General features: G+C 43.4%; 2 protein-coding genes across 4 annotated transcripts; both read left to right on the forward strand.

Annotated features, from left to right (window-relative positions):
- The first annotated feature begins 4,169 nt into the window (after positions 1 to 4,169).
- Positions 4,170 to 23,776, forward strand: LOC308605929 (uncharacterized protein). The gene is made up of 4 exons (XM_081216303.1): positions 4,170 to 4,216; positions 6,315 to 6,395; positions 12,282 to 12,408; positions 17,697 to 23,776. Exons 2-4 carry the CDS (start codon positions 6,381 to 6,383, stop codon positions 19,169 to 19,171), a joined length of 1,617 nt encoding a protein of 538 aa, XP_081072429.1. The 5' UTR covers positions 4,170 to 4,216; positions 6,315 to 6,380; the 3' UTR covers positions 19,172 to 23,776.
- Positions 23,777 to 28,091: 4,315 nt separating this feature from the next.
- LOC308605927 (uncharacterized protein) lies at positions 28,092 to 51,481 on the forward strand. Of its 3 annotated transcripts, none has more exons than XM_081216298.1 (4): positions 28,092 to 28,133; positions 36,506 to 36,596; positions 40,498 to 40,624; positions 46,354 to 51,481. In XM_081216298.1, exons 2-4 carry the CDS (start codon positions 36,582 to 36,584, stop codon positions 47,961 to 47,963), a joined length of 1,752 nt encoding a protein of 583 aa, XP_081072424.1. In that variant the 5' UTR covers positions 28,092 to 28,133; positions 36,506 to 36,581; the 3' UTR covers positions 47,964 to 51,481. The 3 variants fall into 3 exon arrangements, with proteins under 3 accessions (XP_081072424.1, XP_081072425.1, XP_081072426.1); XM_081216299.1 differs by lacking the exon at positions 28,092 to 28,133 and adding an exon at positions 28,161 to 28,270; XM_081216300.1 differs by lacking the exon at positions 28,092 to 28,133 and adding an exon at positions 28,305 to 28,349.
- The last annotated feature ends 20,369 nt before the right edge of the window (positions 51,482 to 71,850 follow it).

Below are 71,850 nucleotides of genomic sequence, written 5' to 3' on the forward strand. Positions count from 1 at the left end.
ACCATTCTTTTTTTTTTTTTTTTTTTTTTTGCGGTACGCAGGCCTCCCACTGTTGGGGCCTCTCCCCTTGCGGAGCACAGGCTCCAGACTCGCAGGCTCATCGGCCATGGCTCACGGGCCCAGCCGCTCCGCGGCATGTGGGATCTTCCCGGACTGGGGCACGAACCCGTGTCCCCTGCATCGGCAGGCAGACTCTCAACCACTGTGCCACCAGGGAAGCCCAGACACCATTCTTCATAATTTTCTACCACATTATTAAAAAAAGAAAGAAAGAAAGAAAAGAAAACCTCATAACTATGGTTCCTTTTATTTTCTTAAAAAAAAAAAAAAACTATCAGGCTTAAGCACAAGTTGCTGGTGGCTGCCAACCAAGCTGGCTCCACACAGCATCTCCCTCCCATGAGCGGTATGTTTGACTCTTCACATTTTATACTTAAGGCATCTTTTTCTCCTGTCTGACAAAGTGTATATATTTCCTGCTTGCTTTCTTTGCAGTTTTGTTACCGAAAACAAACAAACAAACAAAAAGCCTCCTTTCGGCCCAGACCTGGCCAGCAAGGCTGAGACGCAGTTTCAGATGGAGTGGCCGCCTCCCACCAGGCTGGCGTGCCACCGGCCCATTGGCTTGATGGGGCCAGCAAAGCCCGAAGCCAGCGCCCAGTGACCCGGCAACAGCCCGTGCAACCCCCTGCTCTGCCCACGGCGAGGCCGCAGAGGACATGGATGGCCTCGTCCCGGTGGTCCTCCATCTTGCTCTGCGCGCCGTGGAGACCCCCATCGTAGCTGGGCGATAAGGCACCGGCGGCTCCTGCTCGAGGCCACTGTGACGTCCCTGCCGGGCACTGTGGGGAGCCCGGGGTGGGGGGCGGCTGGATGAGAAGTTATTCCTTGAGAGATCGAGACCAGTGTCTTCCCAAGGGCGTCCCCGGTGCTGCCACCCGCCAACACGGCTAGTTTCAAATGTTGCATAATAGTCTATCTAGCGCACATCCCAAAATTTATTCCAGTCACTTCATCTTTTAAAAATGGGATGTTGGGGACTTCCCTGGTGGTCCAGTGGCTAAGACTCCGCACTCCCAATGCAGGGGGCCTGGGTTCCATCAATACCTGGTCAGGGAAATGGATCCCACATGCTGCAACTAAGACCCGGCGCAGCCAAAAATAAAATAAAAATGGGATGTTGTTTGCATGTTGTGTTACACCAGGACATTCTGCTCATTTTGTCTGAAAATATTTTAAATATGCTAATAGCCCTATGTAAACATCATATTACAATTGACTGCTGTTTCTCTATGGATGAAATCTTCCACCTGCAGGAATGTGGTAGAACATACTGCAAAAAATGTTTAATGACAGATATTGCCATAGAAATATTGAGGGCAGAAATGAAGTTATTGCATAGTCGATAATCTAGATTTACCTTCTTTAGGGTTCATACTAAAGAGAATATACCTCCCCAGTAAATGTCCTTAGAAACATGGCAAACTTAATTATTCCTTAGATGAGAATAAATCCCCATGTCTTCTGAATACTATATATTTTACAGGCTCTATTATCCACACCTGACAGAACTTTCAGCAATAGGACACAAACTGCTAAAATACATTACAGTTTAAAAATAAAAGGTAGGGCTTCCTTGGTGGCGCAGTGGTTGAGCGTCGGCCTGCCGATGCAGGGGACACGGGTTCATGCCCCGGTCCGGGAAGATCGCACATGCTGCGGAGCGGCTAGGCCCGTGAGCCATGGCCCCTGAGCCTGCGCGTCTGGAACTTGTGCTCCGCAACGGGAGAGGCCACAACAGTGAGAGGCCCGCGTACTGCAAAAAATAAATAAATAAATAAATAAAAATAAAAGGTAAATTTCTACTTATTGTCATAATGAACATACTGTGAATTTGAAATTGCATTATATTGAGTGATTGTTGACTTAAGTATATTATGATGTAAACAAGTTTTTCTCAAAGATATTTTAAGGTATTTCAGCACAAGCAAGGAATACGATAAGTATTTTACAAAATAAGGCAATTCTTATTGCTCAAAGCCAAAGACAATAACAAATGAGAAATATATGATTAAGAATCAAAAAAAAAGGCAATTCTCATCAAAAGAAAAAAATTTTTTTCTTTTATTTTCCTTTCTCTTTTTATTTTATCTATGTGAAATGATGGATGCTAATTAAACATATTGTGGTAATCATTTCACAACACAGGGAAGTCAGACTATTGCTGTACACCTTAAACTTATATACTGATGTATGTAATTGTATAAAGAGTTGTTTATACAATTCTTATATGTCGCTGTGTAAACAGTTGGATTCAAAACGGCAAATAGGGGACTTCCCTGGTGGTCCAGTGGTTAACACTCAGCAATCCCAATGCACGGGGCCCGGGTTCCATCACTGGTCAGGGATCTAGATCCCGCATGCCTCAACGAAGACCCTGCACAGTCAAATAAAAAGTAAATATTAAAACACAGAGAGAGAGCAGCTTCAAGACGGTGGAAGAGTAAGACGCGGAGATCACCTTCCTCCCCACAGATACATCAGAAATACATCTACAGGTGGAAGTGCTCCTATAGGACACCTACTGAACGCTGGCAGAAGACCTCAGACCTCCCAAAAGTGTGGATGGAAGGCTCTCGGTGCTCCAGCCAGAAGTCAGTGCTGTGCCTCTGAGGTGGGAGAGCCAACTTCAGGACACTGGTCCACAAGAGACCTCCCAGCTCCACGTAATATCAAACAGCAAAAATCTCCCAGAGATCTCCATCTCAACGCCAAGACCCAGCTCCACTCAACGACCATCAAGCTACAGTGCTGGACACCCTATGCCAAACAACTAGCAAGACAGGAACACAGCCCCATCCATTAGCAGAGAGTCTGCCTAAAATCATAATAAGGCCACAGACACCCCAAAACACACAGAGACAAACACACACACAAAACGGTAAATGGGACTTCCCTGGCGGTCCAGTGGTTAAGACCCTGCACTCCCACTGTAGGTGGTGTGGAGCTTAAATCCCACATGCCCCGTGCTGCGGCCCCAAAATAAATAAATAAAAATAATTAGGCGAGGGCTTCCCTGGTGGAGCAGCGGTTGAGAGTCCGCCTGCTGATGCAGGGGACGCGGGTTCGTGCCCTGGTCCGGGAAGATCCCACATGCCGCGGAGCGGCTGGGCCCGTGAGCCATGGCCACTGGGCCTGCGCGTCCCGGGCCTGCGCTCCTCAACGGGAGAGGCCGCGGCAGTGGGAGGCCCGCGTATCGCAAAAAAAAAAAAAAAAAAAAAAAAAACTTAGGCTAAAACGGCAAATAATTAAAACCCGTTAGCAAAAAGAAAGAATACAATTTATAACAATTTTTAAACATATTTATTTTTTTATTCAGGCCGTGCTGTGAAGCCTGCGGAATCTTAGTTCCCTGACCAGGGATGGAACCCGTGCCCCCTACAGTGGGAGTACAGAATCTTAACCACTGGACCACCAGGGAAGTCCCAATTTACAACAATTTTTGAAAACGTTTTGCTCTTTTTAAAGCAACGGTTACTGACCTAAATTATCACTTGCCTTAGTCCTCCAATCTCAGAACCTACGACTTGTCCCTGAGTCTCTGGAACTAAGCAGATTGTTGAATTTGGCCTATGGAGTGAAAGGGGAGTAGAAACGGAGAAGCTGCTCTGCAGGGTGTCAGTATGAAATAGCCCATTCAACCCAGGGAGAGTTTTGTATTTCTCATTCTAGTGTGTAATACAGAGACAAGTTCAGTTCTTACATTAATTCTAATTGCACAAAATCTTCCTGGATCCAACCACTGACTCATGTCAACTACTCTGGAAGACCCACATTTCCACAAATATGAATACCTTTGGGCTCATTAGCAGGACACGAGAGCAACCTACTGGGAAAAATAGCTTTTATTTAAACCATATTCTACTTGTTTAGAGGAAACATCTTCGTTTTCGACATAACTGGCCCCCACAAATGTAACCTTTAGCTTAAAATTGTTACAGACTGCAACTTAAGCCCGTCAAGTACAAGCACCTTCCGGGCCCGCCCCCTTCCCACCCTCCCATAGTCCCTGCTTGTACCTGGGTTCCCCTCACCTCCCCCCAACCCGGTCCTTAGAGCTCCACCCAGGCCCCGCCCCACCTCTTCACCACGCGCATGCGCACTTCTTTACGGACCCGGAAACGGAATGCTTACAACGAAGGTCACACTGCAGAACGTAAGTTTCTCTTTTCTAGTTTAAATCTGTGCTTCGCGGTCCCTTTACTCCATCCTTAGGGTGCTGGAGTCACTGCGGTGTTTACATTCCCACTTCCGCCCCTCCTCCCATCACTGTTACAGATCGCGGACCGTTTCCCTTTGAGTTTTAAATTTCTCTGAGACCAGTACTGAAGCCCTTGCCTTTTCTTCCTTCGGTCCACGTAGTCACCGCCTTTCGCTACATTTTCCTGCTTAAAACTCTTTAGTACCTCCGCCCTGCTTGTAAAGTCCTCTTCCGTGAGGTGGATTCGCGCTCCCCAGCCTCACCCTCCGCCTCAGTAGGGCAGCTCCGGCCGCCGTGCTGCCGGAGAGGCCGCGTCCTCTCCCCGGTCCTGGGATTCTGGAGTGTCCTCCCCTCTCCTGAGACCCCCTCCCTCTTAGACCCTCTGTCCTCGCCTCTTACTCAGACCGGTCTTTCTGCTCCGCAGGCCTCCCCTTCCTGGTCAGCCCTTCCTCAGACCCCGTGTAGGGGGAGGTGACCTGGGCCAGCAATGTGACATATAGTGTTCTTCGGTCCCGAGTTCCAAACGGTCTCTGACAGTATGCGGTCGTCTTATTCAGTCACCATCCTCGTAAATACAGGGACGAGGGGGATCAGGAGAAGCAGACACAGAGAGCGACAGAACGAAATAGAAAAACTAGAAAAACTGAGGAGGATAAAGAATGAGGGAGAACCAATGGGAACATAGAGGGACTTGTAAATAGACAGTAAAGTTAAACTGATCAAGCCTGTAAGGTAGCAGGTGAATAAAATAAAGAAGTAAATTTAAAAGCCGGATCTCCAGGGATTGGAGAGCAACAAAGGGTGAGGGGTTCTGGATCAGTGGTGGGAGGGTGGTAACAAGGGTGAGGCGTTTCAGACAGAGGGTCCGGGAGAGGATAAAAGGTGGAACCGTGGCCTTCAGAGCATCATGGTGCTGGCAGAGAAGGAGAGGAAAAATATTGACTACTAGAGCAGAGAGAGCAGGAAGGAAGCATAGCCACCTGGGGTGCCAGAGAGTGGGGAAGAAGGGAGTGTAAGAGGGAGAGAAGGAGTGTAAACAGAGGGCAGAGAGGGAGCAGAAATGGGGGGAAGAAAGGCAGAAATACATAAAAATGTAGGTCATCCGAAAGGTTAGGGAGAAATCATCAGTAGGGGGAACAAGTTGCAGAGTGGGCAGGACAGGAGTGAGACAATCAATAGGAGGGCAGGAACAGCCGGAGAGCAGAGGGGAGCAAAGAGGCAGAGACATAGAAGTAGGGAGACATAAACAGAATGAAATGGAAACACATAGTCGTGCAGGTGGAGACCTGGAGGTTATCATACTAAGTGAATTAAATCAGACAAATAGACACATGATATCACTTATATGGGGAAAGCTAAAAAAATGGTACAAATGAACTTATTGACAAAGCAGAACTAGACTCACAGACATTGAAAACAAACTTACGGTTCCCAAAGGTGGAAGGAGGGGGAGGGATAAATTACGAGTTTGGGATAAACAGATACACACTACTACATATAGAGTAATTAAACAACAAGGAACTGCTGTATAGCACAGGGAACTATATTCAGTATCTTATAATAACCTATAATGGAAAATAATCTGAAAAATATATTCAATTAAAAAACGGAGGGCTTCCCTGGTGGCGCAGTGGTGGAGAGTCCGCCGCCGATGCAGGGGACACGGGTTCATGCCCTGGTCCAGGAAGATCCCACATGCCGCAGAGCGGCTGGGCCCGTGAGCCATGGCCGCTAAGCCTGCGTGTCTGGAACCTGTGCTCCGCAACGGGAGAGGCCACAATAGCGAGAGGCCTGCACACTGCAAAAAAAAAAAAAAAAGGATAACCTACACTATTTGATCTTCAAAGATCTATCATGCACTGAAAACAAATAAGTGTAGGAACTCACCTGTTGGTCTCTGTGTGGGAGTTACTGTCCTGAGCCCCTCTTGGGACAGTGGGCAGCAGAGGACTGTCTGTTCCACATGCTGAGGGCTTCCCTGTGTGTGTGGTGGTGACTCAGGAAGGGGGTGTGTTGATTCTAGGCATTAAACAGCATCTTTCCAACTTTCAAGATCGACCTCTAAAGACTCCTACTGCCTGAGGACGAAGCCCGGAAGAGGAAAGAAAAGTTGTCAGAAATGGCTCTTTCTCAGGTAAAATCATTTTCTCTGTTGATTCTTCAGTCTGTCCTTCCTGAGATGCCCTTCTTTGGACTTGCTAATCTTGTCTGCCACCTGTACATTCACAGTCATCCAGGGCCTTCCCTCAAGGCCTGTCATCTCCACTTAGATCCCATGACCCAGTGACCTGGGACTTGTGAAGAGGCTCCACTGGGCCTAGTGCTGGTTAAGGCTTCACACCCATGGATTGGAGACGTGGTGTCAGTGCTACTGGGCAGCAGGGATTGTTGAGGGGCCCCATCTCAGTGCACTGTCTGTTCTCTGTAAACCAGGATAAAGAAGCTGCACATGCAAGTCAGGTAATAATATGCACTTATGCCTGGTAAATTGTAGGAAACAGACTAATTACAGCAAATACGTTCTGACTTTTCATGCTGCATTAGAAGCGAAATGGGTGTGTCAGTGATTTAAAAATCGTAATGATTGGGAATGGAACGGAAAGTTCAGAGATACATCAGTGATAGAGGGCGTTTCATTCTATTATTGCTTTTAAACTTTGAAATCAACCTAAATCTCTGACACGTGGAGATTCTTAACCCATTTTCATCATCTCTGGTCCTTGGAGGTTACTTTTCACTGTTGGTTGCCTCCTCTGACACATAGAAGTTTCTCATTCTGATGCAGGTAAGGTTCCAGGCTTTACACTTTTGCAGATAGATACCCGGTTTCCCAGCACCGTTTGTTACTGAGACTGTCCTTTTTCTATTGCGTGGTCTTGGCACCCTTGAAGATGCGTTCTACGTCTATGCAAAGTTAATTCTGAGGGTTCTGTTCTGTTACGTTACATATCTGTGTTTATGCCAGTACCACACCATCTTATTTCGTGATATGTTTTGAAATCTATAAAGGGTGCCCTCTATTATTCTTCTTTGTCAAGAGTATTTTGGAGATTTGAGAGATTCCCTATGAATTTTAGCATAGTTACTTCTATTTCTGCGAAAATTGCCATGGGACTTTTTTTTTTTCTTTTTTTTTTTCTTCTCCAGTACGCGGGCCTCTCACTGTTGTGGCCTCTCCTGTTGCGGAGCACAGGCTCCGGACACGCAGGCTCAGCGGCCATGGCTCACGGGCCTAGTCACTCCGCGGCATGTGGGATCCTCCCTGACCGGGGCACGAACCTGTGTGCCCTGCATCGGCAGGCGGACTCTCAACCACTGCGCCACCAGGGAAACCCTGCCATGGGACTTTTGATAGGGATTACATTGAATCTATACAACACTTTGGGTAATAGGGTCATTTTAAGAATATTTAGTCTTTTCAATCCATGGGTATAGGATGTCTATTTATTTGTATCTCCTTGTGTGTCTTTTAGCAACATATAATAGTTTTCAGTGTACAAGTCTTTTGCCTCCTTGGTGAATTTCTTACTAAGTATTCTATCCCTTTGATGCTATAGAAATACGATTGTTTTCTAATTTTCTGTTGACATTGTTCACTGTGTATAGAAATGCACATGATTTTTGGGCATTGACTTTCGGTATCCTGCAACTTTTCTAGATTTGTTTTTTGATGTAGCAGTTTCCTGTGGAACCTTTACTGTTTTTACATATAAAAGTTATCATCTACGAAAAAAGATAATTTTACTTTTTTCAATTCGGGTAACTTTCTTTTTCTTGTCTAATTTCTCTGGTGAGGGCTTTCTGTACTTTGCTGGACAGTAGTGCAGAGAGCGTGTATCCTTGCCTTCTTCCTGATCTGAGAAGGAAAGCTTTCTAGTTGAGTGTTTATATCTCTCTTTTTTTCTTTTTGGCCTTGTGGTGGGATCTTAGTTCCCTGACAGTGATTGAACCTGGGCCACGGCAGTGAAAGTGCTGAGTCCTAACCTCTGGACTGCCAGGGAATTCCCAGAGTTTTTATATCTTGAAACATAGTTGAATTTTGTGAAGTGCATTTTTCTGCATCAATTGAGACGATCATATGTTTTTTTCCTTTATTCTGTTAATGTGGTGTATCACATTAATTGATTTTTGTATGTTGAGTCATCCTTGCTTATAGCAATTAAATCCACTTGGTCATGATGTAAAGTCATTTTAATGTGTTGTTGAATTTGGTTTGGTACTATTTTGTTGAGGATTTTTCAGTATTCATGAGGGATATTGGTTTGTAGTTTTCTGTGTTTCGTTTCGTGTGTCTTTCTCTGGGCTTGGTATAGAATCATGCAGGCTCCATAGAATGAGTTTGCCAGTGTTCCCTCTACAGCTCTTCAGAAGCTTTTTATCAGGATTAGAGGTAATTCTTCTGTAAATGTTTGGTAGAATTATGCAGCGAACCGATATGGTCTTGGCTTTTTCCTTGTTCGAGATTTCTGATTACTGCTTGAACCTCTCTAGTTATAATTCCTCTTCAACTTTTTTACTACTTAAAGATGAGAGCTTAATAGGTTGTATGTTTCAATGAATTTACCTGTATCTTCTAGATTATGTAATTTGTAAGCATTATTGTTCATAGAACCCCTTATAGTTTGTTTTTTTTAATTTATTTTATATATTTATTTTTGGCTGCGTTGGGTCTTTGTTGCTGCGTGTGAGCTTTCTGTAGTTGCGGCGAGCTGGGGCTACTCTTCATCGCGGTGCACGGACTTCTCACTGAGGTGAGAAGCTTCTCTTGTTACGGAACATGGGCTCTAGGCGCATGGGCTTCAGTAGTTGTGGCACATGGGCTCAGAAGTTGTGGCTCACAGGCTCTAGGGCACAGGTTCAGTAGCTGTGGTGCACGGGCTTAGTTGCTCTGCAGCATGTGGGATCTTCCCGGACCAGGGCTCGAACCCGTGTCCCCTGCATTGGCAGGCGGATTCTTAACCACTGCGCCACCAGGGAAGCTCCTCCTTTTGCTAAATTTGATTTTAGTCTATTCTTCTCTACCTCCTTGAGTAGTAACAATAGATTTCTGATTTGACTTCCCTGTTAGTACGGCTTTCACTACATTTTATACATTTTTGTATGTTTTCATTTTCATCCAGATATTTTAAAAATTCCTTTGTGATTTCTTCTTTGACCCATTGGTTATTTATGAATCCGTTGTTTTATTTCCACATTTTGGGGATTTTTCTGTTTTCATTCTGCTGTTTATTTCTAATTTCATTGCTTTGTAGTTTGAGAAAATTCATTACGCTCTCAGTCTTCTTAAAATTGTTCAGATTTCTTTGATGTCCTAACATGTGGTCTCTCATGGAAAATGTTTTATTTGTTCTTGAGAAGTGTGTGTTTTCTGCTGTTGTTGGGTAGAGTGATTGGTACATGTCTGTTAGGTCCCGTCGGTCTATAGTCTTGTTCAAGTCCTCTGTTTCCTAATTGATGTTCTCTTTGGTTCCACCCATCGAAAAAACTGAGATGTTAAAGTCTCATACGATTATTGTGCTGCTATTTCTCTCTTTGTTTCTGTTAATGTTTCCTTCATTTTTAGAAGGAGCTCTAATGTTAGATATATAAGTATTTATAATTATTATATCTTCTTGGGGAATTGATTCTTTTAATAGTATATATTGTCCTTTGTCTCTTGTATCAGATTTTTTCTTTAGTTTATTTTGTCTGACATGTAGTCGCCCCTGCTCGCATTAGGATGGAATATTTTTTTCCATCCTTTCACTTTTCACTTTCCCATGTCCTTATATTTGTGAAAGTTAACAGTCCCAGCTCTAATACACTCTCTCTGTGCCTCTCACTCTCGTTCCGTTTTCCTCCTGTTACTTCCTCTGGTGGTCGCTGCTCAGGCACCCTGTACAGTGGTGAAAGGCAGGAGCCCTGGCCAGCCCCCTTCACTCTAGTGTAATTTCAGAGGGAAAGCATTGAGGGTTTCCTTCTGATTATAATGTTTGGTGAAATGTTCTTGCCTCATAACAGTATCTTTTTTTCTATATTCCTTTTTGTCATGATTTTTAATTCTCCAGGAAGTTTTTAACTTTATTATTGTGATAAGTCTTTTTCTTAATATGTTAAATTAATGTATAACAGTAATAACTTTTAATTTTGAGTCAGTGTTTTATAAGTGGAATACACAAACTCTGTTCTGCATTTGTTAATACCTACCTATTTTAATTTTAGTGGATAAAATTGTACTTACATTCTTCAATTTAGGTGTTGTATGGAGATAGGAGTTAAAAGTTTTGTATTTTTCTCTTTATGTTTGTACCATTTTTCTTTTACTAGACTACTATAGAATAATGTTGATGAAGTAAATTAAGTGCAGGTAATACTTTCTTGTTCTTCGAAAATGCTGAAATAAATGTGGATGAAAATGATAACAGAAAATGTTATCCAAAAATATGTCAATAGACAACTCCTATCTTTTTTTTTTTTTTTTTTGTCCAAGCCAAGCAGCTTGAGGGATCTTAGTTCCCCAACTAGGGATTGAACCCAGGGCCACAGCAGTGAAATTGCCGAGACCTAATCACTGGACCATCAGGGAACTCCTGCCTTTTCAATTAATTGTGTGTTTACGTGTGTGTGCATGAGTGCATGGAAGTGCAAGTCCGTGGTTTTGATAAAGACATCATTATTTCAAACCTATCTTTTTGCATTTGAAATTAGGTCTTAAATGTATTCCTTGGCCTCGAATTTTTTCTACAGTATTGTGTTAATGGTTTAAGTAGCAATAAGATTACTAACATTTTATGTGCATCTGTGTGTGAGCCCACGTATATGATGACCTTTTATGTCCTTCCACTTCGTTCAACTTGAACTTCTTTCAAATGTTCTCAGAGAATCCTCTGTCAGTGTGCTTTTAATGCTCTTTCTGTTACTCAACTGTTTCATTCCTTAGCTTCAATTCCAGACACTAACGCTCTGAGTTCTGATATTTCCTGTGTCATTTTTAGTTTCATGACCTGAGTCAAGTGTCTCCAAGTGTGTCTGACACAGTACTATCCTTTGTAAGATTGGAACAGGTCATCTCTAATGAGCTATTATGTTTATAACAATTTCATACATGTAAAGAATTTATTTAGAATGATATTTAGGGCTTCCCTGGTGGCGCAGTGGTTGAGAGTCCGCCTGCCGATGCAGGGGACACGGGTTCGTGCCCCGGTCCAGGAAGATCCCACATGCTGCGGAGCGGCTGGGCCCGTGAGCCATGGCCGCTGGGCCTGCGCATCCGGAGCCTGTGTTCCACAACGGGAGAGGCCACAACAGTGAGAGGCCCGCGTACCGCAAAAAAAAAAAAAAGAAAGAAAGCTAGAATGATATTTAGCATATAGGAATTGTTCTAGCACTTCTAGTCATTGCCCTTGTTATCATTATCATAATTGCAGACTTTGACCTTTTTGTAAAGCCACTGTGGACTTTGTCATCTCTGAAGGCACCACTGATACTGTAGCTCATTTAGATTTTGAATATCACACAGTGTGTAAAACATAATATGTAACACTTCTGCATAGACAACCTGTTACTGAATTTTATTTCTAAGTTTTTCATGTGTTGTCTGGAAAAATGAAAAATCTACATTGATTGGAGGATATCATAATTGCTATGAAAAGGCATAAGAAATTAAAATTAGAGACCCGGGCTTCCCTGGTGGCGCAGTGGTTGAGAGTCCGCCTGCCGATGCAGGGGACACAGGTTCGTGCCCCGGTCCAGGAGGATCCCACATGCCGCAGAGCGGGTGGGCCCGTGAGCCATGGCTGCTGAGCCCGTGCGTCCGGAGCCTGTGCTCCGCAGCGGGAGAGGCCACAACAGTGAGAGTCCCGTGTACCGCAAAAAAAAAAAAAAAAAAAAAATAGAGACCCATAATTTCCCTAAGTACCTTTACATGAATCTGTCAGACTACATACTTCCACTGAATTGATCCTTACCACTCCTCTTCTCATTTTGTGGGATAATAAGAACTCTCTTCATGGCCCCTTGATGAGATATGTTTTCATTTCAGGCACCGTTGACATTCAAAGATGTGGCCATAGAGTTCTCTCGGGAGGAGTGGGAATGCCTGGACCCTGCTCAGAGGGCCTTTTATGTGGACGTGATGTTGGAGACCTACAGCAACCTGATCTCCCTGGGTGAGGATAACTTCCCTCCAGCAGTCTGGATCTGCCTTTGGGGGTGTCTTTGCATTTTCCCTCTGTGCCCCTTGGGAGCCCCTCTTTTGCTCGAGTGATCTGAAATCCCTGTTGACTCGTATGTGAAAAGCTTCACGATGTGACGTCGTGAGTTTAAGCGTCACTTTTCTGCACATGCTCTATCCACCTCATGATACGTCAGGCGTTGTCCCGGAGCTTACGTAGTTACAAAGCTCGGGGCAAACTGTTCACGTGACAAAGTCTCTTGTCCCTGCCCCTGTGCTTTTGATTCACCGCCGCTTGGAAGAGAGCTAATTATCTGCATATTACACTGTTCCCTCCGCATTCAGAAGGAGGCAAGTGGTGGAGCAATCGGTGCAATATGTTTCCAGACCCACCTGTCATGTCCTCACTCCTCAGCTGAACAAAGAGCTGGGCTTCTGGAAGAGCCACAGATCTTACTTACTTACTTACTTACTTACTTACTTACTATTTTTCAGTACGTGGGCCTCTCACTGCTGTGGCCTCTCCCATTGCGGGATCTTCCCGGACCGGGGCACGAACCCGTGTCCCCTGCATCGGCAGGCGGACTCTCAACCACTGTGCCACCAGGGAAGCCCCACAGATCTTATTTATTTCTTTTGAGAAGCAGAAATTTCTATTTCTGATCTGAATATTATTTGCATTTTGGAACAAGAGGAAGAGCCCTAGCCTCTGAAGAGTGATGTCAAAATAGCAAAAAACCAAGGGGGTGGGAATTTATCAAAAGTGTGAACAGGGCTTCCCTGGTGGTGTGGTGGTTGAGAGTCCGCCTGCCGATGCAGGGGACACAGGTTCGTGGCTCGGTCCGGGAGGATCCCGCGTGCCGTGGAGGGGCTGGGCCCGTGAGCCATGGCCGCTGAGCCTGTGCATCCGGAGCCTGTGCTGTACAACGGGAGAGGCCACAACAGTGAGAGGCCCGCGTACCGCAAAAAAAAAAAAAAAGTATGAGCACAGGTTACGTCTCAGAAGGGCAGAGAAGAAGCGGCAGCGTTAGTAGTCTTTGGGTAACTCTACCCAAGTGGGAGAGTTCTTTCCGAAAATAGAAGTTTATGTATTGTGAACTCTGAGAGGACATTTTTCTTATTCCTGGGTTATCATTCTGTCATTCAACATGTAAAATGTATTTTTTCACCCTCTGATGGGGCTGCAGCCCCATCAGAGACAAAGGCAAAGTCTTCTCTTTTTTTTTAAATTTATTTATTTTTATTGATTTATTTTTGGCTGTGTTGGGTCTTCGTTGCTGCGCACGGGCTTTCTCTAGTTGCAGCGAGCGGAGGCTGCTCTTCGTTGTGGTTCGTGGGCTTCTCATTTCAGTGGCTTCTCTTGTTGAGGAGCACGGGCTCTAGGCTCGCAGGCTTCAGTAGTTGTGGCACGTGGGCTCAGTAGTTGTGGCTCACAGGCTCTAGAGCACAGGCTCAGTAGTTGTGGTGCACGGGCTCACTTGCTCCGCGGCATGTGGGATCTTCCCAGACCAGGGCTCAAACCCATGTCCCCTGCATTGGCAGGCAGATTCTTAGCCACTGCGCCACCAGGGAAGCCCAAAAGGCAAAGTCTTTATCATGATGTATGCTCTGCCATCTGGCCCCTGTGAACTAGTTTTTACTTGGCTTTGAGGAGTGTGAAGAGGGTTGTTTTAAAGGGATCTTTTGCCCCCTTCATTTCTCTTTCTGTACTTGATTTCACTGGTTGCTCAGTTCTCAGTCCATATCATAAGAGTTGACACCTCCAGACTCCAGTCTCTGGGCCTTTCTCAGTTTTATCCCTATTTGTGTTCTTATATGACCTAATCAGAAGATGGGAAAACACTGGCTGCTCTTTCATTCCATCTGGCACCTCAGAACCTGCATGGAGCTGTCTCAAACCCCGTCTGCTTGTTTAGATTTCACAGCCATTTCTTCTGTTCTGATTTTGCAGCACACTTCAGGGATATGTGAAACAGAGAGGTAGATTGGATCTTGTGTAATTTTTACAGAGCGAAACTATAAAGACAGTGGACAGAGAGATCCTCTTTTTATTTCCCAGTCCCTCACGGGGGGAATATATGAATCTTTCAGGCTCTCAGTTCGGCATCTTGGATAGAATGCATGGCTTCTTCTCAAGGGCTGTAATATCTGACCCCCATATCTTGTATTTTTTTCGCTCTTGTACTGTTCTATCAAGTCAGTAATGTAGACTCTCCTGATTTCATATTCTTCTAAGGTTGCATGATTTTGCCTTTTGAAAGTTGCTTTTGAAATACATATTCCTAGAGTCTGAAATTTTATCCAGTTTCTTTGCTGCGATAATCCACCTGTAGCAGACAGCTACGGATGGACTCTCTGTGGAGTGGGTTTACTGGGTGACAGGAAATTTTTGTTGCAGAATGCTTTCCCTCATATGCTGTAATATTTTCCTGCTCCACAGTAAGTCGCCACTTGAAGCTACCCAGTAGAGTGGTCTGCGTGTTGTAGGACACGAGATAGAAAGTATCACGAGAGCCTGACTGAGAAGCCTTTCCCTTTTTTTTTCTGGCTTTGAGGACTGTCACAAAAGCCTCTCTTAAGGGCACTGTGACAATCTTGTTTCCATATACTAATGACCATCCCCTTTGAGCCTCAGGAAATGATGTAAGAATTTATCCCAGGAAAACTTTGTCCAAGTTCTCCTCTTCCTGGTGCCAGACCCCAGGGCTGGAGTGTCTGACATGGGGCTCAGAACTCACACTCCTGTGGGAAGACCTCGGTAATATAATTATTCTCCAGTTTGTCTGTCACCCACACAAAGTATGGGATTTGGTGGTATCATGGGTCCGCCCCCTTCTACATATCTGGTTGTGGTTTTTTCTTTATGTCTGGTAGGTTTCTTTATGTTCTGGTAGGTTTCTGGTAGGTTTCAGTCTTTTTCAGCGATGGTTGTTGTCATTTGGGTGTGCTCCTGAGACGGGGTGAGCTTAGGGTCCTTCCACTCCACTATCTTGGCTGCTCTCCTCTTGTACAGTTATATTCACACAGGTAGACAATCACGAGCTGTGCTCCCAATATGCATATACCCTGTGCTCCACTCATGCCCTTTCTCAGACCTGGCCTTTCCTGACATGGTACTTTGATGTAGATGGAACCACTGTTATTTGCTCACATATTTATGTTGTTCCCCTGATTGTCTCAATTTCTGCAGCACTCCTTCGCCCATCCCTCCACTTTCCACATTACTCAGACTGTAAAAATGATCCCTCTTTTTCTGTGGAATAACTTTCTCATGACATGACCGAAATCACTACGTGCAGCTGTGATGATTCAGAAACCGTTTTCAGGAGTGGTGGCTGCATAACATTATCAGTTACATGGCTCAATTCTTTTGCGTCTCTCTTGGCGTTTTCTTTTTAAACTCCTGGTATTTGTTTTAATATTTTGTAATCTGTACTGCCTGGGTGGGCAGTCATGCTTTGGAATATGTTGTCTTAGTTTGGAAGTTCAGGTTCAAATCCAGTTTCTCTCAGTACTTTCTGTATCAATTGCAGTCATGTACATAAACGTGTGAGTCTACTTCTCTGATTTGAAAAATTGTGTTGATTGCCCTCAAGCCTTTTAAACAAATTAGTGCCATTAGATGGCTTAGAATCTTGTATGTTTCATAGTAAAGATTGAAAAGTGACTTTTTTTTTTTTTTTTTTTTTTGCGGTACCCGGGCCTCTCGCTGTTGTGGCCTCTCCCGTTGCGGAGCACAGGCTCCGGACGCGCAGGCTCAGCGGCCACGGCTCACGGGCCCAGCCGCTCCGCGGCATGTGGGATCTTCCCGGACCGGGGCACGAACCCGTGTCCCCTACATCGGCAGGCGGACTCCCAACCACTGTGCCACCAGGGAAGCCCTGAAAAGTTACTTTTTATAAATAGTTATATTAATATTCTGTCATGTTTATTGTCATATCACGTTGTATCATATCTTGTATGCTTTTCATCTCCAATTTGTTCTAAACAAGGTTGTGTCCGACCCTAGTTAATAAATATATAAATTGCTCACTCTTTATTACATATATTTTAGAGGCAATGAACTGGAGAATTTAAGTGCTCTGTGAAGGGAGGGTATATTGCTCTGTTTATTGGCTGTTAGGTTAGGTAACTCTAGAATAGTTCATTTATTAATTTTTTTTGGTGTTTTTAAAAATTTATTCATTTTATTTTTGGCTGCACTGGGTCTTTGTTGCTGTGAGCAGGCTTTTCTATAGTTGCAGCGAGCGGGGGCTACTCTTCGTTGTGGTGTGCGGGCTTCTCATTGCGGTGGCTTCTCGTTGCAGAGCATGGGCTCTAGGCACACGGGCTCAGTAGTTGTGGTGCATGGGCTTAGTTGCTCTGCGGCATGTGGGATCTTCCTGGACCAGGGCTCGAACCCGTGTCCCCTGCATTGACAGGTGGATTCTTAACCACTGCACCACCAGGGAAGCCCCATTTATTATTTTTAATTGTAATTTATATATGATGGTTTTTCAGCATTTATTATAGAATACAACTGACATGTACCACTTGTTAATGTAGTAAAATATGTATTGTTTATGGGTACATAGTTTTATAGCAGATATTTAGAAAAATATTTTTTGAAAAATTGTGTTATCAAATTCTTCATTTTCTATATGCTGTATTTTGTAATTCTGTACTGCTAGTTATTTAAATTATTCATTAGATAAGTCTGTTTTGGATTATGTACCATTACAGTACATTGTGTGTTCTTTAGCATTTATTTATGTACCATAGTATGCAGAATATATGTACAGTATAATATTTTTTGTGTCCTCATTTATGAGACCGCAGTATGTTTATTGTTAATTGGTATATGCTTTGGTGGAAAAATATTGTTTCTTCAAGAGCTAACATAAGTTTGTCTAGTGTGAATGTTTTTGTTATAGGGTGTTAGAACTAGGCTACCCTAATATTAATTTGAATTACATGTAATCACTCTTTCTTTAGTAAAGAGTCCTATTCTTTTCGTGTTCCTAAAATTTTTAAGGTCATGATTGGGAAGTTTCGTAACCTTTTTGGACATAAGTATTTCTTTGTGTTTATTTTACTTTATTTTGACCACGCTGTGTGGCTTGCGGCATCTTAGTTCCCGGCCTAGGGATCGAACCCATGCCCCCTGCAGTGGGAGTGCAGAGCCCTAACCACTGGACCACCGGGGAATTACATACTTTAGGTTTAATATCATATATTCAACATTAAACGTTTACTCATGAATTGTAATGAATAATACACCTTATGGTTCTTTGTATCTTGTAGATATCTCTCATATACATGTGATCAAGAAATTACAACCAAGAGCAAACAGTGATAGAGGAGAAGTATTCCAAACAGTGATGTTGGAAAGACAGAAAAGCCATGAAATGAAACATTTTTACTTCACGGAAATCCAGGAAGATGACTTTGGGTGTCAGTGGAAGGATGATGAAAGAAATTACAAAGGAATGTCTGTAGCCTGTAAGGAAAATGTAACTCACAGAAGAGATCGACATGGTAGGTGGAATTCAGGAAAGAAACCCATTGAAAATAGGCTTACATTAAGCTTTCAGGATGAACTGCATGTATTTAAGAACAATATTTACAAATGTAATGAGTGTGGCAAAGCCTTTAATCATGGCTCATCCCTCCGCAGACACCAGATAATCCATACGGGAGAGAAGTTATATAAATGTGGGGTATGTGGCAATGTTTTTCATCTAAAGTCACACCTTGTAAGTCATTGGACAACTCATACTCATGAGAAAACTTACAGATGTAATGACTGTGGCAAAAGCTTTAATCATGGCTCATCCCTCCGTAGACATCAGATAAGCCATACCGGAGAGAAACTGTATAAATGTGATGTATGTAGCAAAGTGTGTAGTCAGAATTCCTCCCTCAAACGTCATCAGAGGATTCATACCGGAGAGAGACCTTACCAATGTAATGAGTGTGGCAAAACCTTTAATCGTGGCTCTCACCTCTCCACACATGAGGTAATCCATACAGGAGTGAAATTATGTAAATGTGATGTGTGTGACAAAGTCTTTAGTCAAAATTCATGCCTTAGAATCCATCGGAGAATTCATAATGGAGAGAAACCTTACAAATGTAATGAGTGTGGTAAGGTCTTTCGTCAAAATTCACATCTTGGAAGACATCAGAGAATTCATACTGGGGAAAAACCTTATAAATGTAAAGAGTGTGGCAAGGTCTTTAATCAGTATTCAAATCTTGCAAGTCATCAGAGAATTCATACTGGAGAGAAACCTTACAACTGTAACGTGTGTGGCAAGGTCTTCAGTCAAAATTCAAATCTTGTAAGTCATCAGAGAATTCATACGGGAGAGAAACCCTATAAATGTAACGAGTGTGGCAAATTCTTTAATCAAAAGGCATACCTTACAAAGCATCAGAGAGTTCATACTGGAGAGAAGCCTTACAAATGTAATGTGTGTGGCAAGGTCTTCAATCGAAATTCAAATCTTGAAAGTCATCGGAGAATTCATACTGGAGAGAAACCTTACAAATGTAATGACTGTGGCAGGTTCTTTTCTCAAAAGCCAAACCTTGGAAAGCATCAGAGAGTTCATACTGGAGAGAAGCCTTACAAATGTAATGAGTGTGGGAAGGTCTTCAGTCGAAATTCACTTTTTGCAATTCACCAGAGAATACATAATATAGAGAAACCTTTCAACTTTAATGAAGTTGAAATGCCTTTACTCAGATCTCAACCCTCACTAAATATCCGATAATTTATACGTGAGAGAAACCATGTAAATGTGACATATGTGGGAAGGTCTTCATTCCAAATTTACACCTCACAATTCATTGGAGAATTCATAGTGGGGAGAAACTGAGCAAACGTCATGAATACGGCAAAGATTTTGTGCCTGCAAGCCTCACTTTCTATCAGATAATCCGTAGTGGAGAGAAACCTTACAAATGTAATGAGTATCTCCACGTCTTCAGTCCACATTCATACCTTAAGATCTGCCAAATACTTGATACTGGAGAAAATCTTTTCCAATATAATGAGTGTGGCAAATCCTTCAGTGTTCTGTCAAGGCTAACTTACCATCAGGTAATCCATACTGGTGAGAGACTTTACTAATATAGTGATATGACAAGGCTTCTATCAGGCATCCACATCTACGCTTCATTAGGAAATTCATTCTGAATAGCAACCAGATAAATGCACTTATCGTGGCCAGGCCTTAAGAGGAGGAATTTATTAATTAAAGAACTCATTCTGGAGATTACCTCACAAATGCCACGAATGTGAAATAATCTTATTTCTCAGGTAAGACAGTTTATATTTGTGAGTGACAGACCACCTGGAGAACCGTGACCGAAAAGAAGTGGGAACATCATCCTTCTCACCTGACAGGAAGTCCAGAGGGTGTCGTGTGGGGTGTGATGGGTCCTCTCTTCCTTCTTCATCCATGAGCACTTGGTCCTCACCTTGCTATAGTAACATGACTGCTGTAGGACCGAGAAGGGGGAAGGTGGAGGGCAAAAACCCTTTTCGTTTTAAGATTCTGTCTTGTTTTCATGGAAACATTCATCCCAGATGTATTCTCTTTGGGTCATGCTCTTGTGACATGTCTGAGAACTCTGCATCCAGTTCTGGATTCTGGAGATTTTATTCTATACCGTTTTTCCTAAATCTCTTATAGAATAAAGTTTTAAACTTTGTTCTAAAGCTAAAGCTTTAACTTTGAGCTAGTGTTTGTACAGATGTAAAGTTTAAATGGAGATCTCTTTTTTTTTTCTTCTTCTTCTTTGAATATTTCATTGATTAGCACCAGTGTTGGAAAGTCCTTCCTTCACTGAATTGCCTGAGTACCTTTGTCAAAAAGTGGTTGGAAGTACACTTGACCTTTGAACAAGGCATGGAGTTAGGGTTTTAGACTCATGAGCAGTTGTAAATTCACTTATAACTTAATGTTGTCCCTCTCTACCCATGGTTCCACATCCTCAGATTCAACCGGCCACAGATGCTGTAGTACTGTAGTAGTATTTATTGGAAAAAATGCCCATATAATTGAATCCACACAGCTCACACCTGTGCTGTTCAAGGGTTAACGGCACTGATGTAGGGCTCTTTCTGGTTTCCACATTCTGTTCCATTAGTCTATTTGTCTGTCACTGCACAAATCCCACACAGTCTTGATAACTGTCACTATATTAGAAATCTTGAGGTCATGTGGAGTGATTCCAGCCACTTCAGTATTTTTCAGGTGTTTTAGCTCTTCTAGTTCTTTTGCCTTTCCCTATTATTTTTAGAAAAATCTTGTTTGAATCTACAGAAATCTTGATTGAAGACACATTAAACCTGTATGTCAATTTGGGGCATTTTAATATCATTTCTATGTTTTGTCTTCCAGTCAATTAATCTGGTATATTTTGTTAACAATTCAATGAATATGGTATGTTTTGCTCAGATGACCTAAATAGAAGGTCATTTTGTTTCATTATAGTTGTAGGTTTCAGCATAAAAGTCCTAACTTTGTTAGATTTACACATTTTCCTTCTACTTTTACTTTTTTGAGCAAACGTATTATATATTTAATTTCAATTTCCATTTGTAAATTTCATGTGTATAAAATTACAGTGGATTTTTGCACATTGTTCCCTGACATCTTGCAAATTATACTTTTTCTAGAAATTTGTATAGATTGTTTTGATTCTCTACATACATTAATCTATTAAATTTTCTGTTTTTACTGTAACAAATTACCACAAACTGAGCGTCTTGAAGGAACACAGATTTATTCTCCTTTGGTTCTGGAGGTGAGATGTGTAAAATGATCCAAAGCACTGTGCTCCTTCTGGATATTCCAGGGCAGAATTTGTTTTCTTGCCTTTCTTGGATGTCAGAAGCCACTTACCTTCTTTGTCTCATGGTCCCAATGTGTATTCGCATGACACTCTTTCAATTAATTCATGATTTTATTCAGATATCTTCTTATCACGTGGGCATTTCCTGAACACGTTGTTTACATCAGGACACCCTGTCACTCTCTCATTGTACATGTACACCTTCATCGTACTTAACACCATCATATCTGATTTAATTATTGCTGACTTTCCCTTGTAGAAAATATATGCTCCTTGAAGGCAGGGTATTGATTTTGTTTCCTGCTAGATACCCAGTGACTGGAAGCATTGCCAACTGACAGGTGAGTGAATGCGTTTATCAGTGCAAAGGTTTGTGTAATGCATTGGCTCATAGGTCAGTAAGTCAAATGGTCAGATAAACATAATTGCATTTGTGGCCTCACATTCTTTACTCCATTAACATTACACCTGAACGTTCTGACCATTTGTCATAAATTCTCACAGTATAATTTATTCACACGTGACATTTTCTCCCCTGTGAGCTCAACAGATCTAACTCATCAGTGAAGAGATGTCTTCATGAAGTACTTTTCATCCACAACATTTTAAGTTTAGGATTCTTTCATTCGTGCTCCATTCCACGCCTGTGACAAAATAATAATTCTGTTTCTCAGGTCGTAACTGAAAGAAGTAAGTTTATCATTCTCACCAAACAGGAAGTCCAGAGGGTGCCGTGGGGGGTGTGATAGGTCCTTTGCCCCTTCTACCGCCGTGACCACTTAAGTCTTCAGTGTCCTCGTAGCAACCTGGCTGTGGGATGACGAAGAAGGCTGAGAGGCAAAACCCTCTTCAATTTTAGGTTTTGTCTCATTTTCATGGAAGATTATGAGCCAGTTGCATTAAATGGCCACTGTAATTTTAATAATAATGAAATTTCAAATTTCATATTTCCCTCTTGAATAGAGAAAAAAACTAAAGGGAAAAGGTGTCAGGGACAGATTATATCAAAAGACTTTCTTCTTTATCATGATAGGCTAATATTCCATGTAACACTGGGCTACTTTGCCTGATGTTCAAAATGTCAAGGAAAAGTTTTTAGAGCCCTTGTGTTTTCTAACTCACAGATTTATTTCCTTTCTGCTGTGTCTGATTCTGAACACACTTAAATCATTCTCCAATTTTTTTTTTTTTTGGTTGTGCCCCACAGCTTGCAGGATCTTAGTTCCCTGACCAGGGATTGAACCGGTGCCCTCACAGTGAAAGTGCCAAGTCCCAACCTCTGGACTGCCAGAGAATTCCCTCTCCAATTGTGATGTAGTTATTCTGATCCCAGTATCAGGGTAAGAAGTAAAGGAATCCATTTTGAGATGTTTTTTATCCATGCCATCCTAGCTGAATGTGAGAAATATACAAAGGCTTGTAGTTGGGAAATATTCTAATATCACCTCCAAGTATATTTTAATATTAGACTCTATATAGTAATATAATTGCTGAGATGTTAACTCTGAGATGTTAAATATTGGGAAAGGAACATTAAATACTTTCTGTGAAGTAGTAGAGGCTCAAATAGGATTTACTTGCTAGTATACATAAAATAGATAAGCAACAAGGATTTACCGTATGGCATATGAAATTACATTCACTATCTTGGAAAAACCTACAATGGAGATTAATCTGAAAAAAATGTATATAACTGAACCACTTTGTGGAACACCTGAAACTCATACAATATTGTAAATCAGCTATCCTTCGATCAAAAAAAGAAGTGGAACTTCCCTGGTGGTCCAGTGGGTAAGACTCTGCGCTCCCAATGGAGGGGCCTGGGTTCAGTCCCTGGTCAGGGAACTAGATCCCACACGCATGATTCAACTAAGAGTTCTCATACCACAACTAAGAAGCCCCCATGCTGCAACGAAAGATCCTGCTTGTTGCAACTAGGATCTGGTGCGGCCAAAATAAATAAATAAATGTTTTAAAATAAGTAAATAAAAAAGAAGTATTTCCTTGAAAATACAGAATATATTCAATTGAGGGTAAGCCCTGAAAATGTTACCTTAAAATTATGCTGTTCTGTAAGACAGGAAATAATTCTTTTTTGTTGTTGTTACCATACTGTTTATTGAAAAATCGGAGTTTAATGACTTCAAAATGTTAGTTTAGCCGCAAATGATTATTTCCTGGGTGATTCATTCTCCTTTTAAAATATCATTATCCAATGTAGATCTGATTTTACTAGTTAGAAACTAAATATGACATACATATGTGTGCTACATTTCATCTTAATAAAGTAATTTATAGATGAGCACAGGTGGACTGGGAACATATTTGGTGATTAGTTTTGTGGCAACCTTTTGTACAGATTGTTACTTTTGGAAAGTTGTAGGTCCTAATATAAATTCTTTCTTAAATTACCATTTTCCTTTTTATTTGTAGTTTGCAATAAAATATTACTGATCCTTAAAATTCAAATCAACCAGTTTTGCCAAATAAGATGAGAATGGAAATAATGCACTACTCATTCGAATGACCAAATCCACATTTCTTAAAAATCACAATAGGGCTTCCCTGGTGGCGCAGTGGTTGAGAGTCTGCTTGCCGATGCAGGGGACACGGGTTCGTGCCCTGTTCTGGGAAGATCCCACATGCCGCGGAGCGGTTGGGCCTGTGAGCCATGGCCGTTGAGCCTGCGCGTCCGGAGCCTGTGCTCCGCAACGGGAGAGGCCACAACAGTGAGAGGCCCAGATACCGCAAAAAAAAAAAAAAAAATCACAATAACCCACCAAGCAAGCCACATTTACATATCTACCCGAGGGATTTGTAAACATTTTCCACGTTAACACCTTATAAAAGATTGTTGATAGAAGCGTTTTTTATTTTTATTATTTATTTAAATTTGTTAAATTTATTTATTTTTGGCTGCATTGGGTCTTCGTTGCGGTGTGCGGGCTTCTCACTGTGGTGGCTTCTCGTTGCGGAGCACGGGCTCTAGGCCTGGGGGCTTCAGTAGTTGTGGCTCGTGGGCTCTAGAGCGCAGGCTCAGTAGTTGTGGCACACGGGCTTAGTTGCTTCGCGGCATGTGGGCTCTTCCCAGACCAGGGCTCGAACCCGTGTCCCCTGCATTGGCAGGCGGTTTCTTAACCACTGCGCCACCAGGGAAGCCTGAAGCATTTTTAAAATAATGGCCAAAATGTGGAAAGAACCCAAAGCTCCATTAAATGATGAATGTTTAAACAAACTGGAATGTTTCTCATCAGAAATAAAAGTTATGAAGCACTGATAAAAGTTAATCAGGGATGACCCTTGAAAGCATTATGCCAAGTACAAGAAGGGAGATGGCCATATATTGTGTGACTTAATATATATAGAATGCCCAGAATAGTCATATCTGTAGAGATGGAAAGTAGCTAAATATTTGCTTGTGGCTCAGGGTAGAGTGCTGAGTAACTGTTAATGTGTACAGGTTTTTTTTAAGAGGTGATGACGAATGATTAAAATGTTGTTGGACAGCATTGCAAACATACTAAATCCCGCTGTATGGTGAACGTGAAAACTGTATATTTTATTGTATGCAAATTATACAATAAAAGAAACAAGCTAATATCTCCATGTTGAATTCAGAAAATTGTTCCGATTTACTAACCATGGCCTACAAGGTGTTGGAGAGAGGAGTTGCAGTTTCCATTGTACCAGTGGACGGAAGACATGATGATGGGAACAACGGCAAGAAGGGGAGGAACTGGAGAGATACCTTTTTTGTGTTTGTTTGTTTTTTGCGGTACGCAGGCTTCTCACTGTTGTGGCCTCTCCCGTTGCAGAGCACAGGCTCCAGACCCGCAGGCTCAGCGGCCATGGCTCACGGGCCCAGCCGCTCCGCGGCATGTGGGATCTTCCCGGACTGGGGCACGAACCCGTGTCCCCTGCATCGGCAGGCGGACGCTCAACCACTGTGCCACCAGGGCAGCCCCGAGATACCTTTTGTTTTTAATTGAAGTATAGTTGATTTACAAAGTTGTGTCAATCTCTGCTGTACAGCAAAGTGACTCAGTTATACACATATAGACCGTCTTTTTTTAAAAATATTCTTTCCCATTATGGTTCCTCACAGGATATTGAATATAGTTCCCTGGGCTATACAGTAGGACCTTGTTGTTTATCCATTCTACATGTAATAGTTTGCGTCTGCTAACCCCAAACTCCCAGTCCATCCCTCTCCCTCCCGACCCCCGCTGGGCAACCACAAGTCAATTTTCTATCTCTATGAGTCTGTTTCTGTGAGAGAGACATTTTAAAGGTAAAATTAACAGACCGTGTTTCCAAAATGCCAGATAGGGACTTCCCTGGCAGTCCAGTGGTTAAGACTCCATGCTTCCAATGCAAGGGATGTGGGTCCAATTCCTGGTTTGGGAGCTAAGATCCTACCTACCATAGAACCTGGCTAATAATAATCATAATCATAATCATAAAATAAAATCCCAGTGATGCACCTGCACATTAGCAATAAGTCTCTTGCTACGCCACTGTGAGACTAGTTCGTTATCTGGTACTATTCCAGTTCTCTCAATAAACTTGAAATGTGAGGAGATTCTGTCTTCCTGGTTATAGAATTCATACATTGCATCTGTCTTTCTCTGTGTACATGCCACACAAATCTTAAAACAACCCCTTGATTTATGCATCCTCCAGGCATTTCAGTGAAGTAAAATGGAAGAAATGCAAATGAAATAGATAAATTGGGCAAAGTGTATTTTTGAAAATAATAATGAAATATATGACTCACAAAATGAGCTTCCTCAGGAAACTAAAAATAGAACTACCATTTGATCCAGGAATTCCACTCCTCGGTATATATCTGGAAATGATGGAGGCACTAGTTTGAAAAGATACATGCATCCCAATGTTCATAGCAGCATTATCTACAGTAGGCAGTATATGGGAGCAACCCAAGTGTCCATCAAGAAAAAGATAGGGCTTCCCTGGTGGTGCAGTGGTTAAGAATCTGCCTGCCAATGCAGGGGACACGGGCTCGACCCCTGGTCCGGGAAGATCCCACATGCCGCGGAGCAACTAAGCCCGTGCGCCCCAACTGCGGAGCCTGTGCTCTAGAGATCCCAAGCCACAACTGCTGAGCCCACGTGCCACAACTACTGAAGCCCGCGCACCTATAGCCTGTGCTCCGCAGCAAGAGAAGCCACTGCAATGAGAAGGCCATGCACTGCAACGAAGAGTAGCCCCCGGTCGCGGCAGCTAGAGAAAGCCCGTGCGCAGCAATGAAGACCGAACACAGCCCAAAATAAATAAATTTCTTTTTTTTAAGCCATAAAAAAAGGAAAAAGATGGATTAAAGAAGAAGTGGTATACATATCTACAATGAAATATTACTCAGCCACAAAGAAGAATGAAATTCTGCCATTTGCAGCACCATAGGTGGACCTAGAGCATATTATGCTAAGTGAAATATGTCCGACAGAGAAAGGCAAATACTACTTGGTATCACTTACATGTGGGATCTAGAAAAGAAATGAATGTATATAGTGAAACAGAACACACAGAGAAAACAAACTAGGTTACCTGTGAAGAGAGGGAGGAGGGGAAGGGCAAGATAAGAGTATGGGATTGAGAGAGCCAAGCTATCAATACTTTGTATAAAATAGATAAGCAATATCTTAAGTAATATATTGCACGGCACAGGGAATCATAGCGATTATTTTGTAATAAGTTTTATAATCTATGAAAATTCTGAATCACTATGCTGTGCACATGCAGTTTATGTCATTGTAAATCAACCATAGTTCAATAAATAAATATATATCATGCATATGTATCATATAGGATTCACAAAGTGGAATTTTATAACAGTTGAGATATAATGCTTATTACTATAACTTAAATTTTTAATAGCCTTTCAAAAAGCCTCTTGAAAAATTATGATTCATATTTATAATCTGATAAATACCTGCACACATTAATTTTCATGAAACAAGTGGAAAATATCCTAGGTAATTCATCTGAACAGTATTTCACAAGTATTTCTAACAGTCATACTGCACCATGAGTTCTGTGTGCATTAGGAAGCGGAATGCAGCAGGTGTGGTTTTTTTTAAAATTAATTAATTAATTAATTTATGGCTGCGTTGGGTCTTTGTTACTGCTCAAGGGCTTTCTCTAGCTGCGGGGAGCGGCGTTTACTCTTCATTGCGGTGCGTGGCTTCTCGTTGCTGTGGCTTCTCTTGTTGCGGAGCACGGGCTCTAGGCACGTGGGCTTCAGTAGTTGTGGCACATGGGCTTCACTAGTTGTGGCACATGGGCTCAGTAGTGGTGGCTCACGGGCTCTAGAGCATAGGCTCAGCAGCTGTGGCACATAGACTTAGTTGCTCTGCAGCCTGTGGGATCTACCCAGACCAGGGCTTGAACCCAAGTCCCCTGCATTGTAAGGCGGATTCTTCACCACCGAGCCACCAGGGAAGCCCTACCTGGAACCTTTTATCTCATATACATTTTCAATTCACTTAGACACGTCAGCAAACTGCTGGCAAAAACAGCTTTTTACTGACACCATTCTCGACTCGTTAGGAGGAAACATCTTAGTTTCCGTTATAACTGGCCCAAGCAACGGTAAGCTTTTGCCTTAAAACTGTAGCAAACAGTAAATTAAAACAAGCAGCTTCAAGCTGCAGGGACCAACCTACCCCTCGCCGCCTCCTGCCCCGCCTAACGGCGCTCGCTGCACTGACAGGGGCTCCTCCTCGCCCCGCCCTTCGCCGCTAGCGCGCGCCCAAGCCCCGCCCCCAGAAGCCCTGCTTCGAACTCCGCGCTCGCGCCGTTAATAGCGGAAGCGGAAGCGGACATCGCGGAGAGAAGGTCACCCTGCTGAGAGTAAGTTTTCTTTTCTGGTGTGAATATGTGCCGCGCGGCCCCCCTGTCTCCATCCTCAGAGTGTGGGGGTCACCAAGGACCGTAAATCCCAGCATCCGGCCCTATGCTTCCAATAAATCCAGACGTCGCCGTTACAGGTCGGGCATGTTTTCCTTTGGGTTTGAATTCGCTCAGAGGCCGGTTCCGGTGCCCTTGGCTTTTCTGCCTTCGGTCCAGGTAGACACCTCCATTCGCGACATTTTCCTGCTTAAAATCCATTACTGCCTCCGCCCCTTCCCGCCGCCTGTAAAGTCCCCTTCCGCGAGGTGGATTCGCGCCCCCCAGCCTCGCCCTCGGCCCCTGGAGGGCAGCGCCGGCCGCCCCGCTCCCGGACGGGCCGCGTCCTCCCCCCGGTCCTGGGGTTCTGCAGAGCCCGCCCCTCTCCTGAGAACCCCTCCCTCCCTCCCTCCCTCCCAGCGCCTCTGTCCTCGCATCTCCTCAGGCCGGTGCTTCTGCTCCCCCGGCCTCCCCTTCGTAGTCAGCCCTTCCCCTCACCCGGCGTGTGGGGCGGGGAGTGACCTGGGCCAGCCGTGTGACCCCCAGTGTTCTTCCGTCTGAAATACCACCCCGCTGGAGAATGGTCTCTTCTGGTAGGCGGTATGTTATTCCGTCTCGGTCTCTGTAAATAAGTGGGCGAGGGGGAACTGGAGGAGCAGAGACAGAGCGACTGCGAGAGAAATAGAAAAGCTGACAGGGTGGAAAGAATGAGGGAGAGCGGATGGAGACGTAGAGGGTGGCTGAGGAGCTTATAAAGAGACAGTGAAATGAAGGAGACTAAGTACGCCTTGAAAATAGCAGGTGAATAAAATCGAGAAGTCAATGAAAACGGCGGATCTCCAGGGATTGCAGAGCAACGTAGAGAGAGGCCCTGGATCAGCGGTAGTAGGGAGGGCAGCAGTGGTGAGGCCCTGCACAGAAAGTCTGGGAGAGGATAAAAGGTGGAACCACGGCCTTCAGGGCACCCTGGTCCTGGGAGAGAAACAGGACAACTTGTGGCTAGCAGAGCAGAGGAAGAGAGAGAGCAGGAAGGAAGCACAGCCACCTGGGGTGCCGGAGAGTGGGGCGGAAGGGAGAGTAACAGGGACAGAAGGGGTGTCACGGGCCGGGCAGAGAGGGAATAGAGTTGGGGGAAGAAAGAGGCAGAAATGTGTGGACAGGCCAGCAGGAGCACCAGGGGAGTCGATGAGATCAAAAAGGAGGAGACAGAAGGGCTTCCCTGGTGGCGCAGTGGTTGAGAGTCCGCCTGCCGATGCAGGGGACGCGGGTTCGTGCCCCGGTCCGGGAAGATCCCACATGCCGCGGAGCCGCTGGGCCCGCGCGTCCGGAGCCTGTGCTCCGCAACGGGAGAGGCCACAACGGTGAGAGGCCCGCGTACCAAAAAAAAGGGAAAGAAATAGACAATAAAACACATAGTTGTGCAGGTAGAGGGCAAACTGGGTCCAGGTTGGGGGTGAGTTGATTGGATTTGGACGATTAAGTTATGATATACTGATTTCTGGCTTTAGACTCTAATAAATTGAAATTTTGCTTGGTTAAATTATACAGGTGAGGATTTGTACTGCAAAACTGGAAGGTTTGTGCATTTTGTAATTGTTTGTATGACAAGAAAACTTCCCTTTGCAATCCCTATTCAGCCAAGGGGCAGTGAGTTGACTCAGAGAGTTGTGGGTCACCCCCTTCCATTTCCCGGCGTGGAATAGAGGACAGGGGAGAGACCAGTGGGGCAGGAAATGACTGACTCTCACTACATGGTGCTTCTTTAAAGAAACATTAAAAATTTTGTTTTTCTGTAATGGACTTACTTTTTTCTCTCTGGTTTCTTTACATTTATGTCTTTCTTTTAACTTTGCATATATCCTAGTGCATTAGATATCTAATTTCCTGCAAATAATTACTAACTTGTGAAATAAGTTTGGTAGCCTTATGTATTCTACTCATGTGATTCTTTTTTTTTTTTTTTTTTTTAGTTTCTGCTTTATAACAAAGTGCATCAGTTACACATATACATCTGTTCCCATATCCCTTCCCTCCTGCGTCTCCCTCCCTCCCACCCTCCCACCCTCCCACTCTCCCTATCTCACCCCTCCAGGCGGTCACAAAGCACCGAGCTGATCTCCCTGTGCTATGCGGCTGCTTCCCACTAGCTATCTACCTTACATTTGATAGTGTATTTATGTCCTTGCCTCTCTCTCCGCTTTGTCACAGCTTACCCTGCCCCCTCCCCATAACGTCAAGTCCATTCTCAAGTAGGTCTGTGTCTTTATTCCTGTTTTACCCTTAGGTTCTTCATGACGTTTTTTTTTCTTAAATTCCATATATATGTGTTAGCATATGGTATTTGTCTTTCTCTTTCTGACTTACTTCACTCTGTATGACAGACTCTAGGTCCATCCACCTCATTACAAATAGCTCAATTTCATTTCTTTTTATGGCTGAGTAATATTCCATTGTATATATGTGCCACATCTTCTTTATCCATTCATCCGATGATGGACACTTAGGTTGTTTCCATCTCCGGGCTATTGTAAAAAGAGCTGCAATGAACATTTTGGTACATGACTCTTTTTGAATTATGGTTTTCTCAGGGTATATGCCCAGTAGTGGGATTGCTGGGTCATATGGTAGTTTTATTTGTAGTTTTAAGGAACCTCCATAGTGTTCTCCATAGTGGCTGTACCAATTCACACTCCCACCAGCAGTGCAAGAGTGTTCCCTTTTCTCCACACCCTCTCCAGCATTTATTGTTTCTAGATTTTTTGAGGATGGCCATTCTGACTGGTGTGAGATGATATCTCATTGTAGTTTTGATTTGCATTTCTCTAACGATTAATGATGGTGAGTTCCAGATGGTGAGTTCCAGCGGCGCCATTCTTCTCGCCCTGCCACGCCCTGCCACGCCCGATGCCCAAAGGGGGGTGGCCTGCCGGAGGCATTGCCTAACCCCTGCAGCGTGGGGTCAAGAGACCTGGTGGTGGGCGGGGTGGTGGGCGGGATCTGGGCTCCGAGGGGCCCGCTGCCATTAGGTCACGGAGGTGGGGGTGGGGGAGCAGTTCGTTGCTTCTTCCAGGCTCCGGCCCTGCCAGTGGGCGGCTGCGGCGATGGCTCTGGGGCTCGGCAAGACGCAGCCTGAGCCTTTCCCGGAGTCCCCCCAGTTCACCTGCCGACCAGAGGCCGGAGGGCCTGGAGGGCCCCGGGCTAGAAGGCCGCGATCTTACCGCGCTCTCTGCCCTGATTCTTTTCTAAATATGATAAATCCTTTATTTATTTATTTATCTATCTGTCTATCTATTTATTTATTTATGGCTGCACTGGGTCTTCGCTGCTGCGCGTGGGCCCTCTCTAGTTGCGGCGAGCAGGGGCTACTCTTCGTTGCGGTGCGTGGGCTTCTCATTGCGGTGGCTTCCCTTGTTGTGGAGCACAGGCTCAAGGCACGCGGGCTTCATTAGTTGTGGCACGCGGGTCAGTAGTTGTGGCTCACCGGCTCTAGAGCGCAGGCTCAGTAGTTGTGGCACACGGGCTTACTTGCTCCGCGGCATGTGGGATCCTCCCAGACCAGGGCTCAAACCCGTGTCCCCTGCATTGGCAGGCGGATTCTTAACCACTGCGCCACCAGGGAAGCCCCAATCCTCAATTTTTTAAAAACATTGACAGCAGGATTTTTAGATTTAAAAAATTCACAAATTATTTATTTTTATTGATTCAGATATAATTGACACCCGAGTCCTTCCCCTGGTTTATCTTTCTATACTGGTAAAGTTCTTTGGTAACTAGTAAATAATTTTAGACTCTTTTGATGAGTACTTGGTAGATATGTCAGTGATCTTTTATATTAACAGTCAAAACCTAGTTTAACCGTTTAGTCTAATATTTTTTCCCCTTTTATTCCTCTATTCATGATGAAGAAGTTTGCTCAGATCTTGTTTCTAAGCTGAATGCTTGCAATGTTTTATGCACCAGCAACTATGCTTTTGCAATTGTTTATTTTTAAATTATTTTACTGTGATTTTTCTGGAAAAGAAGAATTAGCTGTTTGGTGTGTGATCAGACCTTGAAAGAGAAGTTTCCTTTGATCAGGCATCTGAAAGATGGTGTTTTAAATGGGACAGGCGACAAGGACGGACTCTGCCCACCGACCCCTCAGGATCTCATCTCAGAATTCGGTTCCACCTGCTTCTGTTCACTCAACCAGGACTTTCTCAGAAAAGCCTCCCTTCTGGGCCTCAGGGCGCCCACTTGTAACATGGAGATGAGAGACTAGACCAGAAACTCTCAGTCAGAGTAACACTGACCCTGAAGTGATTGGCCAGATTGAGTGTGTGTCTGTGTGTGTCTTCTTTTTGGAGAGAGTGTCTAGTTTTATTTAGAATTGTATATGGGTTCCTATCTTCCCACAGGCTCGGAGTAGAAGTGACCATAGTCAGAAATATTTCTCTGCTTTAAGTATAAATCTGAGGAGAGTTTATGCCAGTCCTGGCACTCAGACCTGCACTGGCTCTTATTTGCCCTCAGGACAAATCCCAGCTCCTCCCTGTGGCTACTCAGCCCTGTGTCATCCTCAGGGCCCTGCCAGTATCTCCAGCTTCATCCTGGGAGCTGACCCTGTTCTCGTGGTTCACTCTACCCTGGGCACATTCACCTTTTGTGTTTCCAAACAAAAACTATTTGTGTCTGACATCATAGTCCCTGTTCTTACCTTTTGCCTTGAAGTCACCATGGCTCAGGCCCTTTGTCTCCCTTCAGGTCTAGGCTCAGAGAGGGCTCCCTATCTCCTCCTGACTATCTGTGTCACATTTTATTGCCTCTGTATCAATCACCTTCAACAGAAATGCCCCTCTCCATGGATTATTTGGAGTCTTCCTCCTTTTCCGTTCATTGAAGGATGCACAGTGTTCCTCTTCCCTGGATGGCTGCAGCATCTCCCTCTAGGGATGTGTTTAGTGGCTGGGACTGTGGGTTGGGCTGAATAATCCTCAGGAGACCAGGGGAACAAGGTAGCTGATGAGGATGGTTCCTACATTTGTTCTGGACATTTCAACTCTGATTATTACCCCATATGGCTGCTTAATTACTCAAAATAAGAGCAAAAAGATGCAGGGAGTGCTAAAAAAACCCTACAGAACTGATGTCCTCATGTAGTATGTTGAGGTGTCCCCATGTTTAGTGTGCTGTGTCACTACTCCACTATAGCCCCCAGGTGTTCCAGGCTGTGCACATCCAGGGACCGGTTGCCTCCTTGGACAGGAGCTTTGCCTTCCAGCAGTTCATCTGTTCCGAATCAGGGGTAGTGGTTTCACTGTGGTAACTGTGGGCCAAAGTCCAGAACCTAAGGAGGAATGGAGGAGACTTCCCTCAAAGAGTTAGGGTATCTTTTTTTGTGTGTGTGTGTGGTACATGGGCCTCTCACTGCCGTGGCCTCTCCGTTTGCGGAGCACGGGCTCCGGATGCGCAGGCTCAGCGGCCATGGCTCACGGGCCCAGCCGCTCCACGGCATGTGGGATCTTCCCGGACCGGGGCACGAACCCGTGTCCCCTGCATCGGCAGGCGGACCCTCAACCACTGCGCCACCAGGGAAGCCCTAGGGTATCTTTTAATTACCTGTGAGCTGGGAGAACAGGAGAGAGGAAACTTGGGGACCATCTGTCTTGGGGACAAGAAATCTGGGGACCGCCTGTCTTTGAGTGTCCCTCACTGGATTCAAATGTCCTTTGTAACTGGACTCCGTAACATTCTTACTTTCTCGTAAGTTTTCCCAGGAGGGACAACTTTGTTGACCTGCATATTGAATGCCCAGTGTCCTTTCGGTGGCAGCTTGTGTGTATTCCTGTTGCGATGGCTTTCCTGAGATGTACTTTTGTCCTTTAGCCCTGTTTGCCCATGAGTGCAAGGAGGAGAGGCAGAACAATGGGAAAATTGGAGGAGAGCCTGCAGGAGGGATATGGCAGCCAGTGTGGGCTTCAAGATGAGCCCGGTGAATGGTATTGTGCATTTGTCCCTTTTGGGCTCAAGGGGTGTGTGGAACTCCTGGCAAGTAATGTCTCAGTTCTGGCTGGAGCACCTGGAATTGGGTTTATGAATAGTTGTGGGGTGCATTGCATGGTTTGCGGTGCCGTAGTGTCTTAGCTCAGCTTCCCTGGGACGTAGCTGCTGAGACTGAGGTTTCCATTCATTGGTTTAATCTGGTATTTCATGGCCATACATGAGGAGGAATGAAGGCAGTGGTTTTAGGCACAGAAAATCATTTTCCTCCGATGTTAGAAGTATGGCCTGAGCTGAGCCCACAGGGATTCTTGGGTGCAGGAGGATGGGTGCCTTGTCCTCAGGCAGTGGAGCTAGAGGGTGCCCTACAGCATCCACTCTGCAAGTGACTTGTGTTGGGTATTCTGGGAGGTCAAGAATCACTGTGCAGGGATACTGCTTTGGGAAAGATCTCTGGTGTTCTCCTTACTTGCTGCAAGTAATAATTCCTTCCTGCTCGAGAAAAAAAAAAGAGAGAGAAAGAGAGGAATCATTGTGCAGTTTTTAGACTAATATGGAGGTCATTTTATTGTTTACCTTTGGTACTTTTTAGTATTTTGTGTTGCAGACAAAGAAATTTTCAGTTGCACTGTGAAACATAACGAAAGGGGAATTGGAGTGTTGCCTTGGGGGATGTTTGGGTCTCACTGGGGGATGTGCGTCGTTGGAAACATCCGGTACGGGAGCCTCTCACTGTTGTGGCCTCTCCCGTTGCGGATCACAGGCTCCGGACGCGCAGGCTCAGCGGCCATGGCTCACGGGCCCAGCGGCTCCGCGGCACGTGGGATCTTCCCGGACCAGGGCTCAATCCTGCATCCGCAGGCAGATTCTTAACCACTGCGCCACCAGGGAAGCCCAACATCTTTCTTTTATATGTAGTTTTTGAAGATGACACAGTTTGGGCTGTGGTTACTGTGAATGAAAATATGGTATTTTGCACCTACTGGTTCCTTGGGTGTCTTATATCTATTTTTCCCTCTGGCATGATTTATTAGAGTTTGGCATGATTTCTGGTATTTTCTAGCACAATGAGTTGATCATTATGGGTTTTATCGAGACTATGTTGAACCCCATGAAAGTTTGTAAGTTCATTTGAGTCCAGAAGGGAAATTATGAGTACTAAGCTTCAAATGGCAGAAGGTTTTCATTAGGGAGATTTTGCTGGGTATGTTTCTGTGGACAGAACCTGAGAGGGGCCACTAAGTTCTTTAGTGTAGGGAGAGATTGTTCCGAGAATCAGAGGGCCAGCAATACCATAGTGATCAGTAGTAGTACAGAGGCACATCCTTGGGAAGATGTAGCCGCTACTTTCTTGCTGCCAGGCCAGTGCTGGTTCCTCTACGGTCCTCTCCCTACCTGTCTCAAAACACACACACACACACAGAATAGGGAACACTTGTGCTTCATTGGTGGGAATGTAAATGGTATGGCTATTACGGAAAAAAGAGGTTCCTCTGTCTAGATAGCCAAAGGAAATGAAATCATTATATTCAGGTAAATATTTGCAACATGTTCGTCTAATGGTCATCGTGCTATCGTTAATCATACTGTGTTTCTATATACCTGGTATTTGCTGAGAGAGTAACACTTGACTGTTCTTAGCACACAGAAATAAAATGGTCGTTGTGAGTTGATGGACATGTAAAGCACTCTATTGTGACTATTACACAGTGTATATATCTGTCTAATAAGCACATTAGATGCCTCATATGTACACCATTGTTCTGTTAGGCCTCAGTAAACCTGGAAAATGAAAAGCAAGTGGGGGCCGTGCTGGGCTTGCCTCCTGAGTGCTGCTCAACCCAGGCGTTTCCTTAGATGGATGAAGAATTTTGTATAGACATGTCTTGTACCCTCTGACCAGGGATTCCTCTTCATACTGTCAGTGTGGGGGTCCAACCTCAACAACAGTTAAGGTTCCCGAGAATATTCCAATCTGGATCCATCACTGAGCATCGTGACTCTGGGTACCCCCGTTCCTGAGGGCTGAGATCTGGGCTGAGGGTGAGGGTTCTGCTCTGCGTGGGGATGGATCAGGGCTGGTCTGTGACCTGCAGGGGATCGTCGGGTCCAGCTGAGGTGCCCACTGCTGCTGTGTACATGATGCCTCACCAGGAGGGGAGCAAGATCTGAAGAAAGGGTGGGAAACTCACCTGTTAGAGTCTGTGTAGAAGTTTACTGTCCTGATCCCTCCAGGGACAGTGGGCAGCAGAGGACTGTCTGTTTCACATGCTGAGGGCTTCCCTGTGTGTGTGGTGGTGACTCAGGAAGGGGGTGTGTCGATTCTAAGCATTAAACAGCCTGTTTTCCACTTTCAGGTCCAGTGACCTCTAAAGACTCTTGTCTGAGAAAGAAGCCCTGAAGAGGAAGGAGAGGAAAGAACTGGAGTCAGGAATGACTCTTTCTCAGGTAAAGTCATTTTCTCAGCTGATTCTTCTGTCTGTCCTTCCTGAAATGCCCTTCTTTGAACTCGCTAATCTCTGACTCTGAAGTAGCCTGCCTGACACCTGTACATTCACACTCACCTGGGTCCTTCCCTCAGGGCCTGACATCTCCACTTAGATCCCATTTCCCCATGACCCGGTGACCTGGAACTTGTGAAAAGGCTCCACTGGGTGTAGTCCTGGGCAGGGCTTCACACCCATGGATTGGAGACCTGGTGTCAGTGCTACTGGACAGCAGGGATTGCTTAGGGCCCCATCAGGATGCACTGTCCGCTCTCTGTCTAGCAGGATAAAGAAGCTGGACCTTAATGTGCACAGTATCTGGTAAAATCTGGAAAACAGACCAGTGAGAGGTAATTTGTTTTGTCTTTTTAACTTTTTTTTTGCCATGCCCCACAAAAGCTTGTGGGAACTTAGCTCCCCGACCAGGCATTGAACCCAGGCCCACTGCAGTGAATGCGCCAAGTGCTCACCATTGGATCACCAGGGAATGTTTTATTCCATTCTTGAGTTTGAACTATGAAATCAACCTAAATCTCTGACAGTGGGAAATTCTTTAAATCACTTTCACCACCTGCATTCCTCAGAGGTTGTCTTTTCACTCTGTGGATTGTATCCTGTGCTACAGAAGTTTTTACCTTTGATGCAAGTAAGGTTCCATCTTCATTCTTTTGCTGGTTTGTATATAGTTGCTTAGCATCGTTTTTAATTGAGACTGTCCTTTCCCCTTTGTGTAGTCTTTGCACCCTTGTCTGTACATTTTATACATATTCACTGGATTAGTTCTGGTTTCCACTGGGTTATGTATCTGTGCTTATACCAGTACCACATCACCTTGATTACTTGGTAATATGTTTTGAAATATGAAAATGATGTCCATCTTCTTTTTCAAGAGTATTTTGGCTGTTGGGGGTCCCTTGAGATTCCCTATGAATTTTAGTATGATTTTTTTTTTTAACTGGGAAAATTGCCTTTGAAATTTTGACAGGGATTCCATTGACTCTGTAGAACACTTTCAGTAATAAAGTCGTTTTAAGAATATTAATTCTTCCAATTCATGAGTACAGGGTGTCTTTTTATTTATTTGTATATCCTTGGATTTCTTTTAGCAACATTTAGTAGTTTTCAGTGTGCAAGTCTTTCACCTCCGTGGGTAATTTTTTCCTAGTCTGTCTCTTGATGCTATAGTAAATAGTATTGTTTTCTAACTTTCTTTTGAATTTGTTCATTGTGTATACCAAGGCAACGGATTTTTGTGTGCTGATTTTTTTTTTTTCCTTTCTGGCCATGCCTTGTGGTTTGTGAGATCTTAGTTCCCCCACCAGGTTTTCAACCCAGGGCCATGGTAGTGAAAGCACAGAGTCTTAACCACTGGACTGCTGGGGAATTCCCTGCTGCAATTTTTCCAAAGTTGTTTTTTCCTTTCTTTGTTTTGTTTTGGTTTTGTTTTTTTTTTTTTTTGGATGCGTCAGGTGTTGTGGCACTCGGGATCTTCATTGAGGCGTGCGGCATCTTTTGTTATGGCATGCAGTGTCTTTCGTTGAGGCGCATGCTCTTCGTTGTGGCGAATGGGCTTCTCTCTCTAGTTGTGGCGTGCGGGTTTTTTTTTTCTGTCTCCCTAGTTGTGGCATACGGGTTCCAGAGTGCGTGGGCTCTGTAGTTTGCGGCACGTGGGCTCTCTCGTTGAGGCGCGCAGGCTTAGTTGCCCTGTGGTATATGGGATCTTAGTTCCCTGACCAGGGATTGAACCCAATTCCCCTGCCTTGGAAGGTGGATTCTTTACCACTGGACCAACCGGGAAGTCCTTGAAGTTTTTTGAAGTGGTGGTTTTCTCATGGAGCCTTTTTGGTTTGCACATGTAAAACCTTGTCACCTAGAGAAAAAGGTAATTTTACTTCTTTTTCAATTTGTATAACTTTGATTTCTTTTTCTTGTCTAATGGCTCTGGCTAGGACTCTCAGTACATTCTTGAACAGCAGTACAGGGTTTGCATCTTTCCCTTTTTTTGTTGTAAGCACTTAGCATTGGAGACTTCCCTTTTACTATGGTTTTGACTGCCTGTTATAAATTTTGGTATGTTGTGTTTTTATTTCCATTCAGATATTTTTACAATTTCCTTGTGATTTCTTCTTTGACCCATTGCTTCTTTTTTTAAAAAATAAATTTATTTATTTTACTTTTGGCTGTATTGGGTCTTCATTGCTGTGTGTGGGCTTTCTCTAGTTGCGGTGAGCAGGGGTTACTCTTTGTTGCGATGCGCAGGCTTCTCATTGCGGTGACTTCTCTTGTTGTGGAGCACGGGCTCTAAGCACGCGGGCTTCAGTAGTTGTGGTGCTAGGGCTCTGTAATTGTGGTGCACAGGCTTATTTGCTCCGCGGCATGTGGGATCCTCCCAGACCGGGGCACGAACCCATGTCCCCTGCATCGGCAGGCGGATTCTCAACCACTGCACCACCAGGGAAGCCCACAATATACTTTTTTCCATATTCTTTTTAGTCATGATATTTAATTCTCCAAGTAGATTTTAACTTTACTATTGTGATAATTTTTTTCTTAATCTCTTAAATTAATGTATAATAGTAATAACTTTTCTAATTTTGAGTCAGTGTTTTATGTGTGGAATACAGAAATAAACTCTGCTTTGCATTTGTTAATACCTACCTATGTCAATATTGTGGTTTAAATTGTATTTATATATGGGTATTCAATAGAGATTGCAGTTAAAGGATCCTATTTTTTTCATGTTAGTACCATTTAGTACAGTTGATACTTTTTCATTGTTCCAAAGATGCTGCATTTCGCATAAATAAAAATGATGATGAAAAAAATCATGCAATAATATATCCAGAGACAACTTCTCTCGTTTCAGTTATTCGTGCATTTACATGTGTGTCCATGAGTTCATGGATGTGCAAGTCCATGGTTTTGATAAAAGAAATCATAATTTTATAACTATGTACTGTATTTTATTGCAGTTGAAATTATATCATAAATATATTACACGGCCTTGAATTTTTCCTACACTATCCCGTTAATGGTTCAGATACTAGTAAGATTACTAACGTAGTGTGTGTGTGTGTGTGTGTGTGTGTGTGCGTGCGCACACGTGCCTACATCTATAATGACCTTTTACTGCCTTTCACGTTGTTCAACTTCTTTCAAGTTTTCTGGGAGAATCCTCTGGCAATGTCCTTCCAAAGCTCTTCTGTTACTTCAGGTTTTGCTTCTTTATCTTCAGTTCAAGACCGCATCCACCTTAATTCAGGTGCTTGCTGTATCGTTTCTTAGCTTGAACTAAGTTGAGTTTCTCCAAATGTCTCTGACAGTTTTCTCCTCTGCAGGATGGGAACAGATCTTTCTTTACTGAGCTACAATGTTGATAAAAAAATTCATATCTATAAAGCATTTAGAGTAATGCTTAGCATCTGTGAAGTATTCAGACACCTTTAGTCATTGCTGTTATTATCGTCATTGTACTTTAAGATTTTGATACTCTTTTTTAAAGCACTGTGGACTTAGTCATCTCTAAAGCCACCACTCATAGTGTAGTTCATCTGGATTTTGAATAGCACTCAGTGTGTAAGACATAATCTAACACTTCTGGATAGAGAACTCATTGTTGAATTTTATTTATATGTATTTCATGTATTGTCCACAAAAATGAAAAATACACATTGATTACAGGTTATCATAATCTCTATGAAAAAGCATAAGAAATTAAAATTAGAGACCCATAATTTCCCCAGATATCTTTATATGGATCTGTCAGAATACATACTTCAACTTGATCTTTTCACCTCTTCTCATTTTGTGTGAAAATAAGAATTCTTCTCATGGCCCCTTGGTGAAATGTGTTTTCATTTCAGGCACAGTTGACATTCAAGGATGTGGCCATCACGTTCTCTCAGGAGGAGTGGGAATGCCTGGACCCTGCTCAGAGGGCCTTGTACAGGGACGTGATGTTGGAGACCTACAGGAACCTGGTCTCCCTGGGTGAGGATAACTTCCCTCCAGAAATTGGGTTCTGCCCCTATGTATCTTTGCATTTTCCATTCTGTGCCTCCTGGGAGCCCCTGTTTTGCTTGACTGATCTGAAATCCTTGTTGATTCAGAAATGGAAAGCTTCAGGATGCAGCATCAGGAGTTTAAATCTACCTTTTCCTCTGATGACCTGCCCACTTCAGGATACATCAGGAGTTGTTCCAGAGCTTACATATATATAAAGCTCAATGGGAAACTTTTAATATACCCATTTTCCTGTTTCCTACCCTTGTGCTTTTGATTTAGGAGTTTTAGGAAAAGAGCTACGTTTCTGCACATTATACTGTTCCCTGTGTATTCAGGAGGTAAAGAGCAGGTCAGTTTTTTGAAATATTTTTCTGTTTCCATCTGTAGTCACCTCAGTTCTCAGTTGAGCAAGAGACCAGGATTCTGGAAAAGCCACAGCAAATCACGTTTCCTTCCTCTTATGTGGAGGAATTTCTGTTTCTTAACTGAATATTTTACCCACTTTGTACAAGAGAAAGAGCCCTGGGCTGTGAAGACTGATCTGAATACCTCTGGGGTTGTATCAAAGTGTGAACACAGGTCAGATCTCAGAAGCGCTGAGGGGAAACCTCATTATTAATAGTGTTTGGAGACTTTCCCCTCATCAGAGAGTTCTATGGGAATACAAAAATTTACTTATTATTTGAACTCTCAGAGGAAATTTTTCTTCTCTATAACTTATCCCTCTTGTCCTTCCACATGTAAAATGTATTCTTTCACCCTCCAGTGGTGCTGCAGCTCCACCAGAGACAAAGGCAAGGTCTTTATCATGATCTGCAACACTCTGCCATCTGGTTTCTGTGAGCTCCTGTTGCTTGAATTAGCAGAGCATGAGGTGGACTTTTTCAGAGGGGCCTCTTGCCCCCTCATCTCTCCTCGACTTCATTCCATTGGATGCTCAGTTCTGAGTCCACATAGATAAGAGCTGATGCCTCCAGACTCCAATCCCTGAACCTTTCCCAGTTCCATCCCCATTTGATGTTTTTAGGAGTCCTCCTCAGAAGATGGGAGACACTGGCTGCTCTTTGATTCCATGTGGCATCTCAGAACCTGCATGGAGCTGTCTCAAGCCCTGTCTGCCTGTTTAGATCCCTCCTGCATTTCTTCTGTTCTGCTTTGGCCACATTCTTCAGGCTTGTGTGTAACAGGGAGGTGCATTCTATCTTCTGTAATTATTACTTAGGAAAACTAAGGACAGTGGACAGAGGGATCATCTCTGATCCCCAATTCTACTGAGGAGCATATATGTATCTTTCCGGCTCTTAGTTTGGCATCTGTGGCTAGAGCACATTGTTCCATCTGAAGGTTCTATGATATCTGACACACATATCTCATATTTTTTTCACTCCTGTACTGCTCTACCTAGTCTGGGAATGTATTCTCTTCCTGATTTCATACTCTCCTAAGTTTGTGTGATTTTGCCTCTGAAACTTGTTTATGAAATACATAGAACTAGGCTCTGAAATTTTATCCAGAATCTTTGGTGTGATAATCCACCCTTCGTTAATCAACACCTTCTGGTGGACTCTCTATAGGATGGGTTTACTGGGTGACAGATACTTTTGAATGAGAATACTATCCCTCATATATTGTACTATTTTCCTGTGATATAGAAAATCACCACTTAAAGCCATAGTGAAGTGGTGTGCACATTCTATGATACAAAATAGAAAGCATCACCAGAGCCTGGCTGATACATCTTTCCAGGTTTTTTTCTGGTTTTGAGCAGTGTCACAAAAGCCTGTCTCAAGGGCACTGTGATAGTGGTGTTCATATGTACTATGACCATCCCCTTTCACCCTCAGTAAACGGTGAATAGGAATTTCTCCTCAGGATAACACTGCCCAAGTTCACATCCTCATATTTGTGAGGCTGTTGTGTAAACTGTCGTGGACACCATTTGGGGGTCACCTGTGTGCTATTGTTCTTTCTACATCAACAGCTAATTTTGAAACATCTAAATTAGAGAACGTATGAAGTGGAGTGATACCTTCCATCCGAACCATAATTCGTTCTGTTTAGTAGACCGCCCTTCCCCCACGCAGTGGTCCTGATACTCCTGTGGAACATCACTTGACCACTGACACAAGAGTTTATGTCTTATGTCTCTCTTGTATGCCACTGGTCTCTCTCTGTCTTTATGCTAGTACCATACTGCTTTGGTTAATTTAGGTTTCTAAGAATTTTGAAATGATTGTGAAACCTCCGACTTCATGATTTTCAACCTTGGTTTTGCTATTGAGTGTCTTTTGAGATTGCATTTGAATCTTAGGATGGATTTATCTGTTTCTTTGAGACACACTATTGGGATTTTATTAGGGATTGTGTTGAATCTGTTGATCACTTAGGGTAGTATTTACATACTGACAATATTTACTTCTAATCCATGAACTTGGGATATCTTTGCATTAATTTGTGTCTTTTCAAATATTTTTCAGCTGTGTTTTTAGTTTATAGTGCATATATCTTTCCCTTCTCTAAAGTTTTGCCAAATACTTAATTTTTTTGATGGTATTGTAAATGGAATTGTTTTCTGAATTTCCTTCTTGATTTTTTATTGTCACTGTATTGAAACAGTATTGATTTTTGTTTGTCAGTTTTATATATTGTCATCTTTTTGAGTTCATTATTTCTATCAAATTTTTTTTAAGAATATCCACGGGTTTTTATTTATTTATTTTTATTTTTATTTTTTATTTTTTTGCCGTGCTGCCCGGCTTGTGGGATCTTAGTTCCTACACCAGGGATCAAACCTGGACCCCCAGCAGAGGAAGCATGGAGTCCTAACCACTGGACCACCAGGGAATTCCCCAGGGTTTTTCACTTATTAGAGCATTTCATTTGTTAAAAGAAATAGTTTTGCTTCTTTTTGCTATTGGAACTGTTTTTATGTCTTTTTCTGCTACCTACGTGTACTTGCTAGGAATTCCAGTATTTTTTTTTTAGAAATACTGAGTGCAAGTGTCCTTGTCTTTTTCTTGATCTTAGAGGAAAAGCTTTAAGTCATTCCCCATTGAGTATGATGTTAGCTGTGGACTTTTAATACATGTCCTTTACTATGTTGAGGTCATTTTTTTCTATTTCTGGTTTACTGAGTGTTTTTATCATGTTTTTAGCATTTCCCCATGAGGACACCTCTGGTAATTGGGAGGCTCCTTCCAGTTCAGTCTCAATGCAATGTAAGAAGGAGGTGGGGAGTCACAGGCCAGGAAATGGTCATGAACTTTCCCACATTTTTCGGTTTAGTGTTTTCAGGATAGGCAATTGCCTGGTGCTGCCACTGTTTTTTACTGGTTTGTAGAGTTTTCCCCAATTCTTTTTTGTTTATTGTTTTTAACTTGGCTTCCTCATGGCTCTAATGAGTGCCTGTGGTTTACTGTTCTGTTGACATCACTCCTCATGGTTTTGTTTTTCTTTGCAGAGTTTGTGTTAAGAAATTTAATGATATGATTTTCAGTATTTAGAGAGGCCAGCTAAAAGAACACTGTCATGTTTAATAACAAGGAGTGTTAACATAAACATTTTATATATGAAATTATATTATGTAATCTATATTTTAGTTAGTAACACTTTTTTCTTTCTTTGCTTACTTAACTATTGTGATCCTCTCCTGAAATTGCTCAGGCTTTCTCAAACGCTTTCTGCTATCTTTGTTTCCCCATACAAACCCTGCTCACCCAGCCAGGAGCTCTTCATTCTGAAATCATGATCTCCCTACTTTACAGTAGTGTTGATCTGATTACTTTGTTCTGCATGTGTGTGTACAGAATAGACTGATCCGTCTCCTTCTGGTGGTCTTCTCCTGGTTTTTTCTTCTGCTTTCTGCTAAGAACATTATTGCACCATCTCCTTGACTATTATATATGTTTTTATTGAATATGTGCATGGAAATACAGCTGTTGGAATTTGATACCTTGCATAGCAAATAGTGTAATAGATTTAAAGTTAATTTCTTTCTACAGTGTTTAAATCTCTTTCAGTTCTTCCCATACTCATAGTATAATTCCCATAGTTAAAAAATTCTGTGCTCCACTCAGGCCCTTTCTCAGTCCTGACCTTTCCTTCCATGGTACCTTGATGTGGATGGAGAGATTGTTATTTCCCAGCACATTTAAGTTATTCTCCTGAACTTCCCAATTTCTACAGCACTCCTTCACCCATTCCTCCACATTCCACATCATTCACACTGTAAAAATAATGCCTCTTTATATATTGAATAACTGTCTCATGACACAACCTAAATCATTTTCTGTGTAGCTGTGATGACTCAGAAACCATTTCCAGGAGGGGTGGCTGAATAACCTTAGTAGTTATCCAGCTCACTCCTTGCATCTCCCTTGAAGTTTTCTTTCTCAACTCCTGATATTTGTTGTAGTATTTTGTAATCTGTACTGCTTGGGTGGGCGGTCATGTTTAAGAATATGTTGTCTCAGTCTGTTGGTCAAGGTTCACATCATGGTTCTCACTACTTTCTGCATCAATTGGGGTCATGTACATAAACCTGTGATTCCAATTTCCTTACTTAAAAAATTCTGATAATTTTCCTCAAGCCTTTCAAAAGAAACTAGTAATGTTAGACGGCTTGAAATAGTGGGGTTTTTTTGGGGGGGGGTTGTTTGTTTGTTTTTTTGGCTACACCACTCTGCTTGTGGGATCTTACTTTCTCAACCAGGAATGGAACCCGGGCCCGTGGCAGTGAAAGTGCTGAATTCTAACCGCCGGACTGCCAGGGAATTCCCAGAAATAGTGCATTTTTTATATTAATGAATCAAAAGTGGCTGTTGTGTAAAAAAGATATATTAATATTCTGGCATGTTTATTATGATGTCCCTTTTTTTGCCTTATATATTGTATGCCTTTCTTTTGCAATTTGTTGTATGAACCTAGTTAAATAAATTCGCAAATTGCTCTCTCTTCATTACATATATTTTGGAGCCAATGAACTGGATATTTTAGGGCACTGAACAGATAGGGAGTTGTTCTATTTAATGGCTATTAATATAACTGGAGAATATTTCATTTATTGATATTTAATTGTGATATACAGAAGGTGGTCTTTCAGAATGTTTTATGCTTCTTCCTGGGTACATAGATTTACAGCACGTTTTTAGAAGAACATTTTGTTTTTTAAAATACTGTTTTATCATATTCACCATTTTCTCTGCTATATTTGTTTCCCAATTGGAAACCGCCACTCCGTGAGATTATTCATTGAATAAGTTAGTTTTGGATTATTTACTGTTACAATTATTTACTGTCTGTTTTGTTAGCATTCATTTCTATTTAACAAGTATGCACAATATATGTATAGTATAATATTCTTTTCTCCTCAGTTACGAGGCACCAGTATATTTACTGCTAATTGGTATGTGCTTTGGTGTCATGGTTGAAAAATACACTTTCTTTGATAGCTAACAGAAGCTTTTCCAATGTGAGTATTTTTATCATAGGTTGTTTGAAAATTGGGTACCCTAAATTTAAGTGGAATTACTTGGATCACTTTATCTTTAGTAAAGAATCATTCCTTTTGTGTTTGTAAAGGTTTTAATATCATGGTTGGGAATTTTCGTAACTCTATGTAAGTACTAATTTTGGTGTAATATCATGTATTAACATGAACTATTTACTTACGAATTGGGGTGAATAGGATACTTATGGTTCTTTATATCTTGTAGATATCTCTCACGTACATGTGATCAAGAAATTACAACTAAATGCAAACACTGATAGAGCAGAAGTATTCCAAACACTGATATTGGGAAGACACGAAAGGAATAAAATCAAGCATTTTTACCTCAGGGAAATCCAGGAAAATACACATGACTTTGAGTCTCAGCCAAGAGATGAGGAAAGAGATTATAAAGGAATGCCTATAAACCATAACAAAAAGCTGACTGATAAGAGAGATCGACAGGGTAGAAGTGTTGCAGGAATCAAGCCTACTGAAAACAGGCTGGCATTAAGCTTTCAGGATGAACTGCGTATTTTCAAAAGTGAAGGGAAAATTGATGAATTTAATCAAGCTGACAAGAGTATCAGCATTAGTGCCTCATTTTCACCACTTCAAGGAACTTCTCCTACTGTCCAAACCACCATTTCTAATTCACATGAGAATGATTTTATGCATCCTTCAGTACAGACACAAGACCAGAGTGCATGCATGGAAAGCCCTTACAAATGTAATCAGTGTGGCAAAACCTTTCATCGGGGCTTAAATCTCACTCAGCATCAGTTGATCCATACAAAAGAGAAAATATTTAATTGTGATGTATGTTGCAAAGTCTTTAGTCGAAATTCAGACCTTGCAATTCATCGAACAATTCATACTGAAGAGAAATCTTACAAATATAATGAGTGTGGCAAAACCCTTAATCATGGCTTGCACCTCACTGGACATCAGATAATCCATACAAAAGAGAACTTATATAAATGTGATGTATGTGAAAAAGTGTTTAGTCAAAGTTCATACCTTGCAGTTCATCAGAGAATTCATACTGGAGAGAAACCATACAAATGTAATGAATGTGGCAAGGTCTTTAGTCAGAATTCATACCTTGCAAAACATCGCAGAATTCATACTGGAGAGAAACCTTACAAATGTAATGAGTGTGGCAAGGCTTTTAGTCAAAAAGGAAACCTTGCAAGTCATCAGAGAATTCATACTGGAGAGAAACCTTACAAATGTAATGAGTGTGGTAAGGTATTTAGTATTAGATCAACCCTTGTCAGTCATCAGATAATTCATACTGGAGAAAAACACTACAAATGTAATGAGTGTGGCAAAACCTTTTATTTTGGCTCACACCTCATACAACATCAAATCATCCATTCAGGAGATAAGCCATATAAATGTGATGTATGTGGCAAAGTCTTCGGTCAAAATTCATACCTTTCAGTTCATCGCAGAATTCATACTGGGGAGAAACCTTACGAATGTAAAGACTGTGGCAAAATCTTTAATCACAGCTCAAACCTCAGGAGACATCAGATAATCCATACAGGACAGAAATTATGTAAATGTGATATATGTGGCAGAGTCTTTAGTTATAATTCATACCTTGCAATTCACCGGAGAGTTCATACTGGAGAGAAACCTTACAAATGTAGTGAGTGTGGCAAGGTCTTCAATCGGAATTCAAATCTCGTAATTCATCAGAGAATTCATACTGGAGAGAAACCTTACAAATGTAGTGAGTGTGGCAGCTGCTTTAGTCGAAAAGCATACCTTTCAAAGCATCAGAGTGTCCATACAAAAGCGAAACCTTACAAAAGTAAAGACTGTTGAAAAACCTTTACTTAGATCTCAACTCTCACTACATATCAGGTAATAAATACAAACGGGGAATCATATTAACATGATATATGTGGGAAGGTCTTCACTCAAAATTGACACTTTGGGCTTCTCTGGTGGCACAGTGGTTAAGAATCTGCCTGCCAATGCAGGAGACACGGGTTTGATCCCTGGTCTGAGAAGATCCTATATGCTGCAGAGCAACTAAGCCCATGCGCCACGACTACTTAGCCTGCGCTCTAGAGCCCGTGAGCCACAACTACTGAAGCCTGTGTGCCTAGAGCCCATGCTCTGCAACAAGAGAAGCCACCGCAGTGAGAAGCCTGCGCACCACAACGAACAGTAGCCCCCGCTCGCTGCAACTAGAGAAAAGCCTGCGTGTGGCAGTGAAGACCCAATGCAGCCATAAATAAATAAATAAATAAATAATTTAAAAATCCTTAAAAAAAACAAAACAAAACAAAATTGACACTTTAAATTCATGGGAGATTCATAGTGGAGAGAAACTATGCACATGTCATGAGTGTGGCAAAGCCTCACCATCACATAATCTATACTGGACAGAAACTCTAAAAATGTCTTGAATTTCTCAGAGTCTTCGGTCAAAATTCATACCTTAAGGTGCACCGAAGTTTCATATTGGAAAGCTGCCTGACAAATATGATGAATGTGAAAAATCCGTCAGTGTACTTAAAAGCTTATCTTACTGTCAGGTAATCCACATTGACGACGAACTTTAAGCAAGGGTTTTAGCAGCTGTCCACGTCTTAGGCTTCACTGAAAATACCATTCTGGAGAGAAATCGGGTAGGTGTGTTTAGTATGACCAGTTCTTAGACAAGGAAGTCATTCACCAAAGAATTAATTCTGGAGATTACCTCACAAATGCCATGAATGGGCAAAACCTTCACTCAGGGCTCACGTCCTGCCAATCATCAGATAATCCATACTGGACGGAACATTACAGATGTACTGATTGTGGCAAAATTTCAAGTTAGTGCTCACTTGTCACTAGATATTGGAATATTTATCCTGGAGAGAAACCACTCAAATATGTGTGTGGTAAGGATTTTACGCAAAAATCACAAGATAGGAAGGTACTGGAACTATCCCTTACTAATGCAACTAATGCAACTAGTGTCGCAAAATCTTTACCTTGAGTTCAAGTATTTGGCAACAGTGCAGAGTCCATTGAAGAGAAACACTACAAATGTATGAGCAGAGGCTTTATCCTGGCTGCACAATTCACCAGACTTCTCAATATATATCTTTGAGAGGAACCACACGAACTAATTAATATGTGTGCTAAGGCTTGTACCTAAAGATGAAGTTTCTGAAACATAGAGGATTTAGTTTGGAGAGCAACGTTGCAAATGTAATAAATGTTGTAAAGGTTTTCATCAGGTATCTACACCTTTAGTGTAATGATAAAATTCATACAGGTCGGAAACTATAGAGATTTACTGAACATAGAAAGAATTTGATGAAGCGATGCGTCCTGAGGTTTCACCACAGAACTCATATGAGGGATAATCCTTACAAATGTAATGAGTTAGGTAAATTTTGTGTGCCATTCTTAAATCAGCCTACATATCAGAGAATCTATACTAGGAATAAGTGTATCTCCAGGATTAATGTGAGATTGTATGTACCTTAGAATCATTACAAGTCACAGTATGTTAAAAATTACAAAATGGTATGTATGTGACAGGAAGAATAACATGTGTAAGTGGCCAATTATCTTCACTGTAAATATTCTGTTAATTGAATTTTATTGAAAAAGCCACATTACTATTTATGCCTTTCAACCTGAAATTTGAAGTCTGTTGATCTTATGCCTTCATAACAGGCCTTTGATGATTGTCTCTGGGAAGGAATCAGTAACATAAGGGGGCCAACTTCGTTAGGTGTGGTTCATTCACATCCATGTTCCCTGGAAAAACAAGGGCCCTGAATTACCAAATTCAGTAGTTGTGAATTAGCAACAGGGAGGGGCAGAGAATAATATAAAACTGCCTTGACTCCTCATGCTTGTTATGTTCAGGGTCCATGGATAGGCCACTTCTAGGGGGTGATAGGACGGAATGCTCTACCAGATGACCATGAACAGAGCAGTAAGGATGTTAAGGGGCTGGACTTGCCATGAGAGGAGAGTGACAGGTTACTAGGGACTGATTATGTGGTAGGAACAATGTGTCGGAAAAGTTGGTCACTTCCGCCACTGCATGTGAACTGGTGGTGTTTGCATCTATGTTTAATGAGAAATTAGACTCATTCTTGGGAATTGAAGGGAAAGCATTTAACATTAGAGGAAAATTCAATTACTGAGCGAGGCTTGGTGGAGGATAAGCTTATGGTTTGAATGTCCAGTTTCTCTCAAAGGAAGGAGCCCTTAGGCTTTTTTATCAGTTTGTCCAGATAGGCTGAATAAGAAGAGGTTTTCCTGAGGATTAAGAGGTGTCAATAGTCAAACATCAAAAAATGGAGTCAGGGGAACTCCCTGGCAGTCCAGTGGTTAGAACTCCGAGCTCTCACTGCCGTGGGCCGGGGTTCAGTCCCTGGTTGGAGAACTAAGATCCCACAAGCCGCATGGTGCAGCCGAAAAAAAAAAAAAAGAAAGAAAAGAAAAAATGAAGTCAGGCTCTTTAATAAAACACTGAGTCAGAGCCCCCTCGCCTACCCACTTGTATCCCTCACACGCGTCCTATATTAATCAGTCTACTTCTTGCCTGTCACTTTACCTCTCGCTGAATTCCTTCTGCGCTGAGACACAAAGAACCTGAGGCTCAGTGAGTCCAGAGACCAGATACTGAAACCCCTACCAGGTGGGAGAAATTAACCGTGTGCTACCCAAAAGCATGTACACCCCAGACTGGTGGGAAGGAGAAGGTTGAGGATGTTGGCTCCCACTTGCCTCACCACCAGCCAATCAAAAGAATGTCCACGAGCTGATCACGCCCTCTCTGAACCATTACTATAAAACTCACTACCCTCTCCAGGTTGGGACACACAGTTTTGAGGGCATTAGCCTGCTGTGGCCCCTTTGCCTGGCAGAAGAACAATAAAGCTGTTCTTCTCTACTTCCGCCCAAAAGAAAAGAAAACAAAACAAGCACTGAATGCTTACTCTTGAAATGCCTGAGTTCTTGACTTGGCAAACCATACTTTTTCTTCATGCTAATAATTTCTTACATTTCTTTATCTGCAGCACACATACATTCCATTGTTCAATATTGTTCTTGAAAATGCTCGTAAAATTCTATTTGGATAACTTGTCAGAGATATTTTTACCTTAGTTTAATAAAATTAATGTTTGGAAATGTTTATTAGATAATATAACTAAGCAGTTTACTCAAAGCAATTTTCTAAATGCTATTAAAATTTGAGTTTCAAATTATGCTGGTACACAATGTGTTACGTTGTTTTCTACTGTAATAAAAATGTTTTGAATTGTTTCCTTAGCGATATTTTTTTCTGTCGCATATATTTCTCCTGTTTTATAGCATGGGATATGTAAATTAGTGGGTTGTTTTGGGACTTCTGTGACATGATAATGCCCATAAGGCAATGACAGGTACAAAGTAGGTGCACTATAAATATGAAGAAAAACTGTGACTTTAGAGCTTTAGTTCAGTGAAAAAACTGGAATGGCAAAATGGTGACATGAAATCTCTCTTGTGAGAGTTGGCTATGGTCAGGTGCTTGAAAATCAAGTGTGTGGAGTTGAACAAACATGCAGTGAAGTGAAAGAAATTATAAGGATGAATGAGATAGACTGCAGAATTCCAATTATAGTGTGTGACAGAGAGAGACTCTCCATTCCCAAGTGTCTGGAAGCTGTACTGCCCTTTCCTATTGATATGTTCACATTCAGAACCAGAAGATCTTGCAGAGAAAATAACATTTGTGCTACTTTTAGTATGTCAACTGACACCCAGTATCCTCCACGTAGAATTTGCTCCCAACCAAGAATAATGTATTTTTCTTTGATAAGTGATCTTGATATTTATTTATTTATTTATGCATGCATGCATGCATGCATGCATGCATGCTGTACCATGTGGCTTGCGGGATCTTAGTTCCCCAACCAGGGATTGAACCCGGGCCCCGGCAGCAAAAGTGACGAGTCCTAACCACTGGACCGCCAAGGAATTCCCTGATTTATATTATCTTTAATATGAATTCTTTCTGTGTATGATTCATTTCTGTTAGTAATATTTTATGATGATTTTTTTTTTTTTTTTTTTTTGCGGTACACGGGCGTCTGACTGTTGTGGCCTCTCCCGTTGCGGAGCACAGGCTCCGGACGCGCAGGCTTAGCGGCCATGGCTCACGGGCCCAGCCGCTCAGCGGCATGTGGGATCTTACCGGACCAGGGCACGAACCCGTGTCCCCTGCGTCAGCAGGCGGACTCTCAACCACTGTGCCACCAGGGAAGCCCTATGATGAATTTTTGAATCTTCATGTAGGATTTAATTGGTCATTTTGTTTACTTTCTCTTTTTTTTCTATTAACTTTGTCTAGTTTTTTATCCTAGTAATACTGGCCTTATAAATTGAGTTGACAAGTACTCCCTCCTTTTCTTGTCTTAAGAAGAAATTTTAGAGCCTGCTGCACAGCACAGTGAACTCTGCTCCGTACTCTGATGGCCTGTATGGGGAAAAAATCTGAAAAAACAAAAAAAGAGTGGATATAGGTATAACTGATTCACTTTGCTGTACACCTGAAACAACATTGTAAATCAACTATACTCCAGTAAAAGTTTAAAAATGGAATTACTGGTAATTCTTCTTTATAAACTTGATAGAATTGTTGAATGCCATCGTTGTGACTTTGTTAAATTACCTTTTGTAAAGTTGAGTCCCTGTGTGTTGAAAGTTAGGTAACAACTCCACAAAAGACTGCAAGAGAAAGTGAAATGGAGACGTTTATTACTAACAGATTCTGGAGGAGCTACAAGGTATAGCTGGAGGGAACATGTAAGAAGTCCAGGTAGAGTCCAGGCAGAGAGCATGGGGCCGGACCTGGGGCGTAAACCTTCTTTAGGGTCCATGGATAGGCTGTTTAAATGGAATTGGTGAATTCAAACCAGAAAGAAAAGGAATTACTAAGCTTCAGTGGGGGAAGGGGAGCCAGATTTAAAGAAGAACCAGGGGAAGGCGGGGGGTGATGGGGGAGTGTGGTTGTCACGAGGGCAGTCCAGGGAGTCATATCCCTGTGACTCTGGGCTGTTAACCTAGGATGTGCTGTCAAAGGAAAGGCTGGTGTCAGTTCACGGCCCCAGCAGGCCACCAGACTATACCACCAGCCATATTATGGAGTAGTTTATCTAGGATTAAAAAATGTGAAAATCGGGCTTCCCTGGTGGCTCAGTGGTTGAGAATCCGCCTGCTAATGCAGGGGACACGGGTTCGAGCCCTGGTCTGGGAGGATCTCACATGCCGCGGAGCAACTAGGACCGTGAGCCACAGCTACTGAACCTGCGCGTCTGGAGCCTGTGCTCCGCAACAAGAGAGGCCGCGATAGTCAGAGGCCCGCGTACCGCGATGAAGAGTGGCCCCTGCTTGCCACAACTAGAGAAAGCCCTCGCACAGAAACGAAGACGCAACACAGCAAAAAATAAATTAATTAATTAATAAACTCCTACCCCCAACATCTTCTTAAAAAAAAAAAGTGAAAATCATAAGGATATAGTATGATGTGTCCTTAACCATTGAAGAATATACATTTCGTGGGACTTCCCTGGCGGTCCAGTGGTTAAGACTCCAACCTCCCAATGCAGAGATCCCGGGTTCGATCCCTGGTTGGGGGACTAGATCCCACACGTGTGCCACAACTAAGATCCCACGTGCCACAACTAAGTCCCGGTGCAGCCAAAATAAATAATTTTTTAAATTAAAAAAATAATAAAGTGAATAGGACAGTGAACACAGCTAGCACTGTGTCCTTGTATTCTCCAGGTATCAAGGCAATGAATTGCCCAGGCATAGAAGTCATTCGTGAAACTTACACCCATGAAGGTGTAACCTCTAGGTCCCCCACATAAGTGATAGTATCTATGGATTCATTCAATTGTATAGAAGCATTAGCGCTACTGAACCAAGGCTCAGATATTGTGTTCTTACACACAGAGTTTACCTAGATATATAGATACCTCGTTAAGTTTTTAGATGACCTGACTTGCACTGGTAGTTCGACAAAACTTTTCATGAAAGTATTCAAAAGGTCTTGTTTTCCTGTCCCAGGGCTGTATCAAATTGAAGCAAGGAAGAGTTCAGATAGGCTGAGTACCCTAACTCCATAAAATGGGCCAGTGGAACACTTTGGACAGAAAACAGCATCTGGAACCCCAGTGACATATAGGGTGAACCAAAGGGTCGTTCCTCCTTGGATGGACTGAGATTTCTAATGGCAAATCTAGCAATCAGACAGGCTTCCCATTTTACAGGTGATTGGGGAATATGGACGAAGGCATTGTCCTTCTATGGAAGGGAAGGAGAAAACAAGCTAAGAGATTGTATTGAAAGGAAGTTACACAAGCCTGGTCTTGATAGTTTGGGAAAGCCATCAGCCTCAGACATCATCTGCTTCTGATTTTCATGAGCTTTATCTTCAGGTTGTCAGATGGTGTGGAGGTCCAGCTGGGGTTGAGTGTCTTCTTTAGGTGCACCATGTGGATCCAGAAGTGTACTCCCTGGACTTTGGCATTACAAAGTTTAGTCAACAGTACCAGATAGGGTCCCTTCCAGTGAGCCTGCAGAGAGTACATTTGCAAGTGTCTTTTCCAGTACACATCTTAGGGCTGTAGAGTGTGATATTTGTTTTCATCTCCTGGGAATGTGTTAAGAAAACAGTGCTCTATAGAGCATTATTATTTTTAGGTCTTTAAAATACTGATTTAAGTTTTACTTTATCAGTCCTGGATCAAATGAAGCAGGAGATAGTTGCACCAGGTATCGTGTTACAAAGAAAACAGACTCCTAATGAACCCACTTCATTGTTATGATCTTAAAGTTACAAGAACTGTATTTCCGAGTGCCCGTCAGAATCATTTCATTGAATTTCTCTGAAGAGGAAACACATTTGCAAAAGCATCAGGGTAAAGCAACAGCTGTCTATAAATTACAAAAAGTCTTGAAAATGTTTATTATTTTCAATTTTTATTGGAGTATACTTAATTTACAAAATGGGCTCATTTCAGGTGTACAGCAAAGTGAATCAGTTACATATATACATATATCCACCTTTTTTTTTTTTTTTTTTTTTTGCGGTACGCGGGCCTCTCTCCCGTTGCGGAGCACAGGCTCTGGACACGCAGGCTCAGCGGCCATGGCTCATGGGCCCAGCCGCTTTGCGGCTTGTGGGATCTTCCCGGACCGGGGCACAAACCCATGTCCCCTGCATGGCAGGTGGACTCTCAACCACTGCGCCACCAGGGAAGCTCTTTTCCTTATTCTTTTTTTTTTTCCACTTTTTTTTTTTTCAGATTCTTTTCCCATCTAGGCCATTACGCAGTATTGAGTAGAGTTCCCTGTGCTATACAGCAGGTTCTTATTAGTTATCTATTTTGTGTATAATAATGTGTATATGTGAATCCCAGTCTCCCAATTTGTCCCTCCCTCCTGAAAATGTTTATTATTAAAGACCTAATGAGAGATCATTATAACGGGATTAACAAACAAATCTGCTTATTTCTGTGACATAAATTGTTAAATTAGGACTGATAACATTATATCAGGGCATCTTAGAATTTCAGGAATTTCATACAATTTTGGAACACTTGTGTTAATATATTCCTATATAAATATAAGGTTAAAAGATTTAGTTTTTCTTTTTTTATTTGACAAAGCTCCCTGAAGTTTAACATATTAAAAGCCTTATTCATTTGACAGTTTACCAGGTAAAGAACAAATCCTGCAAGATATTTCAGGGGACCTCTAAAAGAGCCCCGAGTTTTTTCAGTGTCAAAAGTCTTCATTCAGATCCTGATTTGGGGGAATTTTGCCAAAGATATCAAAAAGTTTTGGACATTTGATCCAAGAGGACCACATGACATTAGAAAATGTTGCAGGACTTTCCTGGTGGTGCAGTGGTTAAGAATCCGCCTGCCAATGCAGGGGACACAGGTTCGAGCCTTGGTCCTGGAAGATCCCACATGCCTCGGAGCAACAAAGACCCCCAATAGGCCTGTTCGGTGGAATCCATCTTGGCTGACAGATGCACATGCACACGTGGGAGGATCCTGAGATACACCAAATACGGACACAGAACGAGCCAAATCAAAATGACTGGCCAAAGGAAACCCGGAACAAATTCCCCACGTAAGTGACTTAAACTACCACGAGGCGCAACTCTCTTTCTTGAGTCTGCCCGTGTCTATCCACACATACTGTATTCTTTCCTCCTAATAAACACTTCACTGGTTTCACTACTTTCCGTCTCTCTGGGAATTTTTTTCTGCAAAGCTGAAGCGCCAGGGCCTTGTCACTGACAACTGGTCCAGTGGCTAGGATTCGGCTCTCTTACTGCTGCGACCCGACCTCAATCTCTGGCCGGGAACCGAAACCTGGCTTCAAGCCGCTGCAGGCCAAGGTCACCCAAGATCAATTCTACGCAGGGAGAATTTTATTTGTTATTTTAGTTTGTAAAACAGAGACAAGCCCAGTTCTTGTTTCTCGTAGTCTTTAAATTAATTCTTGCAACCAATGCTCCCGGATGTAACCAATGTCCCATTTCAACCCCTCTCAGAGACTAAACTTCCCAAAACCCTGAATTGCTTCAGTCTCACTAGCGGGACATGACAACAACCTGTTGGGAAAAAAATCACTGAATGCTTTGTTTAGTTGTTGTTGTTGTTTTTTTTGGGGGGGGCACTCCACATAGCTTGCAGGATCTTAGTTCCCGGACCAGGGATTGACCCCAGGCGCTCGGCAGTGAGATTCCCGAGTCCTAACCACTGGGCCGTCAGGGAATTCCCTTACTTAAACCATTTTCATCTTAAGAGGAAACATCTTAGTTTCCAAGGTAACTGGCCCACACAACTGTAAGTTTTCCTTAAAACTGTTAGACTGTTGTATGTTCATATGTATGTATATGTGTGTTGTAGGTGCATGGTATTGCCAAAAATCAATTCGTGAAAGAGCTGTACTTAATTGGCTTTCAAAAAAATTAAGCGCTTGTATAAATACTCAGAAATAAAAAATAATCTGGCCAGAATGAATTTCAGGTGCATGTCATCTGGAAAATATTCAGTACTAAACTGATTTCTGGTATTGAAGGTGGCTTAAGCTTGTTGGTTTGATTAATATAGACATGTCTTTAAAGTCATCAATGTTAACTATAATACTTCTGTTGTACCTAGGTTTACTAGAGGTCAAATAAGACGTTACTCTTCCGTTATAAATTTGTCAGCCAAAAAAGTAACTCGATGTGAAAAAAAAAAAACTTTTAAGGAAAGTAACATGTATGTTTTCAGTAAAAGAAGCTGGGAATGAGAAAAAAAAATACTGGTAAAAGAGTTGTGCATGATCAGGATTTTCTAAGACTGGATTAAATTTAGTTGGGTAAATGGATTTTGTTGGGAGTGGGCTGCGAGAAGACTGGATTTGGTTTCTCCCTCCAAAGTTTTCTTGAAATGCCGCTTTTAATATCAGATAGTATGAGTTTCTTTGCCTTTAAGTGATCTGTATTTTCTTTTGAGCTCTTTTGTAACGTTGGTTAAGAAATAAGTATTGTCTCACAGTGACCTATGATCTTTCTTGACCAAGTGTTTTAAAACTTTTTGACAAACGTCCCCAATATCAAATTTTAATTAAATTTCTTTTGATTTCCGGCTAACTCAGGGGCCCCTGAGGTAACTTAAAGAGAAATATTTAACTAGGATTATTTGGCACGTTATTGTAACCAGGTTTCTTTATCGATTACACTGCAATCAGATGTTTTACCATGCCTTTTAAGTCTTCTGTCATTTATAGATATTTTTGTACTCTGATGCTGTTACAAAAAGAGCTTCAACAAGCACTTTGGAAGTGTAATACCGTGGAAGTTGTAATAACAGTCACACCAAGATGATGGCTATGCAAGGACTCCGGCCCATGCTGACTTAAAACAAGGAGCTGTCCTGCTCCCTGGGGCCCCTAGATCAGGCATCCAGAGATTCTTCCTCCCTGTCAGAGTCGACGCCCCTACTCAGCCTTGAAGTAGTTACAGAAGACTGACCATCTGCCCTCTTCTTTCCATAAGAATATGGGAGTAGAACCCCTGAGGGGGGAATGAAACAGGAGGGAAGCGGGCAGGGCACAAACTTTAAAAGAATGAAATAGCCCAAGGACACAACGTAAAATGATTGGAACCAAATAGGTTCAAGATGGCAGCGAGTCGACTTCCACTAGACCTTGAGCCTCAGTATATGCTCATTGTAACAGAACAGCAAGCTAAGTGACAGCTCTGAGGCAAATAATCCAAGATCAAAGAGTGGGCGGCGGCCCAATTCCTGGAAATCCCCGCCCCTTCTGGAAATAGTTGGAATAATCCTCCCACGCATTAGCCTATGAAATTACCCAGCCCATAAAAACTAACCACGCCATATTTCCAGGCTGCTCTCACCTGCTGAGAGGGCCCACCTTCTGTCTGTGGAGTATGTTTCTCTCTAAATAAATCCACTTCTTACCTATCAAAGCAAAATAAAACCAAAAAAACTGTTAGACAGTAACTTAAAGGAAGCACATGAGCTGACTGGGAAGCACCTTCCAGTGCCCGCCCCCTGCCCCCTGCCCCCTGCCCCCTGGCCCTCCTTCTCCCTCTCCCAGCCGCAGACCTGGGCACTCTCCTCGCCCCGCCTCTCGCCGGAAGCGCTCTGCCCAGGCCCCGCCCCCCGGAAGCCCTGCTTCGAATCGGGCGCTCGTAGTTTCCATAGGACCTGGAAGTGGAGAGTGGGGTGTGAAGGTCTTACGACGAAGAGTGAGTTTTTCCTTTCTGCTGAAAAGTTGCGCTGCGGGGCCTTTCTTACTCCCTGCTCAGGGTCTTGTGAGTGACTACGGACCTAAAATCCCCACACCCTCCCCTGAATTTACCCCAGGTAAACTCAGATCTAGCCGGTCTGAATCTTTTCGGGAATCTTTTCTCTTCGGGTTATAGATTTCTGTGAGGATGGTCCCTGCCCTTAGTTTTTAATACCTTCCGTCCAGGTAGACACCACTTTTCGCAACACTTCGCTGCTTAAAACCTGGTAACTGTCTCGGCCTCCCTTGTAAAGTCCTTGACCGCGAGATGGATTCGCCCTCCACCCCACCCCCAGCCTCGCCCTCTCGGCCCCTGGAGGGCAGCGCCGGTCGCCCCGCTCGCGGACAGGCCGCGTCGTCTCCCCGGTCCTGGGGTTCTGCAGAGCCCGCCCCTCTCCGGAGACCCCCTCCCTCCCTCCCAGCCCCCCTGTCCTCGCGTCTCCTCAGGCCGGTCCTTCTGCTCCACAGGCTTCTTTCCTGGTCAGCCCTTCCCCTCACCCCGCGTGGGGGGACGGGACCTGGGCCAGCCTTGTGGACACCCATAGTTCTTCCGTCCCAAGTTCAACTCAGGTGGAAAATGGTCTCTTCAGGTAGGCGGGCGTCTTATTCACTCGCCGTCTTTCTAAATGTGGGGGCGAAAGGGGATCCGGAGAAGCAGAGACAGAACGACCGAGAGAGGGATAGAAAAACTGAGAAGGAGAAAAGGATGAGGGAGAACCAATGGGGACTTAGACGGTGGCTGAGGGACTTGCAAAGAGAAAGTGAAATGAAACAGATGTAGCCTTGCAACTAGCGGGCGAATAAAATAGAAAAGTAACTAAAAAAAAGCCGGATCTCCGGGTGAGCAGCATGGCGAGAGGCCTGGATCAGCGGTAGGAGGGAGGGCGGCAGTGGTGAGGCCCGTCACACAGTGAGTCCGGGAGAGGGTAAAAGGGGGAACGAAGGCTTTCAGAGCAACAGGTGCTGGGAGAGAAAGGGGACAAAGGGTGACACGAAGAGCAGAGGAAGAGAGAGAGCAGGAAGGAGGCGTCGCCAACTGGAGTGCCGGGGAGTGGGGAGGAACGGAATGTAAGGGGACCAGGAGAGGTGTAACCCAGAGGGTAGACAGGGAGCGGAGGTGGGGGAGAAAGGGGAACGAGGGGGAACAGGCTGCAGAGCGGGGCAGGCCGGGTGTGAGGGAGGAAACAGAGAGGAGGGCAGGCACAGCGGGAGAGCGGAGGGGAGCAGAGAGACGGAGACGGAGAAAACTAGGGAGACAGATAAACGGAGTGAAATGGAAACACCCAGTAGTGCAGGTAGGTGGTGGGAGCTGGATGCAGGTGGATGGTGAGTTGTTTGGATATGGGTGATTAAGTCGTGATATATGATTTGTGGTTTTAGAATATAGTACATTAAAAATTTGTTTAAATTATACAAATGAGGATGAGAATTGCAAAGCTGCTGTCTACAGGCTTATGCGTTTTGTAATGATTTATATGAGAAGATAACTTCCATTTGCAATCCCTATTCAGCCAGGGGGACAGTGACTTGATTCACTTAGTTGTGGGTCACGCCCTTCCCTTTTCCTGGCATGGAGTAGAGGTCAGGGGAGAGGACACCTGGGGCAAGAAATGACTGACTCTGTCCCTACGTGGTGCCGTTTTAGAGGAACATTTATTTAAAGTATTTTTTTGTGTGTAATGCATTTAGTTTTTCTTTCTCTATTCTGTATAATTTTTTTGTAAGTTGGAATAAATCTTAGCTCATTCAATTTCTCCTTTCCTATAAATAAGTATTTCTTTCTGGAATAATTTTTGGTCTTCTCAATTCATATCATTCTTTTCTAACATTATAGTCTCAAGTTTTTAAAACTTTAACACTAGAATTTTTAAATGAAAAAAATTTACAAATTATTTCTTTTAAAAATGTGTTTCAGGTTCCTTTGAGGCCTGCCTGCTTTCTCCTCTTTATCTTCTATATGGGAAAAGTTCCTTGGCAACTAATAAATAATTTTAGGCTATTTTTTTTTTTTTTTGCGGTACACGGGCCTCTCACTGTTGTGGCCTCTCCCGTTGCGGGGCACAGGCTCCAGACGCGCAGGCTCAGCGGCCATGGCTCACTGACCCAGCCGCTCTGTGGCATGTGGGATCTTCCCGGACCGGGGCACGAACCCGTGTCCCTTGCATCGGCAGGTGGACGCTCAACCACTGCGCCACCAGGGAAGCCCCAATTTTAGGCTATTTTGATGAGTACTTGGTAAAGATATCAATGACTGTTTATATTAACAGCCAAAGCCTAATTTAACCAGTTAGTCTCATATTCCGTTTTCTTCCTTTTTGTGTGATCTATTAAAATTGTGAGCTGTGAGGTGATATAAAGATGTTTCCCTTGGTACTTCACTGGTGGTGCGGTGGTTAAGAATCTGCCTGTCAATGCAGGGGTCACGGATTCGAGCCCTGGTCCCGGAAGATCCCATATGCCGCGGAGCAACTAAGTCTGTGCGCCACAACTACTGAGCCTGCGTGCCTAGAGCCTGTGCTCTGCAACAAGAAGCCACCGCAATGAGAAGCACTGTTACCGCAATGAAGAGTAGCCCCCGCTCTTCACAACTAGAGAAAGCCCGCGGGGAGCAGCGAAGGTCCAACACAGCCAAAACTAAAATTAATTAATTAATTAAAAGAAAAAAAAGATGTTTCCCTCAGGGCCCTCTTGACTATTCTCTGCAAGTGAGGAAGGATGGGCTGGATTGATGTGAAACCTTCCAACAGAGCCCCTGTATTCATGATGAAGAAGTTTGCTCACAGCTGATTTATTTCTTTTATTATTTAATAATTTTTTTAAACATTCTTCAAAAAATTTTTTTTCATTTTATTTATTTATTTTTGGCTGCGTTGGGTCTTCATTGCTGCGCGCGGGCTTTCTCTAGTTGCGGCGAGCAGGGGCTACTCTTCGTTGCAGTGTGTGGGCTTCTCATTGCAGTGGCTTCTCTTATGGCGGAGCACGGGCTCTAGGCATGTGGGCTTCAGTAGTTGTGGCACGTGGGCTCAGTAGTTGTGGCTCACGGGCTGTAGAGCGCAGGCTCAGTAGTTGTGGTGCACAGGTTTAGTTGCTCCGCGGCATGTGGTATCTTCCTGGACCAGGGATTGAAGCCCTGTTCCCTGCATTGGTAGGCAGATTCTTAATCACTTCGCGACCAGGGAAGCCCCAGGGCGGTCATTCTTAGGAGTATGTTGTCTCAGTCTGCAGGTCCAGGTTCACATTTTGATTCTGTGTCCATCGGGGTCGCGTACATAGAGCTATGCGTCTACTGCCCTGATTTGAAAAATCATGTTAATTTACCTCCACCCATTTGAAACAAATTAGTGCTGTTAGATGGCTTAGAATATTGCATGGTGTATAGGAAAGACTTAAAAGTTACTTTTGTATAAAAAGATAGTATTAACATTGTTGCAGGGTTTTTTTTCTTTGGTTTTGTTTTTTAGTATTTTATTTATTTATTTATTTATTTATTTGGTTGCACCAGGTCTTAGTTGCAGCAGGCGTGTTCCTTAGCTGCAGCTCGCTGGCTCCTTAGTTGTGCCATGTGAACTCTTAGTTGCGGCATGCAAGTGCAATCTAGTTCCCTGACCAGGGATTGAACCCGGGTCCCCTGCATTGGGAACACAAAGTCTTAACCACTGCGCTACCAGGGAAGTCCCGTCGCAGGTTTTTAATATCCCTTTATTATATTTTGTGTGCTTTTCTTTTGCAATTTTCTGAACATTTTGTCTGACCATGGTTTAAAAATCTACAAAGTGCTCACTCTTCATTACGTATATTTGGCACCAATAACGTAGATAATTTAAGGGTACTGCACATGTAGGGATTGCTCTAAATATTGCCTGTTTGATACCTGGAGAATATTTTATGTATTCATTCTTTTTTTTTTTTTTTTTTGCGGTACACGGGCCTCTCACTGTTGTGGCCTCTCCTGTTGCGAAGCACAGGCTCCGGACGCACAGGCCCAGCGGCCATGGCTCACGGGCCCAGCTGCTCCGCGGCATGTGGGATCCTCCCGGACCAGGGCACGAACCCGTGTCCCCTGCATCGGCAGGCAGACTCTCAACCACTGCGCCACCAGGGAAGCCCTATGTATTCATTCTTAATTGTGATTTCCAGATGATGGTTGTTTGGTGTGTATTCTGCAATACAACTGACCTGCACTACTTGTTAATGTTGTAAAATGCCTTTTATTTATGGGTACATAGTTTTATAGCATATATTTAGAAATATATTTTGTTTTCTTAAAAATTGTTTTATCAAATCTTTATTTTCTCTATCATATATTAATTTTTCATTCCTAAACAGCCAATTAATTAGATTATTTATTAGGTAAGCTTGTTTGGATTATTTAGCATTATAGTATATTGTCTGTTTTTTAGCATTTATGTATGTACAGTAAGTATGCAGAATTTCTGATATATTTTTTCTTCTCAATTATGAGACAGTGGTATGTTTAATGTTAGTTGGTATGTGCTTTGGGTTTGTGGTGGAAAAATACCCTTTCTTCGATAGCTGATGTCCAGTATGAGTGTTTTTGACATAGGGTTTGTGAAACAAGGCTACCTTAAAATTAAATTGAATTTTATGTTATTACTCTTTCTTTAGTAAAGAATTCTATTCCTTTAGTGTTTCTAAAAATTTTAAGATCATTGTTGGGAAGTTTCATAACTCTGTTTGGTATAAGTATTACTTTTGGTGTAATATATATTCAACATGAAACATTTATTTATGGACTGTAATGAATAGGATAACCATGGTTCTTTGTATGTTGTAGATCTCTCTCCTATACATGTGATCAAGCAGTTACAACCAAAACTGAGCAGCAGTATAGGAGAAGTATTCCAAACAGTGATGTTGGGAAGACCTGAAAGTCATGAAATCAAACATTTTTACCTCAGGGAAATGCATGAAAAAGTAGTGCCTCATTTTCACCACTTCACATAATTCTTCTTAGTGTTCAAACCAGTATTTCTAATACAAATGAGAATGATTTTATGCATCCCTCAATACTGACACAAGACAAGAAAGCCCACAGCAAAATATGTTACAAGTGTAATGAGTGTAACAAAACCTTCCTTAACAGCTCAAACCTCACTAGACATCAGAGAATCCACACAGGAGTGAGTGAAAGCGTATAAATGTGATATATGTGGTAAAATCTTTGGTCAAAATTCACACCTTGTGGGTCATGAGGAAAGTCATGCCATAGAGAAATGTTACAAGTGTAATGAGTGTGGCAAAACCTTTAGTCGTGGCTTATAACTCACTCAACATCTAATAATCCACACAGGAGAGAAACCATATAAATGTGATGTATGTGGCAAAGTCTTCAGTCGAAATTCAGTCCTTGCAAATCATCAGAGAATTCACACTGAAGAGAAACCATACAAATGTAATGAATGTGGAAAAACCTTTAATCACTGCTCAAACCTCATTAGACATCAGAAAATTCATACAGGAAAGAAGTTATATGAATGTGATACGTGTAGCAAAGTCTTCAGTCAAAATTCAAACCTTGCAGTTCATCGGAGGGTTCATACTGGGGAGAAATCTTATAAATGTAATGAGTGTGGGAAGGTTTTTAGTCTATATGCAACCCTTGCAAGCCATCAGAGACTTCATACTGGAGAGAAACCTTACAGATGTACTGGGTGTGGAAAAACCTTTAATTACCACTCAAACCTCATTTGACATCAGAAAATTCGTACAGGAAAGAAGTTACACTGATTTTTCTCCCCCTACCTCTTCAGAACAGTTCCTCGGAGCTATCTGAGACATTGTCTCCTAGATTATAACCCTCATTTTGCCCCAAATAAAACAACTCACAACCCTTGGATTGTGCATTTTTTTCACTCGACAGTCTCATTAAAATATATTTTCTGTTTTTATTTTTTATTTTTTGCTTTCTCTTTTAGTGATATCTGTATGATGATGGAAGCTTACTAAACTTATTGATAACTTTCAATATATGAAAGTCAGAACATTATGCTTTACACCTTTAACTCATACAGTGATGTATGTCAAATACATCTCAATAAAACTGGGGGAAAATGTTTTAAGAGGCAAATAAAACACTTTGGGGAAAAAAAGAAACAATGAAGAATGCAATTTAGAAAATTTTTCAGAGTGTATTTCTCTTTTTAAAGCAATGGTTAGCGACGGAAATTATCACATGGCTCAGTCTTCCAGTCTCAAGGCTTTGGGATTTGTGTCTGAGTCTCTGGAACCGACACGTGTTGTCATTCAGCCTGGCTGAATGAGGAACAGAAAGGAAAAACTGTTTTGTAGGGTGTCAGCATGAATGCCCCATTCCACCCAGGGAGCATTTCATATTTTTCATTCTAGTTTGTAATATAGAGGGAAGTTCAGCTCTTCTTTCCTTGAACTGCCTAAATTGATTCTTTTTTTTTTAAAGAACCAATTTTATTTATTTTTGGTTGTGTTGGGTCTTCGTTGCTGCGCACCAGCTTTCTCTCGTTGCATAGAGTGGGGGGTACTCTTCATTGCTGCCCACAGGCTTCTCATCACGACGGCTTCTCTTGTGGAGCGTGGGCTCTAGGCGCACGAGCTTCAGTAGTTGTGGCACGTGGGCTCAGTAGTTGTGGCTCGTGGGCTCTAGAGCGCAGGCTCAGTAGTTATGGTGCACAGGCTTAGTTGCTCTGCAGCATGTGGGATCTTCCCGGACCAGGGCTCGAAGCCGTGTCCCCTGCATTGGCAGGCGGATTCGTAACCACTGCGCCACCAGGGAAGTCCCCTAAATTGATTCTAATTGCAGGAAATGTTCCCGGATGGAACTAGCCCCTCACAACAACCACTTGGGTAGAAGGGGTGTAATCCGGAGGTCAGAGAGGGAGCAGAGGTGGGGGAAGAAAGGCAGAAATACTTAGAGATTTAGGGCAATCAAGAAGGCTGGAGAGAAGGAGCATCAAGAGGCGGAACAAGTTGCAGAGTGGGGCAGGACAGGTGTGAGGGAGGAAATAGAGAGGGGGGAAGAAACAGCAGGAGAGCGGAGGGGAAGAGAAAGAGAGACAAAAAGAGTTAAAATAGGGAGACAGATAAACAGAATGAAGTGGAAAATCAGAAGTGCAGGTAGAGGGGAGAAATTAGATCCAGATGGGTAGTGATTTCTTTGGATGTGGATTAATTTGTGATGTGTTTTGTGGCTAGAATATAGTAAATTTAAAATTTGCTCAAATTGGGCTTCCCTGGTGGCGCAGTGGTTGAGAGTCCGCCTGCCGATGCAGGGGACACGGGTTCGTGCCCCGGTCCGGGAAGATCCCACATGCTGCGGAGCGGCTGGGCCCGTGAGCCATAGCCGCTGAGCCTGCGCGTCCGGAGCCTGTGCTCCGCAACGGGAGAGGCCACAACAGTGAGAGGCCCGCGTACCGCAAAAAAAAAAAAAAATTTGCTCAAATTATACAGATGAGGAGAATTGCAAAACTCCTGTCTACAAGGCCTTTGCATTTTGTAAATATTTGTACATTTAACGTGCCTGAGGTGATTCCAATCTGGATCTGTCACTGAGCATCAGGACTCTGAGTCCCCCCGTTACCGTGGGCTGAGATCTGGGCTGAGGGTGGGGGGATCTACCTGCATGGAGATTGATCAGGGCCTGGTGTGTGACTTGAAGGGGATTGCTGGGTACAGCTGAATAAATAAATTGATAAATATGAATTTATATAAATATATAAATAAAATTATTTTAAAATAATGAGTTGTTTAATTTCCACAATTTGGGGAATTTTCTGGTTTTCTTCTGCTGTTTTGGTTTTATTTCATTGTGATTAGAGAACATACTTTTTATGATCTGAATCTCTTAACATTGTTAAGATCTGTGTTTTGGCCTAACACGTGGTCTGTCATGGAGAATGTTCCATGTGTGCTTCAGAAGCATGTTTTTGCTGCTCTTGGGTGGAGTGATCTGTATGTGTCTTTTATGTCTACTTGGTCTATAGTGTTGTTTACGTCCTGTTTCCTTATTGATCTTCTCTTTGGTTCCATCCATGAGTAAACCTGGGCCATCGAAGTCTCCCATGCTGTTTCTGTCTTCATTGCTGTTAATGTTTGCTTCCTTTTTCTTGGAGATCTAATGTTATATGTGTATATATTTTTATTTCTTCTATCTTTGTGTTAAATTGACCCTTTTATCATTATATAACGTTCTTTGTGTTCATTTTTTTCTGATAGTATGTAGTCACCACTGCTCTCTTTAGGATGGACTGTCTTTTCCAGTCTTTTGCTTTTCACCTTTCCATGTCCTTCGATTTGTGAATGTTCAGCTTTTAACTCTCTCACAGGCTGTTTCTGTGTCTCTCGCTCTCTGTTCTCCTCCTCTTACTTTCTTTAGGGGTCCCTGCTCAGGCACCCTGTACAGTGGTGAAAGGCAGGAGCCCTGGCCAGCACCCTTCCTTCCACTGTAACTTCAGAGGGAATGCATCGAGGGTTTCCTTCTCGTCATGATGTTTCGTTAAAATGTATTTTTTAAATAACTATATCTTTCCAATATACTTTTTTCATGATTTTTAATTCTCCAAGTTCATAACTTTGTTATTGTGGTAATATTTTTCATAATCTGTGAAAATAGTGTATAATACTATTAACTTTTCTCATTGTGCGTCTGTTTTATTAGAAAAAACAGAAACCCTTTGGCTGTTTTTAATGCCCATGTACGTAAGTTATAATGGATAAAATTGTATTTATATTTTTGAATATAGTTATTGAAATTGGAGTTAAAATATTTTGTTTTTTTTCATGATTGTACCATTTTTGTTTTATTAGGCTATTATAGAATCATGTTGACAAACTAAGTTCAGTACAGTTGATACATTTTCATTGTCCGAAAGATGCTGAAATACATGTGAATAAAACGATGGTTAAGGGCTTCCCTGGTGGCGCAGTGGTTGAGAGTCCGCCTGCCAATGCAGGGTACACGGGTTCATGCCCCGGTCCGGGAAGATCCCACATGCCGCAGAGCGGCTAGGCCCATGAGCCATGGCCACTGAGCCTGTGCGTCCGGAGCCTGTGCTCCACAATGGGAGAGGCCACGACAGTGAGAGACCCGCGTAACACAAAGAACAAAAAAAACAAAAACCCCATAAAGTGATGGTTAATAAAATTGAAAATCTGTCAAGAAACAATTCCTCTCATTTCAGTTTTTTAGTGTAGACGTGTGTGCATAAGTTCATGGATGTGCAAGTCAACCATGTTATATATCTTTTTTAAAAATTAATTTATGGCTATGTTGGGTCTTCGTTGCTGCGCACGGGCTTTCTCTAGTTGCAGCGAGCAGGGGCTACTCTTTGTTGCAGTGCACGGGCTTCTCACTGCGGTGGCTTCTCTTGTTGCGGAGCATGGGGTCTAGGCACGTGGGCTTCAGTAGTCGTGGCTTGTGGGCTGTAGAGCACAGGCTCAGTAGTTGTGGCACAGGGGCTTAGCTGCTCTGTGGCATGTGGGATCTTCCCGGACCAGGACTCAAACCTGTGTCCCTTGCATTGGCTGGCGGATTCTTAAGCACTGCACCACCTGGGAAGACCCTAAACCATGTTATATACCTTTTATAGTCGAATTTATATCTTCAAATTTATATCTTTATTTAAATCCTCTGTGTTGCCCAGAGTCTGCTAATTCCTGCGATGGGTGGATACAGGACTCCAAGCACCCGAAGGACTAAGGTCCTAAATCACAACTTGGTCTGCCTGTGTCAGCAGTGTTGGTTGTCACGGCAGAGATCTGGGTGGAGCCAGGATCAGTGTAGCCTGTGCCGGGGGATCAGAGAGCAAGGAGGGTGAGAGGGGGTGGGGGGTGACGTGGGGACAGAGGAAGGGGTGACACCTGGCGGGGTCCGAGGGGCCGTGGCCGTCACACTCAGGGCAGGGATGCTCCTGAACGTCTACGCAGCACCCACGGCACAGCCGAGGTTGAGAGGCTCTGGTGTGAAGAATCCCCAGCCTGTCTCAAGTACTGCTGAGTTCACAGCGGGGTCCAGCACTCCACTGTGGGTTCATTTTCAGTGCCCTTAACAAGGTTGGATCCAGCACTTCCTGAGCTTGAGTGAGTCAGTTAGGCAGCATTGACCTCAGAATCAGTGAGGTAAAATTAGCCCAGTGACTCCTCACCCGGGGTAGATTCTAGGGATGCCTTTGAGTTTAGGCACTAGCCTAAAGGCAATAGCCTCACTGGCGGCGTTTTTAGTAGGAGGAGGTGGCAAAACCCCTCTTAGTTCTAGTGTTTTTGGTTTCTGAAACAGTTAATACTCTTCAGTGCCACTTTGAAACAGTATCCTTTCAAAGTGGGGAGGGGGCATGCCCTCTTCGGCACACACTCATCCTGCTGTCTTTTTGGAATCACCCCCTCCGCCTGCCCGCCCGCCCGCTTCCTGTTTCTGCACTGTTGGTGACGGTCAGCCTGAGCCCAGCCCTCCCATCTCCATGGAGCCCCTTGTGACCGGTCGGTTCCGGGTTCCGGGCTCCCAGGAGACAGTGGTGGAGGCGAGCTATCACGCCATTTCTTCTCGAGACAGCGGTGATGGTGGTGGTGGGATAGTGGGATAGTGGTGATAGTGGTCATGTTACCAAAACGCAAGTCCCTGTGCCTGACGCACAGTGAGGCCAAACAATACCAAAACGTCGGGGTTTGGAACAGAAAGGTTTGCCGCAGGGCCATGCAAGGAGATGGGTGGCTCATGCCTTAAAAACCGCAAACTCCCTGAAAGCTTCCAGGAAAGCCCTCTTATAGGAACGGTGAGGGAGGGGTGTGGTTAGTTGTTGCAGACTTCTTGGTGGCAGATCCTTTGTACTTGAGGTCAGGTCATGGTCAGGTAAAGATGTTCCTGTGGGCTTCCCTGGTGGCGCAGTGGTTGAGAGTCCGCCTGCCGATGCAGGGGACACGGGTTCGTGCCCCGGTCCGGGAGGATCCCACATGCCGCGGAGCAGCTGGGCCCGTGAGCCATGGCCACTGAGCCTGCGCGTCCGGAGCCTGTGCTCCGCAATGGGAGAGGCCACAACAGTGAGAGGCCCGCGTACCGCAAAAAAAAAAAAAAAAAAAAAGATGTTCCTGTAAACCTCCACCAAACAAACGTTATTCTCTGTCCTGACAAGAAAGGGGAAGGTGCCAAGGCACAACTTTCACCCTCCGAGGTCCAGGGCCGGCTAACAGAAAGGGGTCCCTGCAGGGGGGCCAGTTACCCTGCCCCGGAGCACTCGCCCGAACCAGGTTTGGGTCCTCCCACCAATGCCCAGGCCTGGCTGAAGAAGCAGATCTCAGTTGGGAGCTCCCTCAGGGCCAGGTCCCCAGACCCTGCCCAGCACCCAGGACCCAACTGGCCCTCCGGCTCCTCTGGCCGCCCAACGGCAAGGGGCCAGGTCCCGCAGACAGCGGCCCATGCAGACTGCCGCGGCCATTAGGTCGCAGAGGCGCGGATGGGGGAGAGGGTCACCGCTGCCTCAGGGCCCGGGCAGTGGGCAACCTTGGCGAGGGCTCTGGATCCCCGCAAGACACAGCCCCAGCCCGTTCCCTCGGCCTCCCAGCTCACCTGCCGGCCCAAGGAGAAGGGGAGGGGAGAAGGCCGGGATCCCTCTCTTACTTCACTCTCCGCCTGACGACATTTGGCTGAATGGGTCCACTAAATGTCACTCATTGACAGTTGGTCGCTTGAGGGAGGGGCTCACTGTGGCGCCGACCAATGGTTGAACGGGAGCTCTAAGGCCACTCCAACCATCCTTTCACTGGTCTCCTGGTAACCGTTGCCTGGTAACGGGGGTGGGGGGAACAGCGGGCGCCAAGGGCCCTGTGCTAAGCTGCGCACTGCTGGGCTCTATTCAGTGTGATCATCTCCAGGTCTCCACCTGCACTACTCTGCGTTTCCATTTCATTCTGTTTATCAGTCTCCCTATTGCTTTCTATGTCTCTTTTTGTTCCCCTGTAGTCTCCTGCTGTTTCTCCCCTCCTATTTTCTCACTCCTGTCCTACCCCACTCTGCAACTTGTGTCCCCTATTGATGCTCTTTCTCCCCGACCTTTCTGATGACCCTACATCTCTATGTATTTCTGCCACTTTCTTCCCCCATCTCTTCTCTCTGCCCTCTGGTTACACTCCTTCTATCCTTGTTACACTCCCTCCCTCCTCCCTTTCTGGCGCCCCAGGTGGCTGTGCTTCCTTCCTGCTCTCTCTGCTCTAGTAGTCAGTATTTTTCCTCTCCTTCTCTCCCGGCACCATTATGCTCTGAAGGCCATGGTTCCACCTTTTATCCTCTCCCGGACTCTCCGTGTGAAATGCCTCACCATTGTTACCACTCTCCTACCACTGATCCAGAGCCCCTCTCCCTTTGTTGCTCCCCAATCCCTGGAGATCCGGCTTTTTAATTTACTTCTCTATTTTTTTTTTTTTTGCGGTACACGGGCCTCTCACTGTTGTGGCCTCTCCCGTTGCGGAGCACAGGCTCCGGACGCGCAGGCTCAGCGGCCATGGCTCACGGGCCCAGCCGCTCTGCGGCATGTGGTGGACCGGGGCATGAACCCATGTCCCCTGCATCGGCAGGCGGACTCTCAACCACTGCGCCACTAGGGAAGCCCTACTTCTCTATTTTATTCACCTGCTACCTTACAGGCTTGATCACTTTAACTTTACTGTCTATTTACAAGTCCCTCTATGTTCCCATTGGTTCTCCCTCATTCTTTATCCTCCTCAGTTTTTCTAGTTTTTCTATTTCGTTCTGTCGCTCTCTGTGTCTTCTTCTCCTGATCCCCCTCGTCCCTGTATTTACGAGGATGCCGAATGAATAAGACGCCCGCATACTGGAAGAGACCGTTTGGAACTCAGAACCGAAGAACACTTGTGTGTCACAAGGCTGGCCCAGGTCACCTCC

Source organism: Mesoplodon bidens, assembly GCF_964165515.1.
Source record: "Mesoplodon bidens genome assembly, chromosome: 18".
In the NCBI taxonomy this organism is placed as follows: Eukaryota; Metazoa; Chordata; class Mammalia; order Artiodactyla; family Ziphiidae; genus Mesoplodon; species Mesoplodon bidens.

What these genes read in the sequence shown, in the direction of transcription:
- LOC308605927 (XM_081216298.1), top strand. An exon ending in CAGGAACCTGGTCTCCCTGG is followed by an intron (nt 40,625 to 46,353) that starts GTGAGGATAACT and finishes TATATCTTGTAG; the next exon opens with ATATCTCTCACGTACATGTG.
- LOC308605929 (XM_081216303.1), top strand. An exon ending in CAGCAACCTGATCTCCCTGG is followed by an intron (nt 12,409 to 17,696) that starts GTGAGGATAACT and finishes TGTATCTTGTAG; the next exon opens with ATATCTCTCATATACATGTG.